We start from the raw sequence: 57,885 nt of genomic DNA, 5'->3' as shown, positions 1-57,885 counted from the left end.
CACACACACACACACACACACACACACACACACACACACACACACACACACACACACACACACACACACACACACACACACACACACACACACACACACACACACACACACACACACACACACACACACACACACACACACACACACACACACACACACACTCACACACTCTCACACACACACACACACACACCCCTGTCTTGCCCACGGCTTGCATGGGGATGAATGAGAGGTGAGGTCAATCTTATTTGGAGAGGCTAGTGAGAAGCCTGGGATTCAGACTCCATCCTCCTTGGGGCTCTGGAAGGTCGCCAGGCATCACATACCAGATCTCCAGGATTCACTGGGAGCCCAGCTTTTATTGGGTGTTCAGCCTCGCATACCTCAACCTCCACTGCTGCAAATAGAGTTTAAAGGAGCAACATCAATTCAATAACCCACACCTGACGGGGACAGTTCGATACAGCACACCCACTCTCCACTCCCCAATCTAATTTTTTATTTTCTCAATTTCCAAGCTTTCCTTTAAACTCTAGCTGAGGGAGGGAGTGATTACAAGGTTGTTTCTGGGAGATGAATTTGTGCTCTGCAATGACTCAAATCATTATTAGTTTTTTTTCTGGCTTCGTGATGGTACGAGCGAGGAAAGCGTTCCTGGTGTCAGCAAGGTTTTCACAATCGCTTTCCTGAAATTGTGTTTCATGTTATGGATTGTTTTTTTCCCCAACATCCTGAAACGGTGACTGGGGACATTTATGGAAACACCCACTGGAGAGTGAAGAAACGTTACAATGTGATTCAGATCACAGACGCAGGCACTACATCACATCACGTAGACACCTCCAGACTACGGTGTTTAGGGTAGCGACCATTTTATAAGGGCTGATCTAAAATGTTGGTGCCAAACCAATGTCACACATTGACCATCTCCAAGTAGCCTACAGTGCAGAAACGGTCATTGTCACTGGTGAGGGGCCTAATCCACTGTGGTAGGCTGGGATAGGCTCTAGGCTCTGGGCCGCACTGGGAAGAGAAGAGGACCAGCTTCACACCACAGGCAGATAAGGAGGTAGTAGCTAGAGGAAACTGGTAGTCTTTTTAGAGCCAAGATGGATGGTTGTGATGCTCCATCATGGCACAACAGGGCCTCTGTCCCCATGATAGGGGATATTAAGCGCTGCCCTGGGAGAAAGGATCCTGCCCTCATTACCTGTGTGCTAGCGGGGCATATAAAAGATGAGAATGGTTATAAGGCGCTATATAATCCTCCATTGACCTCTACGAGCCCCCTGCATCGGTCTCAGAGCGTAGATGGAGTTCAGGGACACATCCGCTGCCGCTGGCTGGGAATAGTGTGACGTGTGTGGGGTTGATTCATGACATGATGGGGTCCTTGAAGACAGTGGATAGTAGATGATGCCGTACAGTAACAACACATTTATCTTCCCCTGAGACATCACTGTTATATGTGATTACATTGGGAGTAAGAGATGACGTGCGGCCTCTGCATGTCATCTATTTCTCATCTACTTCTATCCTGATCATGGGGGGGGATTTAATTAATAAAACCTATTTTCTTGCAGGAAGCTATTGTTACCGTCTCCAATTCGACAGTTTCCATGGAACCGAGAATGCAAATAATCCTTTAATCTTAGCAGTCGGTCACAGCCTCACAGTCGCCCTCCTGCATCCCTCATCACATCACAACTCACACAACTCACATATGTCCCAGCAACCCTTTGTCCCATGTGAAATGCCTCAGGCTCGTAGCCATTGTGGGGTTCTAATGCTTTTTATTAGTCATTTTTTTGAGGTTTTAAATTTGATCAGTTGGTGCACTGGCCTCCTACTGAGGGGAGATGGCAGAGAAAGTACCATTCAGTAAACAATGAGGAAGGAGAAAGTTTGAGTGAGTCATCAGGGAGTTTTAACCAATAGATAACAAGGAGTAGGCATGCAGGTGACATAACAGGTTCACCATTGTGGTGCCCTGGTATAACCGACAGTTACTAATAGCTCAAGTCCATTCAGAGTTTCAGTCATCAGTGTACAGTAGCCTACATCCTCTTTGTCATGCAAGGAGCCAAAGTGGAGCCGATGAATGAAACGGGATGCCGTCACTCCCGGCAACCAGCCCGTCCCCTTACTCCTCCTCTGTGGGTGGACGCTGGACAGACATAGTCCCGTTGCCAGGCTACGGCAGAGGAATGCTCCGTTTCGTTGTGTCCTCCAGTTAACAACCGTGCGGATGATGCCACTAGTTTTGTACCTTATTCGTCTGACATTTCTACCGAGGGGGACAGAGGATGTGTCCCTGAATGACTTGCAGAACTGCTGCCAGTAAATGTCAACTCTAAGTCCTAATGATTTTTAGTCGTTGACATGTTTAATGTGTCCATAAAAGTAGAGAGAACCAGTCCATTAAAGAGTAGATGGTAGAGAGTGGAGAGAAACTGATAAGGTCTATTTTTATCACCCTGTGCCTTTCAGAGGGACATAATGTGAGTTTTCAAGGAAGTTAGAAATAGAATTGGGGTGATAGTCTTAAATCCTGGTTTGTAGTCATTCATTCTCTTGCTCATAACAGACCATCGACCATCCAGCATGTGACGGCTCCAGTCCGTAACTGTCACAGATCCCGAAGTACCTACACATCAGGCGTGTATTAGTGTGTCTGCACCGTTCATAAAACAACAAGTCCCCTTTCATCATTCTAATAGGGTCGTTATTAAAGATAGTCTCTGCAACGTGATCAACGACGGCCATAATCTGACTGCCATCTGTATCGACTGGGGCTGGGACTGGGGGAGTGGACCTGACTGGAGAAGAGAGAGGAGAGGCAGGTTGTTGTTTAAAATAGTAGCAGTGCAATCAACCATTGATCTGGGGGACGAGGGGGGGGGGGGACGAGGGGGGGGGGGGTGGAGCCGGCCCTGCAGCAGCTCAATATAATGCTAGGGTTTACATTTTGATAAAAATGATGTATGAGCCGATGCGGAGAGACGGGGGAAACGAAGCGAGATAATTGTTTTGTTGGCGTTCGTTCCCTCATCCATGGTGCCCAGTGAAGGTCATGCTTTATTGAGCGCTTTTATACATAACCATACTTGAAACACGAAACTATAGATAATAGCACTATTGATTCTAGCGATTGCCGGAATCGTATATTTTACTAGCCTTCAACGCGACACATAAAGATGCAACTCAAGTTCTAAAATGAATTTCTCCACTCAAGGTGACATAAAAACCTGTCCATTAGCCAAGTGGAATGGAGGCTATTATTTTTCTAATGCAATACCATAGAGGGGGAGTAAAATATATATATGAAATGGTTTACAGAAACGGTAATAGGTCCTATAGGTGTCAGGTAAGTGGCATTCCATTTGTAGTTATGGACATCAGAGGTTGATGTTTCATTGCTCTGACGATGCAGTTCACTGCTGCTCAGACAGTGGAGCAGAGAGGGAGGTGACATGATCATCATGACAACAGTTATGCAATCACTTTGGCCTATCAGTGCCTGTAGATAGAGGACTGCTGCAACCGCTCTCACTGCCACTCCCGTCTCTCTGTCTCTCCCTAGCCCTGATCCCAGATCTGTCTGTGCTGGATACTGTAGCCAACTCCTATGGTTGTTGATATGCCAGGCGCTGCAGGCATAGCAGGTATAACGACCACCATACTAGGCTACACGGCACAAACAGATGTGGCACCAGGCTCTGACACACTCTCAGCCCTACAGACCTCCCTCTCAGAGTCGCGTCACTCTCCAGTACAGGGTGATTGATGTTTGGCGTCCGCTGGGTGGATGGTGGGATGGTTGTTTGCAGTCAGACACAGACCCTTAGGATGGATTTTTGTGTGGGGTGTAAAGGTCAACGCGGTGTGGAACTCCCCTTCCCAGAGCAGACCTCCTCTCAACCTCATTAGAGAAGAGCACAGAACCGGCAGCACCAGACAACCTCATCTGTATGCTAACAGACTAATAAGCACGTCAACGTGTCTGGAACGCTGCCCTGTCTGACCCCCAGCATGCAAAAATCACTTCATAAAGCTGTTTGCGTTATTGAACACAAACAGTGTATCATTCTAACAACACCTACAGATTGAAAACCAGATGAGGAAAGGCGTAGTGAAATCAAAATGGCCGCCCTCTTTGACAACAGGTGACCACACTTAAAATTTGATGGGAACACGTCAAGTTCCAGTATCCTGCACTGATATTAACACAAGTAATAACACTAGATATATTATTAACAGTAGTTACAGTATATTTCAGCCCTGAGAGAAGTTTCAAATGAAATTAAATAAAGCAACTCTGTGGTACTTCATTCTCATCAAACTGGGGATGAGTTAAATCTGCCTTTATTTTGTTCTATTGTACAATAATGTGTAATCTTTACTGGTTATGTCTCTTCATCAGTTGAAATGTCATGCTCCATGTTGCCATGGAAATGAATGCACACCCAGCGCACTGCAAAGCATTCAAATTTGAGTTGCGAATAGATTTTCATTAATAATGCATGTTGGTCGAAATTAGCTCTGAATATTGTGATCAAAGTTAAAATCCGTGTTTAAGGAGAGTTCACTTTTAATTGTCCGTAATTACAGTGGATTATGTGGGATTATTTGGGAAGCAGTGCCATTAGATTAGAGATTATGTCACTCTCTCTGACGTCCCAGGTTGTTTCATAACCTTCACCAGATGCTATAGCCTACATCCACCTCCATGCATGTACCTATAGATAACACAACTACAGACATAGGATCTTAATTTGATCACTCTTTTGTTTTCCTGCGTCACCAGATATGCAGATGAGCTTCTGTGATTTCCATTAGTTCACTGAAAGCTCACACTAACACATGGTTATAATAACAGTATTGCACTTTTCCTGTAGCCTACTTTTTTGTCCAGCTAATAGCCTAACCACTGAGCAAGCAACATATTATGGACTAAATGTTTCAATCCTGTTGCTGCAGGATTCTTTTGCTGTGACAATATAGGTCAAATTAAGATCCGACATCTGTATGTCACCACAATCCACCAGTAATGTTCATGTCCATTGTAATGATATGCCATTGTAGTATGCATTAATATGAATCTGCTCTAGTCTGGTCATGAATCTAACCCAAACTGTTGGTCGAGGAAGACTGATTATAGATTACCGAGGCACATGCTGTGTGTCAATGCTATGGATTTGTATTTACTTTTGTACTGGCTGGATTGACAGTGAGCACCTGTGAACGGCGAGGCAGCAGCCCACTAAACTGATCTGTTTACACACTCCGTTGATTCAGAGAGGAGGCTGGGAGAGGAGAAACGAGGGCCTGCTGCCCCGTGCCAATCAAAAACAATTCAGTGTCTGCCGAAGAAGCAGCGTGCCCTAGTAGTGAACGAAAGCCATAAATAACGGCAGCGTTTGACGCCGTCCACATCTGATTATTGACGTTGACTAGGTTTGGTTTCTTATCACATTTTTAGTCGTTTTTTCTCAATTGTTTTTTACATTTGTACCACAAAGGAGTTTAGAAGGAATGGAGATTCAACCACTTTCTCCTCAGACCTCCGGCGAGGTCTATGCTGCTGGTGGTAATTTATTTTCCAATCGATTTCCACTGCAGGCCCATCTCTCCTATCACTGATGTCCAGTGATCAGCTGGAGTGAGACAGAAGTGTTTTATTATGGGGTATTGCTGTCTATATAAACTGCATGGAAAGATAGTCTCTTTATAAAGCACAGCGAGGCAACCAGAAGGAGTGGTATGCATCACACCATTTACGGGTCACTGTTCTGCATCTTCTGCCATGCAATAGCTATCAACATGAATGTTTCGGAGAGAGACAGTTCCTCAATGTCCTCAGGTGATACTTAATAGAGGGGTTCATTTCCTGGTCACAGCCCCATCTCTGTCTCGCTCTCCAGCGCTTTACACAGGCTAGATAAAAGGCTAGAGCTGAGAGCAAACTGCCAAACCCAGTGGCAACAGACAAAAATGACAAAGAAAGAGCAAACTGACCAAACCAAACCCAGAGCTTGTGGAATGCTTCACTGAGGCCCTAAGGTTCCATCACCTGTAGCAGCCCAAGTCAGGCTTGATCCACCTTAACCCTCCGTTCAGTGTTCACTCCGACTGGCACTAATCTCAGTGTTCAGTCTGCTGCCAAGATCACTGACAGTTCCCTGAGAGAAACACTGAGGTTTTCATCCCCCACTATAAAGGCGATTTAAGGCTACTGTCTGTCTGTCTGTGTGCGTGTCCCTGTGCGTGCGTGCAGCAGACAACTGGGATCACTTTCAACCCTACTCTTTATCAATGGCTTCCTCTGTTGCTATGAAGGGACTGGTGTAGTCACATGGGCCAATGAAGGACATTCCTAGATGACATAGGGATGTTTAGGGTACATACATTAGTTACAAGGCATACTGTAGGAGGTATAACCATTCTCTTCTTATTGGAATGACAAAGAGAAGCATTTCTTATGGATTTCTACCACATGTCTCCAGTTCAGACTTCCACAGTAATTTGATATATGTATTTCAACCTAGTTTGAGACTGAGAACACAACACTGCATATTAGGCACATGCATGTGAAAAGGAACATTATTATTTTTCACTAGACGTGTCATGTTTACGACGTACTTTCAAAGGAGAGAAAGAGGGAGATGTGGCATTGTGGTAGTAGAGAATAATCCATGAAGTTTGTTCTAAACAGAGGATTCATAATCAGAGCACACAAACAAAACATGAGTTGTTTTCAATATTTCATCCGATTCTTTGGCGATTTTCTTTTGCCATTTTGATAACCATGTGTTGAGTTCCATTGATTTGAAATGTACAAAGCAGTTTTGAGCTTGATCAAGAAAAGTCTGGAAGATGGAAAACATATAAATCACATATCTAACTGAGGTTTTTGTCACCTCAGGGTATAGATTTCAATTATCAGCACTGACAGAATACTGCAAGACCCCCCACCCCCACACACCCCCAGCTCTCTCTCTCTCTCTTTCTCTCTCTTCTCTCTCTCTCTCTCTCTCTCTCTCTCTCTCTCTCTCTCTCTCTCTCTCTCTCTCTCTCTCTCTCTCTCTCTCTCTCTCTCTCTCTCTCTCTCTCTCTCTCTCTCTCTCTCTCTCTCTCTCTCTCTCTCTCTCTCTCTCTCTCTCTCTCTCTCTCTCTCTCTCTCTCTCTCTCTCTCTCTCTCCTCTCTCACTCTCTGCCCCTCTCTCTATTCATCTATCTCTCACACTCTCTGCCCCTCTCTCTATTTATCTCTCACACTCTCTCTGCCTATTTCTCTGCCTCCCCCCCCCTCTCTCTCTCTCTCTCTCTTTCACTCTCTCTCTCTCTCTCTCTCTCTTTCTCTCTCTCCTTCTCTCTCACTTTCTGCCCCTCTCTCTATTCATCTGTCTCTCACACACTCTTTCTCTGCCTCTCTCTCTGCCTCTCTCCCCCTCCCCCTCCCCCTCTCTCCCCCTCTCCCCCCCTCCCCCTCTCTCCCCCTCTCTCCCCCTCTCCCCCTCTCTCCCCCTCCCCCTCTCACACACAGTCCTGCGGTGCAGCTCTAGTCATTATTTTACTGTAGGTACATCATCCTCCCGATCCCAGAGGACTGAAGTAGACCTTGTATCTGAATGCCAAAAAATAAATAAGCACTGGAGGAATCACAAATTAGCTTTGTTTTATTGCAAAATCCATTTTTGTTTATAAAATTGACCCTCAAATAAAACATTTAGAATTATAGTTCTGCCGCATATGATTGAAAACCCATTAATAAGAACAAACACGTGGCATGCTTGCACGTAGAAGTAAATACATTAAAAATTCATGAGTTTTTGAGGTGAAGTGTCTGTAGGTGGATAAGCGCATGGTGACTGGCTGAGAGTGTCGAGCTGAGAGACAGATCGCACCTGTCCAGGCTGGCTGTTGCTGCTTCGCCAGCGCTGTCACGCTTCAACAGCCAGACAGGGTGTTTGGCTCCTGCAGATTAATTGTCAGGGCTAAATTAACTTTCCTTCCATCCAATTGCAACCTGAAACAGCCAGGGCTTTCGAGGCTCTGGGTTCTCGAGACAGGGGAGAAGTGCAGGACATCAGGAGCTGTCAGATCCCCCCCCCCCAGTCCACAGAAGCATCAGGAATCAGTTCAGTGGGAGCACCAGACCAGGATTCATGGTGTCTTCTGTCTGAGTGGCTACAAGAAAGAAGGCTTCAGTTGGATCAGTATCAGAGGTACATTCAGTTAGAAATATTTAGTTCAAACTGTATTGCATTGTGTAGTAAAATCCCTTGACACAGGGAGAAATTCAATTTGAACTGTGCATCCTATTCATATGATACAATGAGGCAGCAGTAGTAGGAGTTGTGATAGTAGTATATTCAAGAAAGAGTATACACCTACCTGAAAGACTTTTGCATAATATAGAACAATTTAAATGTTCCTCAGAAAATGCATTGTGAAGGCTTTCATTATAGGGAAATAGCTGATAAGGATGATCTTGGGTGGTTTAGAAAAAAACCTCTTTACTTTTATAAGCAGTGGCACAGACGCATAAATATTAATATTCAACCAAGAGCTCATGATTTGTTTATGCAACTGAGCGTCTTGTGAAATTAAATCGGCATAATATAATTTATTTCATTACTTCATTTTGAATTAATGAGGGCCATCAAAATTTAAACTGCGTTGGAGAGGACTTGATCCCGATAAGAAAAGACTGCATTGTTGTCACGCCCTGGCTCTGGGGACTCTAATATGTTGAGCCAGGGTGTGTATAGTCTATGTGTGTTCTAGGTTTCACTTTCTGGTTTTGTAGATCTATGTTGGCCAGGGTGGCTCCCAATCAGAGACGGCTGTAGCTTGTTGTCTCTGATTGGGAGTCATACTTAGGTAGCCGTTTGGCACTCATTCATTGTGGTTTCTTGTTCGTATTTGGTTTGTGTATTACCATTGACTGTCACGTCATCGTTTTGATCGTGTGATCAGTCTATAAATAAATATGTTTGCCTTCAACGCTGCGCCTTGGTCCTCCTCTATATATGACGATCGTGACAGAAGAAACCACCAAGATTTGACCAAGCAGCGTGTCCAGGAGCCATCGCCAGGGAGATCCCTAGCAGATCTCCTTCGCCTCCTCGACTGGGTCAAGCCGAGTGAGGAAGAGAAGGGCTTGACATTGTGGCAGAAGGGCGAAAGGCTGGCGAGGGACATGGAGACCTGGTCCACGGGTAGGAGAGACGCCCAGAACATTTTTAGGGGGGGGCTAACGCCGTGGACGACGGGCCAGCAGGAGACCGCGGCAGAGCGGCCCAGCGGATTGGCAGAGGAGGCCGCCAGGTTACGGGGGCCACTGGTCGAAGAGGGGGTGGAAGGTGTAGAGGCACGGCGAGAGGTACTGGGGTGTGTTACCAGTCCGGTCCGGCCCATTCCAGATCCCTGCGTAGGACCAGTGGTGTGTGTCCCCAGTACGGTCCGGCCTGTACCAAGTCAGTGGTGCGCTTCGTCAGCCCGGCTCGGCCCGTTCCTGCTCCCCGCACCAAGTCAGTGGTGCGCTTCGTCAGCCCGGCTCGGCCCGTTCCTGCTCCCCGCACCAAGTCAGTGGGGCGCTTCGTCAGCCCGGCTCGGCCCGTTCCTGCTCCCCGCACCAAGTCAGTGGGGCGCTTCGTCAGCCCGGCTCGGCCCGTTCCTGCTCCCCGCCCGAAGTCAGTGGTGCGCTTCGTCAGCCCGGCTCGGCCCGTTCCTGCTCCCCACACCAAGTCAGTGGTGCGTTTCGACAGCCCGGCTCGGCCCGCTCCTGCTCCCCACACCAAGTCAGTGGTACGCTTCGACAGCCCGGCTCGGCCCGCTCCTGCTCCCCACACCAAGCCAGTGGTGTGCGTCGTCAGTCCGGCACGGCCCGTGCCTGTTCCACCGGTGGCTGGTCCGGCACCGGTCAGATGCTTCACGCCGGAGCTAGAGCAATCCGCTCCACCAGTGTGCAGTCCAGCTCCGGCCAGCGGGGCCAGACCGGACCAGGGGTACTTTGGGGGGTTGGAGAGGGAGCGGGGATCAGGCCCGGAGCCGGATCCGCCGCCTAAGCGGAGTGCCCACCCGGTCCCTCCCCTGTGGTGTTTGGTGGGCGCGGTCGGAGTCCGCGCCTTTAGGGGGGGGTACTGTCACGCCCTGGCTCTGGGGACTCTAATATGTTGAGCCAGGGTGTGTATAGTCTATGTGTGTTCTAGGTTTCACTTTCTGGTTTTGTAGATCTATGTTGGCCAGGGTGGCTCCCAATCAGAGACGGCTGTAGCTCGTTGTCTCTGATTGGGAGTCATACTTAGGTAGCCGTTTGGCACTCATTCATTGTGGTTTCTTGTTCGTATTTGGTTTGTGTATTACCATTGACTGTCACGTCATCGTTTTGATCGTGTGATCAGTCTATAAATAAATATGTTCGCCTTCAACGCTGCGCCTTGGTCCTCCTCTATATATGACGATCGTGACAATTGTACACCTATTTGTTTTGCAGCCAGTGATACATCCATAACATGGAACTGAGTGGCCTTGTCTTTGACATGTTTGCAACCTGTCAGATTGTGTGAGGATTTTCAGGATTGGAGCGTGTCCTGTGACATATCCAGCCTGGTTGCTAGCCATCAGACCCTCAAATCACATACAGTGTGCTCCAAAATAGTGATGAGTGAGAAAGTTAAAGACGCACAAATATCATACCCCAAGACATGCTAACCTCTCACCATTACAATAACAGGGGAGGTTAGCATGTTTTGGGGGGGTATGATATTTATGCCTCTACCTTTCTCACTCATCATTCACGATTAATTCATGATTATCCGTAATCATGGTAGCATCCATATTAATGTAGAAGTGTTTACAAACATACATAAGTGACTCCAAAATTACACAATACATTATTTACCATTCATTTCTATTGGGCACAAAATAATCTGAAACACAACCAGCAAATGTGTAGAGTCACAAGCTTGATGTAGTCATTGATTGCTATGAATATGGGACCAAATGCTTAACTTCTTACATATAAGTGAATTTGTCCCAATACCTTTGGTCCCCTAAAATAGGGGAACTATGGACAAAAATAGCTGTACTTTCTAAACGCTTTACCTGATGAAAACACCCTCAAAATAAAGCTGACAGTTTGCACTTTAACATCATAGTCATTATATCATTTCAAATCCAAAGTGCTGGAGTACAGAGCCAAAAAAATTAATAATGTGTGTCACTGTCCCAATACTTTTGGAGCTCACTGTAGCTTGCGATTAACGTAGTCAGCCAGATACTCATTTGGCCATCGTCTCAGCCTGGAGAGTCCTGGAGGTAATTATGAAGTGAAGAGCAGATGTCATCTGATTCTGAATGTCTTAATAGATAATAAATGAATGGATCCAAAGATCACCGAAGGACACTGACATTTAATCACCAGGCTGATAGATTTTAGACGCTCCACGGTGACATACCGTGAAGAACAGAGTTACCCCCTGAGAACTCCTCAATGATTGGCTCAACGGATTGCCATCACTTTCACCTGTATTGATGGGTTCCATTCCCTAGGCCCCTCCCCCTCTTGCTTTGTTCGATCTCAGTCTCTTGCAGTGCCTCAGAGGTGCTCCAAATGTGTTTGTATGAAGTGTGTCTGTTTGTGTGTGTGTGTGTGTGTGTAGGGGGGGGGGGGGGGACTTTCAATCACACAAACGATCTAGACACGGGTCTAGACATTGTCTCCATTTGTTCTCTTGCTGTCTCTGTTGGACCCAAAGTTGATAAGATTAATTCGATAAGGACCACTGTGTAGTATGGCCTCCTGCGTGTGTTCTAGTTCTATCTAAACCCAGTGTGTTGCTGTTCTGCTGTGCTGTGTGACACTGGAGAGGACTAGCTTGCCAGACAGTGGTAGCCCAGCCTGTCTCTGTGCTAGTCTGATTGAGATGCATGGAGTTACCTGTCCTCAATGGCCAGAGTGTTATCTGTCAGCCTGGCTATGTCTGCGTGGCTGATTTACGTCATTTCCTCTCCTCCACTCGGAATGGACTCGCGCTTCCATTAAGGTAGAGGAGTTTAGACTCCTTTCCACCCAGTAATGAGTTCAATCTCAATTTCCACTCAGACACATAGCAGAAATTGAACATTTGCAAGAATGAAAAAAAAAAACAAGTCACTCTCCCTTTCCGCCGAATGCTCCCTTTTAGCGTAGTTTCCCCAACAATATTGCTATCTGCTCAGCAATTTTCTCCCAGCCACCGTATTTGTGTCTGGGAGATGACAGAGCGAACGGCAGCCGGGTCTCTGGGCCTTGGGTAGGTAGGTGTTCCATATCTCATAGAGGCAGCGGCACGACAGCGTTAATGGGGGATTTCATTTGGTTTCATCAGACAGACGCTCCACACACACACACACACACACACACACACACACACACACACACACACACACACACACACACACACACACACACACACACACACACACACACACACACACACACACACACACACACACACACACACACACACACACACACACACACACACACACAGTCCTTAGGGACTGCCCTAGGCCATATGAGGGATGGGGTGGGATGGGGCTAACCTACAGTAATGGTAGAAACAGGGATGGGGTGGGATAGGGTTAACATAATGGTAGAAACAGGGTTGGGGTGGGAGGGGGTTAACATAATGGTAGAAACAGGGATGGGGTGGGATAGGGTTAACATAATGGTAGAAACAGGGTTGGGGGGGATGGGGTTAACATAATGGTAGGAACAGGGATGGGGTGGGATGGGTTTAACCTAATGGTAAAAACAGGGATGGGGTGGGATGGGGTTAACCTAATGGTAGAAACAGGGTTGGGGGGGATGGGGTTAACATAATGGTAGAAACAGGGATGGGGGGGGTGGGTTTAACCTAATGGTAGAAACAGGGATGGGGTGGGATGGGGTTAACATAATGGTAGAAACAGGGTTGGGGGGGATGGGGTTAACATAATGGTAGAAACAGGGTTGGGGGGGATGGGTTTAACCTAATGGTAGAAACAGGGATGGGGTGGGATGGGGTTAACATAATGGTAGAAACAGGGTTGGGGGGGTTAACATAATGGTAGAAACAGGGATGGGGTGGGATGGGGCTAACCTAATGGCAGAAACAGGGTTGGGGTGGGAGGGGGTTAACATAATGGTAGAAACAGGGATGGGGTGGGATGGGGTTAACATAATGGTAGAAACAGGGTTGGGGGGGGATGGGGTTAACATAATGGTAGAAACAGGGATGGGGGGATGGGGTTAACATAATGGTAGAAACAGGGATGGGGTGGGATGGGGCTAACATAATGGTAGAAACAGGGTTGGGGGGGATGGGGTTAACATAATGGTAGAAACAGGGATGGGGTGGGATGGGGCTAACCTAATGGCAGAAACAGGGTTGGGGTGGGAGGGGGTTAACATAATGGTAGAAACAGGGATGGGGTGGGATAGGGTTAACATAATGGTAGAAACAGGGTTGGGGGGGATGGGTTTAACCTAATGGTAGAAACAGGGATGGGGGGGATGGGTTTAACCTAATGGTAGAAACAGGGATGGGGTGGGATGGGGTTAACCTAATGGTAGAAACAGGGATGGGGTGGGATGGGGTTAACATAATGGTAGAAACAGGGTTGGGGGGGATGGGGTTAACATAATGGTAGAAACAGGGATGGGGTGGGATGGGGCTAACCTAATGGCAGAAACAGGGATGGGGTGGGACGGGGCTAACCTAATGATAGAAACAGCCCGTATACTCTGCCAGGTTCATAGGGCCAACAACCAGTTTAAACTGCTGAAAAATAATGAGGTAGGAACTGGACCTGCCGGAGAAAGCAATTTTCAACGTCCTCTGCTTGTGAATAGTTTTTTTGAGAGCGGTGCCCTGAGATAATGGTGAATCCACAGCCGCTCTGAATTGAAGGAATAAAATACAACTTCTGGTGTTGACCAAGTCCTTGTACATTGCGTCTCGAATTCATCGTGTCTCATTTCTCATTCAATAAGTTGATGAAAATGGCATCATTGGAAGAGCTCAAGAGAGACATACTGGGGCAATATTACACACTTAGGGGAGGGGAGCAAATGGAGTGAGTTCATTATTGATGAGAGGAATATGAGAAGGAAGGAAGGGGATGGTGGAGTGGCATATCACCACCTGGGACCATAACTCATACTGACGAATTACCATTGATTACGTTTTCCTGATGAACGGCTCAAATAAAGAGTTACTTTAACTAATGTGTGATACTGATATTGTGTGATACTGGCTGCATGTGAGCTGGCGGTTAAAATGGGCATTTTAAGCATATAATGCTGTGCACACCTGCTTCTTCTTCTACCAACAACACAGGGTTGGTCTTCCTCTTAAGATTGGACAAGACTCAGTCCTTTCGTTAGTCTGACATCAGTATTGTACATGGGCTGTGGACATCCAGCGTTAATGGCACAGGTTATTGATTCAGTGTCGTAACCGGTCGGAGCCAGCTGCAACAGGGGGCGACGCTTCCTATAAGGTCATCTGCAGCCATCTGCTCCGCAGCGGACGTGATTATCCTCCTACCATTTGTGAAAGTTCCACCATTAAGAGGTTCCCACAGCAAATTATAACTGATATGAAAGGACAAGAGGGAGAAAATATATTACGGAATGTATATTTATTATTTTACCTTTATTTAACTAGGCAAGTCTGTTAAGAACAAATTCTTATTTACAATGACAGCCTACACCAGCCAAACCCAGACCAATTGTGCACAGCCCATGGGACTCCCAATCACTGCCTGTTGTGATACAGCCTGGAATCAAACCAGGGAGTCTGTAGTGACACCTCCAGCACTGAGATGCAGTGTCTTAGACCGCTGCGCCACTCAGTCTAAGGCACTACCAGTCAAAAGTTTGGACACACCTACTCATTTTCTTTATTTTGACTATTTTCTACATTGTAGAATAATAGTGAAGACATCAAAACTATGAAATAACACATATGGAATCAGGTAGTAACCAAAGAAGTGTTAAACAAATCAAAATATATTTTATATTTGAGATTCTTCAAACAGCCACCAATTGCCTTGATGACATCTTTGCACACAAAATTGGCCAAATCATATTCTAACAAAATGGTGACTGTCTTAACAATGAAACTGTCATAGTAGGCTCTTTGGTATCACATGCACTTACGGTATATGAGTCTCATTAAGATTCATGCTTAACCTTTAAAGGGAAATGTAAAAATTATTAATAATCTCCAGCACCACCCCAACAGCAACATATGTGAAGATGGCGCGTTTCTATGTTTTGTAGTAAAAAAGATAGAGGAATATGTGTTTCGAATTACATCGACCAATTAGTAGACAATTGGAAACACTTATCTGGCAATGATTACAGCTTTGAGTCTTTCTGGGTAAGTCTCTAAGATCTTTCCACACCTGGATTGTGAAACATTTGCCCATTATTATTTTCAAAATTCTTCAAGCTCTGTCAAATAGGTTGTTGATCATTGCTAGACAACGATTTTCAGGTCTTGCCATAGATTTTCAAGTAGATTTAAGTCAAAACTATAACTCGGCCACTCAGGAACATTCACTGTCTTCTTGGTAAGCAACTCCAGTGTAGATTTGGACTTGTGTTTTAGGTTATTTTCCTGCTGAAAGGTGAATTAATCTCCCAGTGTCTGGTGGAAAGCAGACTGAACCAAGTTTTCTTTTAGGATTTTGCCTGTACTTATCTCTATTACGTTAATTTTTTATCCTAAAAAACTCCCCAGTCCTTAATGATTACAAGCATACCCATAACATAATGCAGCCACCACTTTGCTTGAAAATATGGATAGTGGTACTCAGTAATGTGTTGCATTGGATTTGCCCCAAACATAGCAGTTTATATTCAGAACAAAAAGTTAATTGCTTCGCCAATTTCTTTTGCAGTATTATGTTAGTGCCATGTTGCAAACATGATGCATGTTTTGAAATATGTTTATTCTGTACAGGCTTCCTTCTTTTCATGCTGTTCATGCAACTTATTATGTGACTGCAAATTTGTACTCCTTAACTTATTTAGGCTTGCCATAACAAAGGGGTTGCATACTTGTTGACACAAGACATTTCAGCTTTTCATAATAAAAAAATAATCCACTTTGACATTATGGGGTATTGTGTGTAGACCAGTGCCATAAATCTCAATTTAAAACATTTTAATTCAGGCTGTAACACAACAAAATGTAGAAAGAGTTAATATAGACCACATGGAGAATTCAATAAATCTGATTTTCAATAAAGACTTGCTAAAGTGACAAAATTCTGCATTTTGACATGTCTCTCCGTGGACCCTCTGTGACCTCTAGGAAGATGTTAACCCCCCAAAGTACTCCACGTTTTCACCATCATTGTAAAACCCTCTTTACGACTGTACCTTATTTTAAGGTCAACCCTGTGACGTGAACTGAACTCTGAGAAACGATTCCTTTTTAAACATTTATTTCAAAAGAAACATTGAACATTAATAGTAAAATCATAGTGTAAAAGCCTGTGAGCTGGTTCTACTCTTTTTGGCCTTTTTCTGGTGTTTTGTGGTGAAAAACTGAGCGGGATGAGCATAACACGACAACCCTGTTACCCATAGATAGACAGATTAGAAAAGTATTAAACATTATTTTTTTATTTTGCGTTCAATTTCCACTCCCTGCTGCAGTCAACAAGCTTCCTTTCCTCCTGTCACAAGGGGATTCAGGGCTGATTTAACTAGTAATTACCAGTTTGAGTGCGGTTCAAGTGGATTTTTCCCAGATGTGGTAAATTCCCACTCCCCACTTGGATACGAACACACCATAACACAGCTACCCATCCACTGTAGAGCCATAAAATACCACTCATTGGAAGCACAAGACCTAGACCTACACTTTGACATATTGTGGAGCGTTGTACGAAGTATAGTTGTTATTTAAACCGATATCTCAAATAGAAAAATGAAGAACATAAAAACAGCTTAGTACCTTCTTTGAGATGAGAAAATATGCTTTATGAAGATGAACATGCTCTTTATGACAGATTGTTAAAATTAGGTGAAATCAAAAGTAATTATTTTACTCACCATCACAACTTCAATGACTAATTACGTATTGATCAATGGAGATCATTTTGGCCTTGGTTGCCCAAAGAATGTATCTCCATCGATCAATACGTAATTAGTCATTTAAGAAGCCGACTTAGGAACCACTTTGACCCCCCTGTGGACTAGATGTAATAGCCAATCATTTCTGGAATATTGTCAGGCATTACATGCATTTGAGCAAAGATGCAAAAGTATGTACAGTGAGGGAAAAAAGTATTTGATCCCCTGCTGATTTTGTATGTTTGCCCACTGACAAAGAAATGATCAGTCTATCATTTTAATGGTAGGTTTATTTGAACAGTGAGAGACAGAATAACAACAAATAAATATAGAAAAACCAATGTCATAAATGTTATAAATTGATTTGCATTTTAATGAGGGAAATAAGTATTTGACCCCCTCTCAATCAGAACGATTTCTGGCTCCCAGGTGTCTTTTATACAGGTAACGAGCTGAGATTAGGAGCACACTCTTAAAGGGAGTGCTCCTAATCTCAGCTTGTTACCTGTATAAAAGACACCTGTCCACAGAAGCAATCAATCAATCAGATTGCAAACTCTCCACCATGGCCAAGACCAAAGAGATCTCCAAGGATGTAAGGGACAAGATTGTAGACCTACACAAGGCTGGAATGGGCTACAAGACCATCGCCAAGCAGCTTGGTGAGAAGGTGACAACAGTTGGTGCGATTATTCGCAAATGGAAGAAACACAAAAGACCTCTCAATCTCCCTCGGCCTGGGGCTCCATGCAACATCTCACCTCGTGGAGTTGCAATGATCATGAGAACGGTGAGGAATCAGCCCAGAACTACACAGGAGGATCTTGTCAATGATCTCAAGGCAGCTGGGACCATAGTCACCAAGAAAACAATTGGTAACACACTACGCCGTGAAGGACTGAATTCCTGCAGCGCCCGCAAGGTCACCCTGCTCAAGAAAGCACATATACAGGCCTGTCTGAAGTTTGCCAATGAACATCTGAATGATTCAGAGGAGAACTGGGTGAAAGTGTTGTGGTCAGATGAGACCAATATCGAGCTCTTTGGCATCAACTCAACTCGCTGTGTTTGGAGGAGGAGGAATGCTGCCTATGACCCCAAGAACACCATCCCCACCGTCAAACATGGAGGTGGAAACATTATGCTTTGGGGGTGTTTTTCTGCTAAGGGGACAGGACAACTTCACCGCATCAAAGGGACGATGGACGGCGCCATGTACCGTCAAATCTTGGGTGAGAACCTCCTTCCCTCAGCCAGGGCATTGAAAATGGGTCGTGGATGGGTATTCCAGCATGACAATGACCCAAAACACACCCAAAAGGAGTGGCTCAAGAAGAAGCACATTAAGGTCCTGGAGTGACCTAGCCAGTCTCCAGACCTTAATCCCATAGAAAATCTGTGGAGGGAGCTGAAGGTTCGAGTTGCCAAATGTCAGCCTTGAAACCTTAATGACTTGGAGAAGATCTGCAAAGAGGAGTGGGACAAAATCTCTCCTGAGATGTGTTTAAATCTGGTGGCCAACTACAAGAAACGTCTGACCTCTGTGATTGCCAAAAAGGGTTTTGCCAGCAAGTACTAAGTCATGTTTTGCAGAGGGGTCAAATACATATTTCCCTCATTAAAATGAAAATCAATTTATAACATTTTTGACATGCGTTTTTCTGAATTTTGTTGTTGTTATTCTGTCTCTCACTGTTCAAATAAACCTACCATTAAAATTATAGACTGATCATGTCTTTGTCAGTGGGCAAACTTACAAAATCAGCAGGGGATCAAATATTTTTTTCCCTCACTGTAGATGTATTTGAAATACATTTTATGTGATGTTAAATATATTGAAATGTATTTTGGGGTACTGTTCTCTATGCTGTTGTTCATGTTGTTCTACTGTATATTAGATGACTGGGGCTATCCTGTCTCAGCCCATCTGTATCTCACCCCACCTTACCCCAACCCAACTCAACTCAACACAAACCATCTCCCAGCCCCTCTCTCTCTCTCTCTCTCTCTCTCTCTCTACAGTGTGACTCCCTAGCCTAGCTCCAGTTCTGTCTCTAAGTGCTCCCTCTCCTCCCTCTTGTCTCTCTCTCTCTACCCCCTCTTTCTCTCTCCTCTCTCTCTCCCTGAGTGCTGCTCCCCTGCCAAGCGGGCCGTCCCTGGAGTGACCTTGTGGCAATGAGCTCCTGATCACGAGTCAGGAAACCAAGCTTTTCAGCACGCCCTCCTCTCTCAACAACAGAAATGAGAGGGTGAGAGAAAGAGAGAGAGAGAGAGAGAGGGGGGGAAACAGCTATCGTTTGCCCAGCCTTGTGGAGAGACAAGAGTGAGAGAGTAAGTGAAAGAAAGAGAGGGAGGTAGAGAGACAGAGTGACTGACAGCAGGGGTGAGTAGCAGATGAGAGGAGAGTTCCCAAACTATTGCAAAGCGTTGGAACAACCACCAGACCTCCAGTTCAAAGTAAGTACTTATAACCGGGGCACAGTGAACACTTGGATGTGTGGTGGTAGTTGGGTGACCAGGAGAGATGTGGCGTGTGAAGCTATTGGGGCTGAGATGAGGAGGGAGATTTCGGAATTGTGAGAGGCAGACAGGGACTAGCAATGCTGGGAGTCTGTGGTGTATGAATGGGCCAAGACTCAATTAGATGATTCCAACTGTCGCCTCGACAGTTACAGACAATTAAGAAGGAGCGTAGGAGGAATGTTTGTGTTGTGAGATTGTGGAACTGGTGTCTTTGAGTTGGCAGCATCATTATCATTCTCTGTGCGGTAAGTGTTTTCTGGCTCGCTTTGTTTTGGATGTCATGCCACGTCCCAGGCTAATAATACACTAAGCACTGTGACAAACGAAAGTATAGCTCAAGAGTCTTTCTGTGAAGATTTTTTTTCCTGTATATCTCAATTCTAATTTATGGTTGCAGATACTAATCACCACAAGCTATGGGTGTTGTTTTTGTATCCACAGTTGCTGTAAACGATCTTGATTGTCCATGTGTGTTTTCTATGGTATTATTCAGTTCTGAAGGTGGAAGGCTCAGAGGCTCAGGTATATGAACATAAAAGCTCTTGTTTTTTCATTAACAAAGGATTTATAATTTAAACTGGATATACTTACTCTTCAGGCTTCGTATGTGAGACAAAGAAAACAGTGAACATAAAATAACAATAAGCTCAAAACAAGCTCATGAGGAAATGGGAACAATAGTAAAGATAGCTGCAGAACTTTATGTATTTACCGTCTCCCTGTAATATTTAGTGTTTGCATTACAGTAAGTGATTAACTCCAAAGTAGCATTTATCCAAATACCTAGTATGCTGTAGGACCATGCTTCGTTGCAAACTTCAAGGCTTCTTAGAACATCAATGTTTCCTCTAGTCCAAAACGACATTTAGTTTTTTTTTCATGTTGTACCACAACCGCTTGAATCACTCCATCAGTCAAGTTTCACAATTCTACAGTTGCATGCCCACCAGAACATAGCCATTCATTCTCCAAGCATATCATCAGAGTGGTCATCTTCTTGGCTGTGTTTGGTATCTGCTTATAAAGACCTATGCTTGCAGTGTATGTGAGTGTGTTTGACAGAGAGTATTTGTGCGTGGCCGTGCATGTGCGTGTTGTTGGGGACAGTGTTTTTCCCAGGATATTGTAATTTGGGTCAGGCCTGACTGGAATGAGAAACCAAGGGCACTGGTATTGTAGCACTCCTCTGGTTGAGCAGACCTTGCGCCTGTGTTGCCATAGTTATGTTCACCACTGGTATAGGAACCCCAACTTCGACCAACATCTCTGACATTCCTACTGTGTACAAAAGAGCCCTGGTCTCGTTCTAGCTTTAAATGAGCTTGGCCAGTTCATCGCTTTAGAATCAACACATGGTGTGTTCCTAATGAAAGAGCCGGGAGATTAAACATGAGGTAATAGGAGGAGAGATGAGCTTGAGAAACCAGCTTTGGTCAGTGGGAAGTCAAGCTCATTGAGAGAACCAAGGCCGAGCTGAGCTGCCTGGAAGGAGGGTGAGCTAACTCTCACATAACCAGTCCCATTTGTAAATGTGCACTAGCATTTATGTAAGGGCTGCCATTTGAGGAAGATAAGGCGAGGCACATGTTACGGACCCTGCTTTCCCTCAACACCTGATCTTTCTATGTGCGACACTGAGAGATGCTATTCAGCATGGAACACAAAGCCAATGCATTTCACCCATCTATACAAATGCTGTGTCACGTGACCGCTCTCCATGGAAGACCCGAAGCAATAAGGTATAGAATGGTCTGTGAGATCCCTAAGAAGGCTGCTTCACAGGGGGGAAGAGAAGCACTCAAAGGAGCCAGGTCAGGTCTATAGGGAGCAAGTGGGTGAGAGTGGGAGGGTGGGAGGGATAAGGAAAATGCACAAAGATCCCCACATTGAGTGTCTGGTTCATTCTTGTGGTGTACACATTGACCTCTCACATCACATGTAGGCTGAACAGAGTGGCTGTTGATTGGGTTGGGAGAGGGAGGGAGGGAGGGAGAGGGCTGCCAGACCCAAACCAGAGACGGACCCCAGTCTAGGCCCCGGAGCAGCCCGTTCCCCTGTTTGCGCCGAATAGCCCTCTCTGGCTGTCGTCATGCCAACGATGACCTTGGAAGTTGACAGTACAGCGCAAACAGTTCTGGGACCAGGCTGAGCTCGGAGTGCATGGGCTGTATGCTGGTTGGTAGTGTAGCTAAACTAGAGCTGTCAGCTGTGACCCTGCAATAAGAGAGGGAGGGTTCAACAGTATAATTTAATATGCCATTTAGCAGACGCTTTTATCCAAAGCGACTTACAGTCATGTGTGCATACATTTTTTTTGTGTATGGGTGGTCCCGGGGATCGAACCCACTACCTTGGCGTTACAAGCGCCGTGCTCTACCAGCTGAGCTACATAGTATCAACTATCACAGAGCTAGAAGAGGCAGCAGTATGACACTAAGAGGTAACTGGCTCTCTATTTCATCAATTATTCTCAGAAAGCCCATAGGTAATCATGGCTTGGAATTTAGTCTGAGCTGAGGGCCTGTGTTGTTTAAATGGTCAATTGAGGAAATGCACGCATTCTAATTGAGACATCAATCAGACGGCTATTTCATTACAACAAAACCGTAACAATCTCTGGCTTACTGAAAATCCTTAAAGCCAGCGATGAGAGAACGTTCCTCTTGTGCCATTGGCCCATTGCTTGACAGCGTGTCTTTGGAGGGAGGAACACCATTGATGGCGCTGGCAATTACTTTTGTTGTGGGGAATCTGATGGGTGCATTTTTGTGTGAATCGTGTGTGTCCGTCTGGTCGTGCGTCTGTCCGTGTGTCTGTCTGTGTTTTTGCCTATCTTACTGTGTGTGTGTGTGTGTTTGTGTCCAGCTACGTTCATGGACGTAAATGTGGGACAGACATCGTATCACATAACCACTCATAACATCTATATTGGAAATCACACAAATCGAACTTCAGATTCAGACCACCTTTCCACTAATGGCCAAATAATAAATTTACATTTGTTGGATATAAACTGTCTGGAGAGTACCTGTATTGTGGAGAGCTAGCTTGCCTGTGGTCATATTAAAAGAAAATGTATGCACTCACTAACTGTAAGTCGCTCTGGATAAGAGTGTCTGCTAAATGATTAAAATGTAAATATAAAAATATAAAGATCTGACTCTGACTGTGACTTACTGTGGAGTGCCTATGGTTTGGCACTTGTATTGGTCTGATTGGCTGTGTGATCCTCTGAGGAATAGTGATGGTCAGAGGCCTTCCACCATGATCAATTAGTTCATTAATCTCCCACAGTCACAGCTTGGCCTGCATACGCCTGGCACCATCCCTTGGCCTCTGATTGGCCCACACTGCTGGTGAGGTCAGAGGGTCGATGTCTGTCTAGTGTACATAATAATTACACAAGAAAGGAAAACTCAATACAGTGCCTTGCAAAAGGATTCATCCCCCTTGGCGTTTTTACTATTTTGTTGCATTACAACCTGTAATTTAAATTGATTTTTATTTGGATTTCATTTAATGGACATACACAAAATAGTCCAAATTGGTGAAGTGAAATGAAAAAAATAACTTCTTTCAAAAATTCTTCAAAATAAATAATGGAAAAGTGGTGCGTGCATATGTATTCACCCCCTTTGCTATGAAGCCCCTAAATAAGATCTGGTGCAACCAATTACCTTCAGAAGTCACATAACTAGTTAAATAAAGTCCACCTGTGTGAAATCAAAGTTTCACATGATCTGTCACATGATCTCAGTATATATACACCTGTTCTGAAAGGCCCCAGAGTCTGAAACACCACTAAGCAAGGGGCACCACCAAGCAAGCGACACCATGAAGACCAAAGAGCTCTCCAAACAGGTCAGGGACAAAGTTGTGGAGAAGTACAGATCAGGGTTGGGTTATAAAAAAATATCAGAAACGTTGAACATCCCACAGAGCACCATTAAATCCATTATACATTTTTTTAAAGAATATGGCACCACAACAAACCTACCAAGAGAGGGCCGCCCACCAACACTCACGGACCAGGCAAGGAGGGCATTAATCAGAGAGGCAACAAAGAGACCAAAGATAGCCCTGAAGGAGCTGCAAAGCTCCACAGCAGAGATTGGAGTATCTGTCCATAGGACCACTTTAAGCCGTACACTCCACAGAGCTGGGCTTTACGGAAGAGTGGCCAGAAAAAAACCATTGCTTAAAGAAAAAATAAGCAAAAACGTTTAGTGTTCGCCAAAAGGCATGTGGGAGACTCCCCAAACATACGGAAGAAGGTACTCTAAAATTGAGCTTTTTGGTCATCAAGGAAAATGCTATGTCTGGCACAAACCCAACACCTCTCATCACCCGAGAACACCATCCCCACAGTGAAGCATGGTGGTGGCAGCATCATGCTGTGGGAATGTTTTTCATCGGCAGGGACTGGGAAACTGGTCAGAATTGAAGGAACGATGGATGGCGCTAAATACAGGGAACTTCTTGAGGGAAACCTGTTTCAGTCTTCCAGAGATTTGAGACTGGGACCGAGGTTCACCTTCCAGCAGGACAATGACCCTAAGCATACTGCTAAAGCAACACTCGAGTGGTTTAAGGGAAAACATTCAAATGTCTTGGAATGGCCTAGTCAAAGCCAAGACAGCAATCCAATTGAGAATCTGTGGTATGACTTGAAGTTTGCTGTACACCAGCGGAACCCATCCAGCTTGAAGGAGCTGGAGCAGTTTTGCCTTGAAGAATGGGCAAAAATCCCAGTGGCTAGATGTGCCAAGCTTATAGAGACATACCCCAAGAGACTTGCAGCTGTAATTGCTGCAAAATTGGCTCTACAAAGTATTGACTTTGGGGGGGTGAATAGTTATGCACGCTCAAGTTTTATGTTTTTTTGTCTTATTTCTTGTTTGTTTCACAATAAAAAATATTTTGCATCTTCAAAGTGGTAGGCATGTTGTGTAAATCAAATGATACAAACCCCCAAAAAATCCATTTTAATTCCAGGTTGTAAGGCAACAAAATAGGAAAAATGCCAATGGGGTGAATGCTTTCGCAAGCCACTGTATGTGACCTGACAGCGATTGTTTGGTTTGTGTGTGTGTGTGTGTGTGTGTGTGTGTGTGTGTGTGTATGTGTGTGCATTCACATGCGTGCGTATGTAATCAATCAAATAAAACCTCCATAAAGCCTCCCTACATTCCTGTTGAATTTCAGCACTACTGTCCAAGTGTCCTTGCCCCAAGGGGTGACTGGTGCCCTGAGTGAACTTGAGTCCAGTGTCTTTTTGATTGAAGTTTGGAGTCCAGTGTCTGTTTGATAGAAGTTTGGAGTCCAGTGTCTGAGTGTATATAGGATGAGTATAGCTCCCCGGGGTCAGTACACTTTCTGTGTTTGTGTGTACAGGCTGCAGTTACCACACCATGTGGGACCATTATGGTTCTGTTTCTCTAATGAACTGAGAGATTATCTTGTCCCTCACACACCAAGTCACCAGAGAACACAGGAGAGAGAAGAGAGGGAGAGAGAGAGGGAGAGAGAGAGAGAGAGAGAGAGAGAGAGAGAGAGAGAGAGAGAGAGAGAGAGAGAGAGAGAGAGAGAGAGAGAGAGAGAGAGAGAGAGAGAGAGAGAGAGAGAGAGAGAGAGAGAGAGACTTTCTGTGTTTGTGTGTACAGGCTGCAGTTACCACACCATGGGGGACCAACCTGTTTGTGTTTGTCTAATGAACTGGGAGAACACAGGAGGGTGAAGATATAGACATAAAGAGGGAGGGAGAGAGAGAGAATATAGAGGGATGGAGAGAGAGAGAGAGAGAGAGAGAGAGAGATAGTGAGAGAGAGAGAGAGAGAGAGAGAGAGAGAGAGAGAGAGAGAGAGAGAGAGAGAGAGAGAGAGAGAGAGAGAGAGAGAGAGAGGGAGAGGGAGAGATGAGATAGAGAAAGTGAGGGAGAGAGGAGATGAGATATAGATAGAGAAGAGAGAGAGAGAAGGAGGGGGAGAGAGAGAGAGAGATAAGAATGAGAGAGAGGGAGGGAGAGAGAGATGGAAGAATGAGAGAGAGGGAGGGGATAGAGAGAGAGAGATGGAAGAATGAGAGAGAGGGAGGGGAGAGAGAGAGAGATGGAAGAATGAGAGAGAGGGAGGGGAGAGAGAGAGAGGAGGGAGAGAGAGAGAGAGAGAGAGAGAGAAAGGGGGCGAGTCAGTGGAATAATTTACAGAGAAGGAGAAATGTAGGGATCTATGCTTCATATCTGTTCATTTATGTGATATGTGGCAGTATGGATTCTTGTATATGGGTGTGTAGAAGTGTGAGGCAGAGCCATTCATCGATCATAAAGCAAATTCTACATAGTGACATTTTATAAAAGGATGGCATGATGAAATCCATCCTTACAGTACATTGCATTGTTAACATCGACTGGTTTACATAAACTAAGCAGAGTAGGGCCGGGTTAATCCCTGGATGGTAGACCACATAGGAAAGTGTGGTTGCTGTTGTTGGAGGTGGTGCTGGAGGGCCAATAGTAAACATTTCTCCATTTGGTATTAGGGATGCTCTCAAAGTACTATACATGCTTTCTGATGCATTGAAATACACTATACAAATGCAACAATCAATTACATACAACATTAAATGTGTCCTTTTATGCGTATTGAGAAAATAAAACTATCCATATCCCTTTCAGCAATCTATCCTGGCAATAGAGGTGCCTGTATAACATGTAACACTCCTTGGGGGCACCATAACATGACATACAGTGTATGTGCCACCTCCAATGCAACAATCTAAATGTTAAAATCTATAGAGGCAATCAATGCTAATCTCATTTTATTTACCTGACATTTTAGTTGCACTGTGGCTGAGTGACTTCGATCCACCGTAGAGGACTTTATTCAATATTATGGCCACTGTTAAGGAGAGTGTCAGGCATAAACAGTGTAAGGCTAAAAAGGAAATTTGATGGAAAACCATAGTCCGTCTTTAGGGGTTTGTCAGTCTGTCTGCCCTTGACAGGTAGGCTGTACAAAACTGAGAGCCATTTCCACTGATGTGGCCAGTCTACTCATGGTGAATGGAAAGATGAACTGAGTGCGAGCAGTAATCTGCAGCATTCTACCACTTTGTGTTCTTATTCCATTCTCACTGCTAATAGGATGGCTAATGCAAATGAGAGATGCAATGGAATGGGGATAATAGCCTAATGACAAGGCATTGCACGGCTCAAATGGAAAGTTCTGATGGAATTAATTTAGACAGCCTACATTCGATATAGTGTAATGTGTAGATTATATCGAAGCTCTACACTTCTATGTAGTTAGCTGATTGATGAATGTTTATGATGAACGTAAGGATGTTAACAACAGACAATCATCACAAATGACATTAGAGCCAATCCTTTTGTCAATAACCTGTTTGGATGCTTGCGGAGTGGTCTCTGACTTTATACATTTTTGTTAAAAACAAGAGCATACTTTGCATGTCCATGGTCAATCCCGCAATCAATGCCATATATCCACTTTGATCTTTGCTTAGTTCTGCACGAAAAAAATAAAATCTGCATCAATTATGGTGATGGCTGTTTTTAAAGTTGCTTGAATTGGAGGAGATATTGCAAAAAGCTATATTTCAATGTCTTAAGCATTTGTTAAAATAAAATGTAATCAGACTTTATGCGCTAAAGAGGGAGCTTAATCCTACTCCATTTAAATCTCACCAGGTTTTAATCTGACTCTGTGGAGACGTTCACAAGCTGATAGCGTTCTGGGATGTTTTTATTTCTTTGAGGGCTGCGTTCAGGAGTGAGAGAGTGATTTGATAACTTCACCACATAGAATGGCTTGGGGAGGGGGGGGGATTAAGTAAGCCCACTCTATGGAGCTAAAACCAAAGCGGTGCTTGTACCCACCAATAGGTGATCAGAGCTTTAGGATCACAACATTCTGAGGAGGGTTGCGTTCAGCAGCGCCTCAGGGGGACGTTCAAGAACACTTTTTATCCCTGTCCTCATTAAACCTCCCACCAAATTCTCCCAGACTGACTTGTGTGGCTCAGAAATCCCTTTGCAAATCCCTCACTAAGGAAACAATCTTCAATGTTCTTGAAGTTGCAACTTCAATATGGTGGATTATGGCTCTCACACATACTGTGTTTGTTGTGGAGAGGGAGAGAGAGAAAGAAGGAGAGAGAGAGGGAGAGAGAGAGGAGAACGATGGAGAGGGAGGAAGAAAGATGGAGAGAGAGGAAGGGGGATGGAGAGGGAGAGAGAGAGGAAGAGAGTGGGAGAGAGGAAAAGATGGAGCGGGAAGAAGAAAGATTGAGAGAGACAGAAAGGAAAGGGGATTGAGAGAGAGAGAGAGAGAGAGCGAGAGTGAGTGAGTGAGTGAGAGACAGACACCCCATTAGTCATACATTAGTATTCTGTCCACAGGTCATAGTGAGAGACAGCCAGTCTACACTAACACCAGAGAAGGGGATGGAACTTTCTACTCTTTTTGACCCATAGCTCAAATTCTCCTGACCGGATGCAAAAGGCAGAGAAACACATCCATGTTTCAAAAAGCAGAGAAACATCGATTCCAGGGGTGTACTACTTATGTTAGCAAACAAACTTCCGTATTCTCCTCAGGAATTCTATATCTCCAGGAAAGGGTGGAGAAACCAAGGTCCAGAGAGAAAGGTTGTCAGGCAGGTAGAGGAAATTGTTGAAGCAAGCTTGTTTCTCGTACCCCTCTGATGAACACTAATGGTTTGTCCTGTACATGTAACTAACTGGGTAATGCCCCTGGTGATTAGAGTCTGCTGGTTGAGGGGGCTTTGTTGTCCTCCCCCTGTGCTGGTCATCCAGGCCAGACACCCCCTGGAGCTGCTCAGAGAGAGCCCCTGGGGGCTAATTGGGCCAGTGGATCGTGAGCTGCACACCGATGCTGCACTGTGGACACTGTCAGACTGTTGTGAGAAGGGGCCAACAGCTAAACCGGCATCAACAACAAGGGTTGAGTAGGTTACTTTCTAAATGTAAGCCTTTACAGTTACTAGTTACAATGCCTGTACAAAAGTTTTATATGTATTTTTTTCACAAACATCCTTTCTGAATTTAAATGTAATCCAATAAGTAATCATCTCGTTTTTTCGAAAGTATCTGTAATCTGATTACAATATTTTTGCTGGTAACGTAACTAATTACAATGACTCAGATTACATGTAATCAGCTACTCCCCAACCCTGTCAACAACCAACTTATGCAACTATGGTGGATGTGTAACCAGGCCAGGCCAACGCAGTACAGCTCAGCTTGGTTTGACTCAGTAGTGTGAAAACGGTATTAGATAACTATACAAACACACACCCAGACAGACAGGATCATAAAAAAACGTGTGATTTGACGTTGTGTTGTATTCTCTGAGGGGGAAACCACATGTGCCATAACCTGTTTGTCTGTGTGACCCAGTTCATTGTGTCAGAGGTGGTCAGAGAGGGCATGGAACATTGCACAACCAACCACACTTCAACTCATGGAAAATGAGGGTGTTTCTGCGCAGTCTGGCATAATGTTCTGTGGCATGTTGAAAGGGCCCAGTCAGTGCTCTGGGCTGTGCTGTGCTGTGTCTGTGAGCAGGTGGCCGGAAACTATCTTGAATCCCATCATGACCAGAGACAGTGATGGGAACACTGCCAGAAACATTTAGCTTTTCTGAGAAGAAACGTAGGGCTTGAGTGGAGGTTGTCATGTATGGTGGCTCCCAGGAGTGTTGCTATTCCCTTTGAGGAGAATGACAGTGGAAAGCTATAAGCACTCTATAGCAAAAAAGAGTTCCTCAATTTACTTGCAAGTTGTCCTTTGGAAAGTATCATGTATTCAGGGTTAAGAAAAACACTGGGAAAAGTGGAATAAAGCAGGAGATGAATCAGACCTGTGTTGAATAAACAGATGAAAACATGGAAACTGTCACGCCTACTCCTGCTCCCTCCCTCCCTCCCTCCGGTGTTCGACATCGCTGGTCTACTAACCACAGGTCCTGGCAACCCACATTGCGCACACCTGGCAACCATCATTGCGCACACCTGCTCCCCATCGTTAAGCACACCTGGACTTCATCACCACCCTGATTACTCTCCCTTCACATAGCCCGGAGTTGCCTCTGTCATCAGGCAGTATTGGTTTTGGTTACATTCAGTATGCAGCTCCTGTTTTGTATTAGCGGCATGTTTATTATTATAAAATTCACCTTCTGCACCTGCTTCCTGACTCCCTGCATATACGTTACACATACTCATTGTCATGACTCTCCTGACAGTGATCAAAGGACCCATCAGCTCGGCAAATGTTTGAAGATAGCCAGACCCCCTCTCTCCCACGGAAGGGGGGCTGTGCCGGTCTTGACACCTTAACACTGGGTCGTAAATTTAAGCAGGAGAGAAACTTTCTCTCTCTGCCTTTCAGTATCCACCAAAGGAATGCCTTTGTCTAGAGAAAGTGTGGCCCGCCTAAAAACTCTAACGTCAAAAGATTGGACATTGGAACATTATTTCTGACATCCAAATGTTTGGAATGGTCAGTGGAGATCTAAAGAATAATCATGTCATATTGTTTATTATTTTGTGATGTAATTAAGGATAGTATCAAGAAATAAATGTAACTCAGAAAGTGTACATATTCTACTTTTTTTTTTACATCTAAATGTTTTATAAAATATATGATTAAGTATGAGAGTATTTTGGTTAAGATAGCAATGTGATTTTAGCCTTCTAATGAGATAATTGTTTTCTCATTAGAACTTTTGCCCAGTCAAGTGAGCACAGACATTGTGTTGGTGTGATGGAACACCCCCGTTTTACCCGAGTATAAAGGCTTGAAAGACAAATTAACATTAGACCAGAATAAAGTGAGAGTGGCAACTGCACGTTTAGAATGGTTAGCACTTTGAGAAAGACCAGGAAGCGTGGAGCTGTGGCTACACGGCTTAAAATGGTTAGACCAGAAAGGCCAGCCGACGTGCAGCGGGAGCTGAACGTTACAAATGGTTGACACTTTAAGACCAGGAAACGTGAGATGTTCGTCCACACGTCTGAAATGGTGAGAAACTCTCAATCTCTACACAAGAAGAAGAAACTCACTAGACCGTAGCATTACCAGTCTGCAGCTGGCATGTAAAGTAGTCTAGAACTTTCACTAAAGAAGGACAATCCCATCTCAGACAACCATTGGTACATCTGAAGTATCTACTCTAACGAACACTCCATTCAAAGACAAGCCGAGTCTCACCGAAGTGGAACAGGACAGTCAAACCCTTTTTGAGAAAGTGGTTCAACAGAGAGACGACGATCAAGGACAGCTACGAGTAAATATGCATTGCATTTCTTGTCCGAATAAGCGGTGGTTTCCAAATGTACAACGATAAGTTGAATCTCTTTGTCTCTCCCTTTCACTCTCTTTCTATTGACCCCTCCTTCCCCTAACCAAGCAGTCATGTTGTTAGTCAAGTTCACTAGGGACCTGTTTTCATTGTATTACGTTAGTAATCAATAACTTATACCGTGTGTGTGTGTTTATGTATTCTGTGTTATTATTTAGTTAGTTAGTAAATAAATAATTAAGCCAATTTGTGTATTGCTGATTCATCAATAAGGTTAGGGTTCTTGCAGATATCAAGGAGCATACGACGTTCAGAATGAGACTGATGAGGTTATGATTAATAAGTGACTGTTATCGATATATAACATATATATATATATATATATATCTTCTAAGAGTTTAATTCGGGAGATGGTAACTCGTTAAACAACTTCTTCCGTGGTGCCCCAAATTCCTAATTAGTTAATTGTTACATGATTAATTTAATCGAGTGACAATTAAACATAGTTAGTTGATTCGATAAATAACAGTCATCAGATTAATGAAAGTCACGTCACGACATCATATTGGTGGGTAAACAGGGTGTGCATTCCAAATGGCACCCTATCCATATGGGCCCTGGTCAAAAGTAGTGCACTATATAGGGAATAGGGTGCCATTTGGGAATCAGGATAACAATACATGTATGATGGATGGCCTTAGCATGTGTTGAAGAAGATGAGGCCAGTGACGTGATCAGATGAAGTTGGTAGACAGGGTTGGCAGAATGTTCCTCAGTAATGAGAATAAATGAAATAGCCTCTGAAAATAAACTGAGGCAAGAATTTTAAATGCAAATGCTTTTACCCATTTTTGTGTATGTGTGTGCGACTGTGTGTGTGTGTACGCGTGTGTTTGGGACCTTTGGTTTAGGCAATGGGAGTAGATAAAGCTGACTAAGACATTGTGGAGTTGATGTTGTATTTTAACGGATTCAACGGATTCAAATATGCCATGGTAACACTAATTGTGTCATGACAGAATAGTTCTGGTTAGTATGGCTTGAGACAATAACATTCAAAATACCTAGCTAACAGTGGAGGCTGTTGAGGGGAGGATGGCTCATAATAATGTCTGGAATGGAGTCAATGGAATGGTATCAAAAACGTGGTTTGTGGTTGATACCATTCCATTGACTCCATTCCAGCCATTATTATGAGCCGTCCTCCCCTCAGCGGCCTCCACTGCTTGCTAACTAATAACACTTTTAGGCTGCTGGAACATTTTCATAATAAAGGCTTGGACCTGACTTCATACAGTGCATACAAATATGAATCTCTTTAACGACAAATCAATGCAAAACATTTCCTCAGATTCATCTTTCAGGATCAGCAAATGATGTGTGCATATACTGTAACACATTCCACAGCCAGTGCACACAGAAACAAACAAACAAGCCACTGCCGGTCTTATTGTGGAATAAATTAGGCAGCGTTGCTGTGTATCGAATTCCCATCAGCCCTCTCTGCTGACTGAAGTCACAGGGCCCCAGGCGTTGGATCTCTCATGGCTCTGCTGCACATGTTTTTGACAGTGGCTGGCTGGCTGCATGCTCTTCATCCAACAGCTCTATTAGCCCTATATCTATACACTAGCAGATCATGCAACAGATCTAGTATCCCTATATCTCTACACTAGCAGCTCATCCAACAGCTCTATCAGCCCTATATCTCTATATTAGCAAATCTGTGTTATGTTCAGTAGGGCACTCCGTAGCACAACGCTTTGAAACGTCAAAAGAAATCTGTGTTTTTATTGGACAAGTGCAGGTAGTTCCTCCCTGTTTCACTCCGTTTCACTACTGAACACCACACAGCTTAGACACTTAGCGGGAAATCTCAAATCACAGTGAAAACTTGTAAATTAAATGACAGGTTGTAATATTGAAGATATCCACTATCAAAACAACTTTACAGATGTATTAGTGTACCTATTAATGTGCACTTTCAATCAATATGTGCAAATCACTTTCAGATCAAATTAAAGCTAACCAGTTTGAAGGATGTGTAAGTCCGGATATTAGCTATACATTTAAAACTGTAAAGTTGTTATAGAAACCCAGGCTTTGTGTCAAGTATGCCGGCTGGCCTTTACTACCCAATATTGGCCTTCGATCCTGGTGCTTCCCTCAATCTTAATGAGATGGTCTGTGAACAGACAGAGCAGGTGGTAGTAGTTTTGGGGGCTTGAGTAGGCTACAACAGGGGTTTTCAAACTGGGGCCCGTGGAGGAACTGCAGGGGGTCTGTGATTTATTTTGGTGTTTCTTGGGGGGTGGAAATATATATATATATATATAAAAAAAGGTTTTATGTGAAAAAATATACTTTTATGAATATCGCTATCTACAACAGAATACCATCATAAATACCATTTGTATGTTTCTGCATCCGGTATGAAGGAAGTTAGAGGTAGTTTCACAAGCCAATGCTAACTAGCGTTAGCGCAATGATTGGAAGTCTACAGGAAGAGGGGAAGTACTGTATATTCATTGCCAAAATCTTGAACTATCCCTTTAATATGGAGGAAATTACAGTCATTGGAGCTAATTCCAGGTATTTTTCTGTAAGTGGTAATTTTCGGGATGGAAAAACAGTTTAACTGTCAACTTAACTGACCAAAACCAGATACAAAGCATTCAGAAAAGATGTTGAACTATTTATATTTTTAAATAATCTTTGAGAATTGAGAACTAACAATCAAATAAAAGCTAGACAGTCAGGGAGAATAAAGGCCATTCAGAGCACCTGCCAATTGACTTTGTTATAATGTTTGAGCAGAAGAACACAGCATTAGCCATGGCAAAATGCATAGAATTGCAGGAAATTTGCTTTAAAACTGCAAAATGGTCTCTCAGCGCCATGCCAAACTGTGTAGAACTGCTGGAAATTAGCTTAGAAACTGCAAAACAAAATCTCAGCTCTCAATGGAAAAATATGTAGAATTGCAAAATAATTGCTTTACAACAGCAACATGTTATCCGCCGCCAAGATACCTTTCTAGCTAATAGGCTATGTTAGAGTTTACACTTCCTCTTCCAGTGAACTGTGGGGAGGTCAAAATAATGAATCTGTCTACCAAATCTATTAATTGTAAAATGTTGATTACTTCTACTTGCCATTATCATTCATCTGATTATAAGACAAGACGCATATATATTTTTGGTTAACATGATGGGGGTCTGTGGGTCACTGCCTAGGAGGGGTCCCTGGGCAAAAAACATTTGAGCAGTGTTTCTCAACCTCCGGTTCTGGGACCAGCATCGGTCCCTGGGATGATGCTGACCGGTACCTCTGATGGTTCGCTGACATGGATGTTTTTATCAGTTTTAAAGTTAGTCACAGTATATTGTAATCAGTCCCTTGAGGAGAAAGTACCATAGATTACAGAAAACGTTGGAGAAACACAGGATTTGAGGAACATACTGGAGGCTTGTCTGGTGGAGTGAGTAGACTATTAACCACCGTTACCCATCCCATGGCCCTCCATCCAAATGGCCCTGAAGACAATGCAATAACATTGACTTGTTTTGGCCTGGAGTCTTGTCCTTGACGTAACAGGGTTGTCCAATCTGTTCACACCCACCATTTTCAATAAATAACTTCCCTCTCTACATCCCAGGGAGCTGAAAATAAGACTGTTGCTGAAACCTGGGATATAGTGCATCTGGCCCATAATGACAGATGGTGTACTTCATTTAAATTAGCAGAAAGTCAGAAATAGAAGTGCAAGTAGCTAAATATGTGACTAGGTTCAGTCCACGTGCCTGTAAATACCTTGGACTGAAATGGCTTTCTGGTTCCATATTCAGAACACACACACCCACTGGGCAAAAATTGGTTGAATCAACGATGTTTCCTTGTCATTTCAACCCCAAAATTCAATGTCATGACTTTGAATCAACGTGGAAAACTGATTGGATTTGAAAAAAGTAATCAATGTTAAGGAATTTCGTCAACTTTTAACTTAAATCCAATGACATGGTGAAATATTTTGTTGGTCTCACATTGAATTTACATTAGTTGACATCTCAACTAAATGCAAATCAAAACTAGACGTTGAACTAACGTCTGTGCTCAGTGGTAATGCAGTGTTTGTTTGCCAACCGACACTAGAATTAAATGTACATGTATTAAATGTACATGTATTAAATAGACATGTAGTAAATGTACATGTATTATATGTACATGGCAGATGTGAGCCTCTCTTTCTCTCTCATGACAATCTGGTGCTTGTACCACAGAGGGTGATCATTCTACTTTGACTACTGTTGCATACTTGCTGGATTTTGATTGATTGGGCACTATGGTCAAACGTATTTCTCCATTCAGACTGTGTTGTCTGTCTTTGTTGTTTAGTGTCTAATCCAAAATGGCGGGCACTCAGGAGAAGCACCAGTGTCAAATTCCTGTTCCGCCACTACTTGCATTGGATCAGCGTCTCAAAGGACTGATATTTAAATGATTCAGGCTCAGTGGAGACTTGGTGTAAAATCAAAGCCTGTCAAAATGATTTGATATCAAAGATGAATAACAGTTTTTGCCTCAGGGCATAGAACAACCTTAACATGCCAGATATAAAAATTCCTTCATGGTCCATGCATAACGGAATACATAATCTGAATGTCTCAAATATGTTGTTCAGCCATAGTACTGAGCCTGCCTATTTATGAATGACTGGAAACGTCCTATATGTGAAAGCATACAGTAGCCCTCTATCCTTAGGAGGATTTTACATTTTGCAGTAACTCTCATAAATGTTACAACACTGGTCCTCATTTCTCCAGGCAGTACCAAGGACAGCCCAGAAGAGGGCAGAGTGTAGTTAATGAACGGGACTAGAACTTGAGCGTTTCCATGACTGTGAATGCAACAAAAGCCGTTCACTCAAGAGACAAAAAACACCTACACATGGAGGTCTCAGTGAAGTTGTGACCATAGATATAATTTAAGCCGCTAGAATGGGAAATATTATGAAGAGAAATCAATGGAAACACTAAGACAAAAATGACTGCATGTGTGGAAGCTAAGCAAGGCAGAGAGCTGTAAGCATGATGAAGTACAAGGCCATTGCTGCCTGTATTAGCAGAGGAAGACAGTAGAGCCTGTTCCGTATTTCAGTAGAGGAGAGAAGGGATGTTGGCTGCATTCAGCAAGGCACGTTTTGGAAGAAATATAAACTGATATAAATATAAACTGTAGAACAAACATGCCTCTCTGACATGTAGAAGAAGGAATAACGCCCGCTCTATTCTTGACTTTCTACCTGCAACGTTCCATAAGGGTTGCCTATTGAACAAAGCCCTGGTTCTCGTTTAGGATTACACAACAGAATGGAGGGGGAGAGGGGTCGCTGTCTGTCTGCAACTACTACAGATCATGAGAGCCTTCTGCTGTCTGTCAGTTTACTCCAATTGGTGCCCAAAGGATTTAAAAGCAATTGGATCTCTACATCATACAGTTGGAAGATCCCAGACCCATCATAATGAACTAAATCTGTTCTGGAACCGTAAGAGCATTTTGTATATGTGAGTATTAGTGGAGTATTAAGGTGTATTTAACACAAAAGCACAAAAGTGTCTGTAGGCCTATATGATAAATGCCTTTATAAATGAGAATGTCTCACTCTCCTGAGAGGCGCAGTGGTCTAAGGCACTGCATCGCAGTGCTAGCTGTTCCACTAGAGATCCTGGTTCGAATCCAGGCTCTGTCGTAGCCGGCCGTGACCGGGAGACCCATGGGGCGGCACGCAATTGACCCAGCGTCGTCCAGGGTAGGGGAGGGAATGGCCGGCAGGGATGTAGCTCAGTTGATAGAGCACGGCGTTTGCAACGCCAGGGTTGTGGGTTTGATTCCCACAGGGGGTATGAAAAAAAAAAAAAGTACGTTGCTCTGGATAAGAGCGTCTGCTAAATGACGGAAATGTTATAATAGTAAGGTTTACAATACATGAGTACTCTAACCCTTGGTGGGAGAGGAAGATGAGGTTTTAATTATAGGAAGGATGGTAAGAGCTATAATTCAGCAACCCCACTATATACCATCAGCATGTAGACATGTGGTCAAAATGTAGTCATTTATTCCTGATGCCGATATTAATGTTGCCTTCCTTTCCCCAGCTTCATACTCCAAGCTATGGATCTGCTCCAACAACTTGCTTACGATCAAATCACATCAACTTGATTAACCTTTGAGGGCTATTAAAATTAAACTATTGATCGAGAGTTCAAAGAACATTTTCAATCCTGTTTAGTCTAGACTACTATCCACCCAGACAGATCATCACAGACATGACATCATCCCCGGCTGTTTATCTACTCTTCAATATTAACTCCAATCTGGACATTTCCATCTAACAAACAGAAACAACTGAACAGAACCTATTGCAAATCCACACACAAGTACAATAGAGGAATGCTTTCATATTGAATTGAAATCGTCCCTCTATGGATATCTAACCTGAGACAGGTGCTTGTGGAAAATATTAATCAAAAAACTTGGAAAAGGTGTTTGAATGTTGGGTACAAGCACTAATTAGTTTACTCCACACACCTGCTACTAGCGTGTGGGTACATCTGGAGTCAATTAGGACGTCAGTGACAAGGGTCTCAAGAGAAAACAACCGAAAATGACCAGCCACAATTCACTTTGTACAAAAGCAAACAGGTTAGTGATTACAAACTAAATTGCAAAGTTTTAATTCTCTGAAAAGGAAGCGAAAAATATAGGTTGTGTGGAGGACTGAAATCAATGCGACACAGGACAGGCGTTTACTTTGTTTAAGGGAACACAAACCAATGTGCTTTTGGACCACCTCAGGAGGAGCTATAGGAGGACGGGCTCATTGTAATGACTGGAATGGAATTTATGGAACTGTATCAAACATATGGAAAACACATGTTTGACTCCATTCAATTTATTCCATCCCAGCCATTACAATGAGCCCATCCTCATATAACTCCTCCCACCAGCCTACACTGCATTGGTCTCATATATCCCACACACAGTAGCAATCTCTTGTCAGGGTAAGCTGAGGTGAGACACTAAGCGAATGGAATTTACTACTGTTGGCTTTTGCGTGTGTTGTAATCTTTACCTAAGCTCCATTCCCTCGCCCAGCTTACTGTCTTGTCTCTGTCTTTTACAGGCCAGTTTTCTAGACGACCTTGGTGCATTGAGTAAAGACTCCTAGGTACCCCTGACTCTAATAAGGAAAAAGTAGAGACACTGCCTTAGAAATGGTTATGCTTGGAATGTCAAAAGTCTATTTGGGACACTGGTTTCCATTTTCTATTCCCTTGTGCGATCCATGGGTTTTCCCATTTGTGGGAGCTGTTCTTTGTTGTGTCCTGAGTGGTAGGCATGGGATGGTGGTTTAAATGGGTGTGGAAGTAGTATAGGATTACAGCTGACGGACAGCTTTATATCTCCTCTAGCAGCTTTAGCCAGGCTGGTTACATCTTGTCTCGCGCTGTGAAACCCTCCACATTATAACGCCAAACAGTCGTTGAGGGTCATGGTTGTGAAAGTGGTGTCTCTGTGACACAGGAGGTTGGTGGCACCTTAATTGGGGAGGATGGGCTTGTGGTAATGACTGGAGCGGAATGGGTGGAATGGTATCAAACACATGGTTTCTATGTGTTTGATGCCATTCCATGAACTCCGTTCCAGACATTATTATAAGCCGTCCTCCCCTCAGCAGCCTCTACTGCTCTGTGAATGTGTCGGTTTGAATGAACGGACTGTATTGTAGGTGAGGCTTCACTGCTCAAAGCAAAGCTTCTAAAATGGATTGAGTGTTGAACCTAACAGTACTATGATTTTAAATCAGTCCTCTTAGGGTTGGTTCCACTTTCAGTTCAATACTTTTTCTACTCTCAGGTGAAGTGAAACATTTTCAGTTACTGATTCGTTGCAGATTCATGGTCGGTAAATCAGAACTATAGAGTCAAAGTTTGATTCCAAAACGTATTGAGTGATATTAAAAGTAAGCCTGTGGCCTTTAAAGTTCTGCAGTAGAATGTTCTGCACCTAGGGAAGTCAAGACAGTCAAGCTTCCACCGTCAGACCTAAAGAGCACATTGGAGCTGGCTTTTGCGTAACATTGTGGGTTTAACATATTGACATCTCACTGCAGTTAATTCAATCCTTGGACCCCTTTTTTTTATATCTGACCTTGACACTTCGACACTAATCATGCATCTATAAAGTTAATGCAAATAGTTTATATTGTTAAAGTATTATTCATTATTTAGCCTCACTGTCCTTGACAGTAACATTCACATTGAAAACAATAAGTCATTTTTGATTACCTATATCATCCACTCAGTTTTCTATGACTGACATCAAAACAATGCTCCATAGCTGAAAGAAAGTAGCTATATTGGAACTAGGACTGTGAGAAAAAGTGCATAAACATATGAACACACTGCCTATTTATAGTGAATGAGTGATAGAGAGAGAAAACCAGAGAGCACGTATGAGTGGAGCGACAGCGCTTTAATCAAAAGCCAGACCAAACTCCCCACGGCATATGCAAACACTGTCTTTCAGACCTGATTTAATGAACTAGTGTCACAAGGTGGTTTCACCAACGTCTCTTCAATTGTCTCTTCAATTAGGATGACTGATCTAAATTAGAGGCTTTTGAGAGAAAGCTGATAAAGGTACAGAGAGAGATAGAAAGGGAGGGAGATAAGGAGAGAGAGATATGGAGGAGATGACTGAGGTGCTAACAGTGTGAGGCTAGAGGGTCAGGCCTCTGTCACTTGGCTGCCAGTCAGGCCTGCATGTGAGAGGGGATCAGAGGAACACAACTGGCAAGAGACACAGGATCTAAAGTGAACAAAACAAGCTGCTATTCCCAGCAAACAAGAAGGAACCAAAACAAGAGGAAAGGAAAGGAAAGGGGGATACCTAGTCAGTTGCACAACTGAATGCATTCAACCGAAATCTGTCCACCGCATTTACCCCAACCCCTCTGAGAGAGAGAGAGAGAGAGAGAGAACACATCTCTCCAATAGCCAGAGGCTTCCCACAGGTAATTCAAGCGTGACTTCCACCCGTCTCACTATGATGAATTCTGATCAAAATGAAGAGGGGTAAAAGCGCTTCTGGAAAATTGTCATATTTCAGCTCCGCCCTAGTGCCGCCATTTCAATTCCCCAAGTCCCTGTTGAAAATGAATATTCATAAAATATGCTAATTTGTACGAGCCAGAAACAAAACACAAACAAACATGGGCATCGTTGTTGAGTAAAGACTTTGAATGCAGAAGACAGGAGGACTAATGGTAATGCACCATTACAGTGTTTAACATGCTGAACTAATGAGGGAACACAGCTCGAGCTGCACGCTAACCTGCAGGGGTGCACGGAGACGCTTAAAGTAAATATTTTTACTTTGATTTTATCTGGAGAGTTGTGAGACAATCTACATGAGCACAAAACTCCTTGTTTTTTGAGAGAGACAGTTAGGTAGAGCAGACTTTTCTAAAACAGACATGGGATTCCCATCTGTCTTACTTCAAACAGCTCACAGCTCAACAGATATACTGGCAGTCAAGTGGAAAAAGATCTAAACAAGAGATTTTTGCATTGAGACACTGTTTATTATCAAGAGGGGCTGTTTGGTTGGAAAGTTTATACTCTAGTGGTGGTTAATAGACTGTATACTTTTTGCATGGGAGGGATCCTAGGATCTTTGGATAGTGTGTGTGTTTAACAGTGTAAGAGGGGTTTAGGGTGTAGGATACATAGAGTGGGTGTCTAGATGCTAAATGTAATTTGTTGAAAGTAATGGAGGCATTCACGCATAATTTGATGTCTTCCATTTGAGTCGTTTCAGCTCTGATGCACTCACTGAGCCACTGTTTGTCATCATTATTAATGTGTTTTATCATTAAACAAGCCTGTCGCCTCGGCTACATTGAGTCCTGCTCTATTCGGCACCTTGCAACACGCACGGACACACACACACACACACACACACACTGTTTGTTCAAAAGAGGATATCTCTGGAGGTTGGTAGTCCGTGGCTTTTAGTACAGTTAGTGAGGACCGTCTGCACACAGTCACACAATAATACAGTCACTCAGTCACACAATAATACAGTCACACAGTCACACACTAATACAGTCACACTGTCACACAATCACACAATCACTCAGTAAAACATCTGAAAGTTGTATATCTATGCTACTTTCCCCAAGGACAAATAGAAAAATACTCAAACTTCATTTTCCCTTTCAATAAGAGTTAACAGAAAGTGATAGCTAAACCAACAAGTGAATCGTGTTCTTTTGAGATAGTTTGGCATCACGTTTTAAACTAGGGGTCACCTCATCGAGGGTGATGTGATGACCTGAGTTTCTCACAAAGTCAGGAAAGACTCCTGGCCCTCTCATAGCCCTGCACCAGGCATTAGTGGTTGTACCTACGGTAGCTTTTATATTGCTAAGTAATAAGATATCACAATGAAGTATTAAGGAGTATATAAACCCACCAGAGACCAGGCAGTTATAGGACTATGTCATCTGAGTAATCTGTGGTTTCCAGTACTACCCTGGTTTAGTGGCATTGATAGCCATCTCTCTAGCCTATAAAAACACAGTTACACCGTTATTGTAGGTCACCTTCTCACTAAGATAACAGAATATTGTAATGTACAAATGACATTTTGCTCCAACAATACTAGGCATAGGACAAGGAAGGGAGGGAGGTACTACTCCCTGTTCACAAGTTTGTTTAGGCCTATTTGTTTTCGTAATCTGTGAGCGGCTGAGGTTGGATGAACAGCGGAATGTATATTTAAACCTAAAACAATGCTTTGAAAGGCTACACTTATCTCTAAATACAATCTATGTATAATTTAATTATTGCTGGTTTTAGAAAATTGGGATTTGCCTCCAAGCCTTCAGGGGGATAGCATTCAATGCATGTTTTATTTATGTATGGCTACTTACCACAGCATGCTAGCGCAAAAACCCCCACCATTTATTGAAATATTGAAATATTTCCCTTTATCATACCAGTAGAGAGTTGTAATGGTTGAATTACCATATCATCTATTCCGTTCAAAATATTAAAACAAAATCTCAAAGAAAAAATATCAAGTGTACATTTCTGTTCTTTGGAGGATGATTGTTGTCCAATCTTTTGTATTTAACTTTAGAAAGCTAATACCCCCCAGTCTTTTCTACTGTCTTTTAAATGATTAATTTTAACGGCTCTCTTTTCTTCCACGGCTAAAAGCTTTATTGCCTCTCTTACTTTGGTTAAAATGCTACTGAAAGGATCAGATAATATGAATAGATAATATGAATAGATGTTTTAACTATTGAAGCAGTATCAATGAGAGAGGGAGTCGAGCGGGAATGGAGGGGAAGGAGTTTGTGGTGAGCTCCAGGGCCCGTCTTGGCCTCTGAGTGGCACAGCCTTTTGTGCATAGCCCTGGAGCGCTTGGAGTCATTGAGGGCCCATCGATTTCAGGCCCAGCGTCTAGCTAGCTCTCCTCCATTGCTTCCCTCACTGAGCGCTGCCACCGCTGTTCACAGATCAATGGGGAAATTGAGTGTTTGATAGGACTAATTCTGCCTGGCTCATGGACTGTGTCTGCCACAGTGTTTCTGTCGAGGACTGAGAAGGACTGAGGTGCACCCGCCTGCTTGGCAGCCGGTGAATGCAGGTTCTCCTGTGGTCCTCCTCTATTGGAGCAGTTGGGGTTGGTCCTCACACTCATACACAGCACTCCACACTGTGATCTTCCCTGCTGCTCCGCAGGAAAGAATCCCACCTCATTGTGACAGATAGGAAAGATGACTCATCGTATTAGGCCTACCTCTGGCTTCCAGTGGTATTCAAACTTTTTCAGCGTGGACACCATTTTTTTTCCACCAGAATTTCTGTGGACCCTATTTTTTTTTACACAACTCTTTGTGACCCCACCCCACCACAAATCGAATGACAACCTTAAAAGCAGTACATTTCAATTTTGTACATCAACAAATAACCTTCAATTCTTATCAAAATAAAAATAAAATAATATATACTGTGAAGTTGACCATGCGTTTGGATTTTATGTTTGCGACAATGCAGATCTACAGACTGGAATCAAAGAAATCTCTAACCAAATAAAACCCAGGCTTCAATCATGCCTGTAAACCTGGCAGTAGTGCTGAACCATTAGTGCTTTTTGAGGTCGATTCGGTTTCGGTTAGATTATAAAAAAATAATAAAGGTTTTCGATTTCGGTTTTGATTATTTGTGTTGAATGCTGTAACAACACAGAATAAAACAATGAATACATGTCCAATGATGGTAGTGACTGCTCATTACTGCTTATTACTTATCAAACATTATTTATTCACATTACTTTACTTTAATAAAATATTTCAATTGTTGTTTTACATTTGTTTTATTTGATGACTTTATTATTTAATTCCAAGTCATAATCTAATCGCTGTAGAGCTGCTGCCTATGCTGTCTGACAAAATCACTATTTTGTAGTTCTTCAAAGTAAATAAGGCATACTTTTATGACTGCAGAATACCAACAATCCATCATGTATTTTCAGGTAGAGATACCTCGCGAAGCAACAGCTGATCTCCATATGCCCTCACGATCGCGCATTCTTGTCTCTTCCGTAGCAGGCGTAAAGAAACATACATCGTTTCATACTGTACTGTCTTTGGAAACACAGACCGGACAATTAGATTATGGTCATTGTAGTTAATTTCCATGTTTGATGCGCTAAATTATGTAGAATATTGGCCTGCTGGAAACTACAACATCGTACGGTTCAGGCTGGATCTGATTAATCTATGGAGATACTGTGCAATTTGCCTATTGAGCGCACAGAAAAAAACAGAATGAAATGGAATTTAAATAATTGAACTGATGTTGGTCAATTAGTTGTTTAAAAAATGGAAAATAACAGAAATCTTGGTTAATCGCTCAGCACTAACCGGCAGCAAGCCGACCTGTTACCTGTATAATTATAAGCTTCTTGTAGCAATACCTATTACCCAGAATGTATCACAAACCCTATGTCACGAACGTTGAGAGACGGGTCAGACCAAGGTGCAGCGTGGTATGCGAACATGTTTATTAAACAGGATAAACACTAGACAAAATAACAAACTCAACGAAACCGTGACGTCCTATGGGCTATACACGAAACAAGCCTAACAGGAACACAAAACAAGATCCCACAACCCAGGCAGGAAAACTGGCTGCCTAAGTATGATCCCCAATCAGAGACAACGAGCGACAGCTGCCTCTGATTGGGAACCACACCCGGCCAAACATAGAACTACAAAACATCGATTTTCACACCCTGACCAAACTACCTAGAGAATAACAGTCTCTCCAGGTCAGGGTGTGACACCCTAGCAATTACCTAATTGACAATCAACTTCAATAAAGGTATAAAAAAGGTACAAACACATTCAGGTAATATATTCCACATGATAAATATCCCCACATCAATAACAGTCAATAAATGTGCTGCTCATAACATACATATGTTATGGACATACATAATCAGGCAAGACTTTAGCTTATATGACATATGACATTGGACAATAGTCACAAATACATTTACTCAAAAAAATTGTATTTTTCAAATTATCTTTCTCAAAAACGTTTGTATATTGTTCCATACAACAATCTGTACTCTTATTTTTTGGTTAAAAAAAATCTATAAAAATGTACAATTTTGGCGACCCAACTGCAGGTTCACGACCCCAACTTTGAATCCCACTGTTATAGGGTGACTTGTTGTCTCTGGTTGTGATATGAGAAGATATAAATCCCACTACTTTAAATTGTCTATGGGCGGTGGGAGGGATAGTGAGAAGAAATAGTCCCTGGGCAGTGGACAGAACAGGGATTGATTCAGGAATCAACGGTGCATTGATATTTGTTTTCTTCTGGCTCAATGTTTCCTGACTGTTACTCAGTCAGGTTATTTACATCAATTTGGATTTCACTATGGGCCGATGCGGGTGAAGTAGCACCTTGGGAAGTCAAACCCACATTACTTTTCACGGGGTGCTGGTCCGAAAAAAATCGTAACTTTACTCCCAAATACAGATTAAATATAACACGATAACCTGGGTATGGTACAGTATGTATGGTGTGTACAGTATCTGAGAACTCAGGTATTATAGATCGACTCTATAGTAGTGGGAGGGCAGGTAGCGTAGTAGTTAGACCATTGGGCCAGTAACCGAAAGGTCGCTGGTTTGAATACCCGAGCCGACAAGGTGGAAAATCGATGTGCCCTTGAGCAAGGCACTTAAGCCTGATTTGGTCCAGGGGTGCTGTACTACTATGGCTGAGCCTGTAAAACAACACATTTCACTGCACCTATCTGGTGTATGAGACAATAAAAACATATATTTTTTTTTTGTAAAAGGTTACAATGGAAACCCACATCTAAAAGTCAAGTGTACTGAATCCATCCATTCATCCATTATGGAAAGTGTTGTCATGCTCTGAGAGACAGAAAGGGTTTTGGTTTAAATATTTGATGCACAGGAACACTTGATTCCTTTGCAATGAGGGAAACCCTGTAGTCTACCCCTCAGCATACTATGCTGTCTGAACATACCCTGCAGGAGGTTGATATCCTCCTTTAACCTGTAGTCCTCCTCAACTACACCTGGTTCTGGACTGTAACTCATCTGCGGACTGCTTATGAATCATTGAGGGGAAAGACTTCTCCTTTGAGAAGTCACAATGCTGTAGCTTCCAAAATGGGTTGGTTGTACGATTTGGGGAATTTCTCAGAAAACACATTAGACGTCGCAGGTTGTCTATTTTTAGAAATGATCAAAGCTGTTCGACTAACAAGATTTTTCTTGGAATAGAGAGAGGAATGGAACATTGCCTGCTCAGCTGGACTGACACAAAACTGCTTCTGGCAAGAAAATAGCCTGTCTAAAGGGGTTCTGCCTCCCATTTAAAGTGGGCATGACTCATGCCTCCACTGTTGGGGGTTCAAGCCCTGTATTGTAAGGGTTCAGATGAGTTAAAACTCAGAGTAGACTCATTATATATACATGCATTAATGAGAGCAGAAGTGATTTCAACCAGTGAACGCCCTATTAATAATGGCTAATAACAAAATAAAGGAGAGAGTTTGAATGACCTCTTTAAATGTATTACCACATTACCTACATCGCTAATGGATGTGGGGTGCATCAACTTATGCAAAGTTTCAAACTGGAGAGGACTAAAAATACGGGGCCAAGTGCGTCAGGGCGGGGGTGAGAGCCAAGTCAGCTCATTATTAATTAAAATTGACGAATGTAAATGATTTCCCCACCAGGCTGTACCTTTTACAGTAATTTGGGCACAGTGGAGCATTTTGGCATCGAGACGCTCTGTAATTGCTTAAACCTCACGCTGATTCCCCTTCTGTGGGTTTTAGGATATCTCCAAAATAAACAGGGGGAAAGTGAAAAGTGGGAAAGAAGGAGAACCAGGGATGGCGTGCTAATTCCACCACCCAGAGTTCCCTAGCACAGCAGCACCTGCCATTAGAAAGGTGCTTCTCGTTATTGGGCTGCTGGGAGGCCAAAGAGCGACTGGAGGGGAAACAATTTGTCTATTTATACAGTACATGCAAAACAAGGTTTATTTATATTTTCAAATCGTCTGTTTCATTGTCTGACAGCCTATCATTTCCCCATGTCATCAGACACGTCTGTAGACATGAGCACAGTGCAGCACACAGCAGGCCATTGTAGCAAATAACAGCCGTTTATTCCACAAATAGTCTGAACTAGCCTTCACCTGTAACTGTGAACCATAAGTAGGGGAATGCTGTGGTTCTTTGTCAGGTCTGCCCCTTCATCTGAAGAAATGAGAAGGTGGTGAAGGGGAGGTCTTCGATGGAATGTCTCCCACAGAGTTACATATGTTGCTGTACTTGTTATTCCTCCAATGCTCACCGGTGTCTGTTCTCCCTCTCTCCTAGCATGTCAGGACAACAGCAGTGGACGCTTCTGGCCGTCATGGCCCTCCTGGTGCTCACAGTGACAGCAGGCGAAGGGGGGAAAGCTGAGAAACAAGGTGAGAAACGGACAGAATGGTAGCAGTCAGACAGACAGCTGATATATGGATCTCCTATTACAGTACCTGCTACAAGGTGTGAATGGTAATTTGATGTAAATCTCAAATCAGGTCAGATTTGTGCATAAATACACTTTAGGCAGGGGGGCTCACTGTAGACTCACAATGACAGATGCATATCTCAGTGCTTATATATTTGAATACTTTGACCTGTCACTGTGGTAGTGTAGCTGTCGCTTGGCCTAATTGCAGCCCGCATAATTATGTCCCAGACATGACTGTAGTATAAGGTTGGTGTGTGTGTGTGTGATCCTGCAGGGAAGAAGGAGCGTAAGTCGGACTGTGGGGAGTGGCAGTGGAGTGTGTGTGTGGCCAACGAGGGCGACTGCGGCCTGGGCACCAGGGAGGGCACACGCACTGGCACCGACTGCAAGCAGACCATCAAGACCCAGCGCTGCAAGATCCCCTGTAACTGGAAGAAACAGTTTGGAGGTGTGTGTGTGTGTGTGGTCATGGGGAGTGGATTCAAAACACATTTACAATACAGCACGAATATGACTGGTCTAGTGATTTTATGTCATCACACACAATGCAAATTTGGTCATATTTGTTGTTGTGTATCCATGTCATTTCAAGGGGAAAACATTCTGCCATTAAATGGAGTAGGATTTTTCAGTTTTGCTTCAAATTCAGTGTTCATGTATGGACATCCCCAGAGAATGATGGCCTGGTTCTGGAAAAAAACAGCCTGGGTATATCTCTAAACAGAGCAATGAGCTACCTGCCACTATCCCATGTGTAAAGGACATCACGCTGCTTGCTTAGTGAGTATCACTTCCTCCTGATTCGGCTCAAACCGAGGCTTGAACCCAGGATCTCTGCTTTGCTAGCACACGTGACCGACCCTCTGAATTGTCTTACCAGTCGGTGCCACGTGAAAAGCTAGCTATTTGCTGGCGCAAGTGGGGACACTTCAGGCTGAGGAGTATGTTTCACACATCCTCATGTGCTACACGTGTTCATAGCCAAATTATTGGTACAGAGGCACACGCTTTTAGAGCCCACTGTTTTGAAGATCCCTGTAGGATTCCCAGAACAATGGTCCTGTCAACCCCTCCTCATCCCACTCCTCTCCCCTCCGCTCCCCTCAGCCGAGTGCCCTGGGATTTCAGAGCCAGGTGACAGCGGGCCAAGCTTTTCTCTGAGAGGACTGGGGAAACAAGTGTCACAGCCAAGAGGGAGCTACGCCAGAGCCCAACAAAAGGAAGGGAGAGAGGGATTGAGGGAAGACACACACACACACACACGCACGAATGCGGAGACACACATTCTTATACACAAGAACGGGGCATGGCTGTCCTTTCCTGGAACAGCCCTGCATCCTCGGGGGAGGAGTTTAAGGAGGACTCTGAATATAATGTAAAATAAGATCCTTAATGAAATCCAATCTGTAGACTGCTTAAAGGTTTTCCTTACATAAAGAGAAGCAAAGATAAAGAGATAGAGTGGAGGCCCTCTTTGAAAGGCAGAGGATGCCAGACAGTCTGTGTATGGGAAAGACAGATGGAATCTTCAGAGTGGAGAAACTGGAGCATAAAGGAGAGAATCCATACACTGGCTAAAAACACGATGCACCAGTTGGTGGTTGATAAAGAAAGTCCTGGGGGTGAGAATAGTTGGTTCTGGGGTTTTTGATGAGAAGATCAGATTATTTAATGGATAAAGCTCAAATAAATCAGACATTTTCTGAAAGAAATGCCTTTCCCAGTAAAAGAAAGCATGTTCCACAACAGCAGCTCTCTGAGCTTGAGGATCCAGGTCTTAATTGCTTATTCTAGGCCGAAATATGTAATTACATTTAATTTGCATTCAATTTGCTTGATCAGTTGTATTCAACCTATGGCATGTCTTCTGGGTGCTACAATCACCATAATACAGGCAACCTGGACTCAGGGGCAGATGTAACATAGTAAAATAAATATCTGGGACGCTCAAATTAGTATGATATGTTATGTACTGCAATTCATACAATATATTACGAATTGGCAATACGCATGATATGTTATGAATTCCAATTTGTTGTGAATAATGTTAGCTAGGTGGCTAGGTGGCTAACGCTAACATTAGCGAGGCTAGGGGTTAGGGTTAGAGGAAGGGTTTTCTAACATGTGAAGTACTTGCAAAGTAGTTACAAAGTAGTTGCAAAGCTGCTAATTAGCTGAAATTGTCTATGATGAGATTCGAACACGCAACCTTTGGGATCTTAGATGTTTGCGTTATACGCCTACCCATCCACCCCGACCAACCACCCTCCATTCGTTTTTTGCCTTAAGTAACCTTCTTATGTAACAATGCCAAACGTATACTATGTTACGTCTAGTCTATGAGACCAGCCTGCTAAAGGGGAGCTTGCGTTACCACTAATGGGTGACAGAAGCAGAGTGCCAGTAAATGTTAGTTTTTGTATCTTAACCTATACAGGTATGTCTGTGGCTGTGACAATCCTGTCAAATGTTTTGTATTGTACATGTGTGTCCGTTGTAACCATCCCTCTGTAGGTGAATGCAAGTATGACTTCCAGGCCTGGGGAGAGTGTGACATGGCGACGGGGAAGAAGAACCGGACAGGGGTGCTGAAACGCGCTCTCATGGATGCCACCTGTCCTAACACAGTGAGCGCCACCAAGCCCTGCGGCAAGATCCCCAAGACCAAGCTGCAAGGTAGGCTGAGTGGGAGTGTGGGACATTATACCAGCAGAGCCATAGATTTACATATATAGTACATATGTCTCTACCAGTACTGTATATCCTGAAGGATTTGAATGGTAATCTAAACCACTGCAAAGGGAACACATGTTTAGTGAATATTTAACTGGTGTAGGTACCAGTCAATAAATCACTGGGCAAAACGTCTATATACAGTACACGGTTGGAGAGGACACAAAACGAAGTCGAAGGATCCATTTTAAGCACAATAGTCAATACATTGGAGAGTGAATCTCCATAAATGTGCGGAAGCGTTGGAAACGGATATTACTTCCGGTTAATTAAACCGTCAGAAAAGGACAATTTTCACCTGCTCCCTTTGTGCTTTATATTTAAAGCACGTTGCCACTTTCAGTAAACTTTTGTAATCCTATAACCTTGCTAACGTATAGTAATTAGCATATTATTTGGCAGTACTTTCACAGCTCACATCGATTACATCCTGCTGAAGATTCTAAATCCTCTGAATGATTCATGCTGCGATAGTGCTAGACGTGTCAGATATTCATATTTAATCCATCTTCACTATGGTGGAATTAGCCCCTTCACTGAGCCTAATAAGTTCAGTGGGAGTGATTTCTATAAGTCTCCAACTAGGGCGAACTAAGGTAAATACAGTGGGGGAAAAAAGTATTTAGTCAGCCACCAATTGTGCAAGTTCTCCCACTTAAAAATATGAGAGAGGCCTGTAATTTTCATCATAGGTACACGTCAACTATGACAGACAAATTGAGGAATTTTTTTCCAGAAAGTCACATTGTAGGATTTTTTATGAATTTATTTGCAAATTATGGTGGAAAATAAGTATTTGGTCACCTACAAACAAGCAATATTTCTGGCTCTCACAGACCTGTAACTTCTTCTTTAAGAGGCTCCTCTGTCCTCCACTCATTACCTGTATTAATGGCACCTGTTTGAACTTGTTATCAGTATAAAAGACACCTGTCCACAACCTCAAACAGTCACACTCCAAACTCCACTATGGCCAAGACCAAAGAGCTGTCAAAGGACACCAGAAACAAAATTGTAGACCTGCACCAGGCTGGGAAGACTGAATCTGCAATAGGTAAGCAGCTTGGTTTGAAGAAATCAACTGTGGGAGCAATTATTAGGAAATGGAAGACATACAAGACCACTGATAATCTCCCTCGATCTGGGGCTCCACGCAAGATCTCACCCCGTGGGGTCAAAATGATCACAAGAACGGTGAGCAAAAATCCCAGAACCACACGGGGGGACCTAGTGAATGACCTGCAGAGAGCTGGGACCAAAGTAACAAAGCCTACCATCAGTAACACACTACGCCGCCAGGGACTCAAATCCTGCAGCGCCAGACGTGTCCCCCTGCTTAAGCCAGTACATGTCCAGGCCCGTCTGAAGTTTGCTAGAGTGCATTTGGATGATCCAGAAGAGGATTGGGAGAATGTCATATGGTCAGATGAAACCAAAATATAACTTTTTGGTAAAAACTCAACTCGTCGTGTTTGGAGGACAAAGAATGCTGAGTTGCATCCAAAGAACACCATACCTACTGTGAAGCATGGGGGTGGAAACATCATGCTTTGGGGCTGTTTTTCTGAATGGGGCCATGTATCGTGAGATTTTGAGTGAAAACCTCCTTCCATCAGCAAGGGCATTGAAGATGAAACGTGGCTGGGTCTTTCAGCATGACAATGATCCCAAACACAAGGAGTGGCTTCGTAAGAAGCATTTCAAGGTCCTGGAGTGGCCTAGCCAGTCTCCAGATCTCAACCCATAGAAAATCTTTGGAGGGAGTTGAAAGTCCGTGTTGCCCAGCGACAGCCCCAAAACATCACTGCTCTAGAGGAGATCTGCATGGAGGAATGGGCCAAAATAACAGCAACAGTATGTGAAAACCTTGTGAAGACTTACAGAAAATGTTTGACCTGTGTCATTGCCATCAAAGGGTATATAACAAAGTATTGAGAAACTTTTGTTATTGACCAAATACTTATTTTCCACCATAATTTGCAAATAAATTCATTAAAAATCCTACAATGTGATTTTCTGGATTTTTTTTCTTCTAATTTTGTCTGTCATAGTTGACGTGCATCTATGATGAAAATTACAGGCCTCTCCCATCTTTTTAAGTGGGAGAACTTGCACAATTGGTGGCTGACTAAATACTTTTTCCCCCACTGTACAAGTATTGAGCAGTACAAGTATCAAAATGTAATTCTGTATTCTCTCAGTAACTCCCAGAAGACATCTGGACTCGTCCATTTAAAGAAGACAATTTGAGTCTCTTTCAATTATGTAAAGCAGTGAGACTGAGATGGTCATATGAGATAGTCCAAATATAACTACTTATCACAGAACATGACATGGAGGATTGCAGATTGTGGTTTTAGTTGGCAATTCGCCCAACAGACATTATAGATTTCTAATGTATTTAGTCTCGATTCATTTCACCTCTCTGATACAATGAACTAGATGAGTATCTTAATAGAATAATGACATTTTGATATAAATTAAATTGCATTTTCAATATTTAGGTGAGTCACAGTTAGTCCTGTTTGTCTAACTACTTCATTTGATGCGCTGATGAACATTGCCATTAATTATTCTTCAAACAGTGTTTAACATAAGAAATGCATTTTTTTGCTATTCAGTTTGTTATAAGATGTATACCTCATGACCAAACTTGATAAAATGTTCCAAAAGTAAATCAGATTGATACTTTAGTTCAATACTCCATCATTAATACAATGACAGAATGTTACCAAAATGTGGAGGCCAACACACAGATTATCTATTTTCCCCACATAAAGGCTTTATAAACAACTCCCACTTGTCCGTTATTTAGCTGATGACTCCAACTGTTAAAACGAATCAAGTGAGAGCAGAAGATGTTTAAAAATCAAATGAATGTTCCATGATGTTGCCAATAAAGGACTCATGAGGCTAGTGTGTACATTATGTCTAATCTGACTGCGTTGTGAGAAGTAGGCTACTGTGGTGATATGTGGAGAGTGTGAACCTGGAACTGGGTTTGGCAGCAGCCCTGACAGTAATCTGTTATATGAGAGGGTGTGCCAGAACAGAATCTCCAGGAGTGATGGGACAAGCACCTCTTTGTGTTTTAGGCAGGCGGCTAACAGTTAAGACAGTTTTCCTGCTCGAGGACAGAGAAAAACACGCACTCCTGTCAATCTGATTGGGATTTTGGGTTCAATTAAAGTTTCCCTCGCATCCTAATAACCTGGGAGTTAGGGAAATCAAAAGGGTAAAAAGCTGGTAAGACAAATCTCACTGTGAAGGGAAAAAACATGTCAGATTGACAATGGAGTGGAACCCCTGGTTTGGGTAATGGTTCTCGAAAAAACGACAATATCTTTACACATTAGCCGAGCAAAGCCTATTTAGGATGTCACATGTAAGGAATCTGATCCAAATTAAAATCATATTTGTGCTGGGGTATTTCTTCGGCGCACATGTATTTCAGTGACAGAAATAGCAAGATGACACACAGAAATAACATTATTTCTACAGTGACTAACATTTCATCGTAATCTCTATACAGTGTGTGTGTGTGTGTGTGTGTATGTGTGTGTGTGCGTGCGTGCACAAGCACATGAGCAGGACTCTATAGCACTGTAGAATTATCATATACTCCCAAATGAATCCTGTGTGTTGAAGGCCAGTCCGATTTTACGTCGGGCCTACTGCCCTGGGGAGGGTGAGAACCACAGCATGAAAGGAGGAGGAAGGGATGACAGTGGAGGAGAAGAATGGAGAGAGTTGAAAAGAGAGACCTGCTATCTGAGAGTATGATTTCCCATGTCTGCCAGTTGACAGATAAGCCCTAGTAAGCTAAGGGGTTACTGGGAAACAGAGAGGCTGACAATGTGTGTGTGTATGCGTGTGTGTGCTTGCCTCTGTGTGTGTTGGAAGGGGATTACGGCCAAGCAGAGTCGCAGAGGAGGGATCAGAGGACTTGTAATGAACCCCGGCTACAGAGTGAGGGACTATCTCACTTCCGGTTGGGGCCACCATATCCGCCCAGTCATATTTGCAATTCTAAACAGCCACCTTGTCTGCTGCTGCCAGGAGCAATGGAGAAAACATCTGTCAGGCCCATAGTCTTGAGGAGACAATGCAGCGAGGCAGCGAGGGAGCGATCTGAGATTCAGTGTCAGCTTCTCCCTTGTCTGACATCAGTTAGAGACGGGCCCAACGGAATGAAACGGAAAGGCCGGAGAACAGAGAGAGACAGAAATGAAGCAGAAATGAAACATTTGGAATACCTGTAGAATTCTCCTATTCTCCTCCCTCCTTACTCAAAAGAATGAACAGGAGAGCCACAGTGGGGAGAGGAGAAGGACAGAGATGATTTTGGGGGAAACAAAAGGCTTTATAGTTGTTTTGGGGCCGGCGATGGTTTATCATTGCCCTGAGAAGGGCTGTGCTGTTGTGTCTCTGTGTACGAGACAGCCCATTCAGACACTGAATTCAGTCTTGTTGCACTGGATTCTGTTTCACGGAATCCCGGTTCAAAACATATTCTCTCCGAGCCGCTCTGGTTATTATGAGTCTGTGTCAAAAGTGCGGTGGCAGAAATGAGAATGGCGAGAGTACACAGTAATGTGCCTGTGCAGCAGAAAGCACTCCGGCATGGTGAGAGCTCCAATCTCACAGACGGGGCTCTCAGAGAGAATGTGTTTCTCTCTGTCTCCCTAGGGAGCCAAATGTGCTGACAAAGACACGGGCAAAAACACAGTTAAACAAATGGAGAGAGGAGCAGTTTCCTGTGTATTTGAATGAACACCCACATCCCAATCTCCAAACTTACAGAACTCTCTTGGCTTGAATGAACACCCACATCCCAATCTCCAAACTTAAAGAACTCTCTTGGCTTTATGAACACCCACATCCCAATCTCCAAACTTACAGAACTCTCTTGGATTGTCCGCAATATGATTGCAATACGTGTGCTTATGAGAAATGTATAGATTAGATACCAGGTCCCTGGAGCATTGACGTCAGCATTATATTTGAGGAGGATTCTAGTGATTGAACACTCATTATGCATGTTAGTGGCACAGGAAACATCTGGTAGGCCATCATCAATCAGTTAGACACTTGCGATTCATGAGTCATCTCTAGGTTTGTGCATTGGCCTGATGCATATCTGCCCTTACAACGGGTTCATTTATGCCCACTTATTCATGATTTGTCAATTCTATACAAGCAAGTAATCCTTACATATGTATTTACCGATGGATTGCATGTTTATGTTTATCAGGGATAAAAGATTAGCATCTGGGTGATTTACAATACTTTAGATTATGATTATCAACACATCCTTCACATTAATGCTCCAATGCTGATCGGATGTTTCACATAGATTATTAAAGGGCATGTAAAGGATAAGCAAATGATTACTCAATGTTTACATGACTTTGTTAATGTTTAATGCTGTCATGAATGGCTTATTGTACTGTTTATGAGTTGGGTCGGTACTGTATATTGGCTAATGCTGCATTGGCGGTGAATAGATCGATTAATGTGTTGTAAATTCAAATCCAGTTTGAATCATTCTAATATTTTGCAGTGGAGCAGTAACATACAGTAGTATTCATGAGTGTTTTCTAAAAGTTTTATGTTGAGGAAGTTTTTTCTGATTAGCTGGAGAGGGTGGCAAGGCTTTCATCAACAAAGTGATGTGGGAGGATCTTAAACAAGTGGCAAGTGGGAACTTGCTTTAGATCAGGTACAGAGACGAAACAAACAGGTGTTGATTAGCCAGTTGACATCTACATCTGTTCCCGCCCACCAACAACATCCCACCGTGTCATCTACAATGATAGGAGCTCCGGGGGGAAAGAGACTTTAGGAGATGAGTCGTGCCTTTTCCTTGTTGTTTATTTTCCCCCTCACTCTCTTCTAAACACAGACAGGCAGACAGACACAGCTAGACAGACAGGCAGGCAGACAGATAGACACAAACAGGCAGACAGACACAGACAGACAGACACAGGCAGACAAGCAGACAGACAGACAGCCAGATATGCAGACAGACAGATAGATAGATAATGTAGATAGATAGACAGACCGCAGAATATGTAGAGGGGGAGGTTATGTTGCACCTGCTCATCAGACCAGAGGGAGGGGTGGTCTGGACTGTGGTTCCTGTCACGGTTGCAAGGTACCAAAGCCGCTCTTGTGGGATGATGATAAAGCACTTTTCATATTTATCCACATGCACAGTAAACCTGCACTCCTCAGGCCATTAACAACACACCCAGGGAATGAGTGAGAGAGACAGGAGCTTGAAGTGGAGTGCCAGTTAAGGCCCATACTTAAACAATTATCAAAATATATTCCCTGTTTGAAGACCAATGACAAGTTCCACTAAAACCCAAATGGTTGATGATACCTGAAAAACTGGCAAATTCACTTTTCATGGAAGACTGTCTGAAAGGCAGATTATGATCTTCAAAAACCTTCTGACTGCAGGGTAACTGACAGTATGGATGTAGATTCTAACCCGATGCTCACCTGTTCTTGCAGACGCCAAGAAGCCGAAGCGGGAGGGGAAGAAGAGGGAGCGCACTCCGATGGACTAGTGGTGCATCATGGGAAGCAGGAAGTGAAAGGTGATGCTTATACTGCCCTATCTCAACATGTCCTATTTGTTTGTCCTGTAGGTTTATAGGGACCTGTAGAAGCTACACAACAAAGAGTTGGATAGAAGTGATACAATTTCTTTCTTTCCTAATTTCTCATAGGAAAATCTTGTAGGGGACTTAATACTCTGTGTGAATAATGCAAATTAAGCATTTCTTACTAAAATGCTTACCTAATAACATTTTGCAGGGTAATATTTGGAAAAACAAAATACATTTTTCGTACTACATAACATCATTTTTGTTTGAGGTGACAAAGTTATTCTCACTCAAATTAAAAATCCTTTCTTTCATGTCTTGATTTAAAGCAGCTTAAAGTTAAAACCTCATGCCTTTACTGGGGTTTTAAAGGTTATTTTGTTGGTACCCTCAACAGCAAAATTGCTAACGACTTTTGTAACCATTTTTGAGGGCATACATTATTAACAAGAAACATAAGTACTCATTGATGTAAAGGAAATTCCTTTCAAAAGTTATCTACAGTGAAAGATGTAAACTATTGTCAGTTGACTGTATAAATTAGCTACTGTACTGTACATGTGTTAGTGTGTAAGATATTGTGTCCAGTATTAGTTCTTCCTGTTATTATACCTCACTTTGTAGTTCCCCTGCTCTCCAGTTGAACTCTGAGTAAAACTGTTATTGTAGTTTCCAACTGGAGTTGACCTGTCCTAATTATCGATTACATTAAAAAAAATAAAGTTTGAAATTATGTCCAAATATGTGTGATGTTTACTCACCCTGATTGAAATAATTGTATGTTTATATGAAATTATGGAAGCTTAATATGAAAGTAAAAAAAACAACTAATGTACGTATTTTCCAATTTCGACCTAACAAGTGATACATTTCCCCACACCACTATCATTTCCATAATCTGGACACAAAATGCCATGAAACACTTTTCATAAATTTTATTTGAATTGATTTAAAAAATGAATATGGCACAATACATCCACTGAATATGGTTAATATTTTACAGCTTCATAAGTGGCCAGTGATATTAACACTCAGCTTCATTGTCCAGAACAATTAAACAATCAACTAATGATGCAAAGGATATCATTAACATTATTACTGTACATTAGGGGTGAGGGAGTATCATATTAGGATGAGGGAGGGTGAGAAGGGAACATTCAGATACCTATTAAACATGTGTAGACCTATGTACATTTCAACTGTACCTCATCCAAATTACATATAATGTATACTATAGAGATATATACAATTCAAACAAAAAGTTTTTAACAGACAATATATCAACCATATTAGGAGCCATGAGCCACAGTGGATGAGCGCACAATAATAAGATTTACACACTGACGCAACTGAAAAATGAACACCCAGTACACTCAAATAAAACAA

At 43.1% G+C, this 57,885-nt stretch overlaps 1 protein-coding gene across 2 annotated transcripts; it reads left to right on the top strand.

The window, feature by feature from the left end:
- Positions 1-19,392: 19,392 nt before the first annotated feature.
- LOC311139783 (pleiotrophin-A-like) lies at positions 19,393-57,237 on the top strand. 2 transcript variants are annotated; one of them, XM_084174731.1, is made up of 5 exons: positions 19,393-19,582; positions 47,011-47,105; positions 47,424-47,597; positions 49,664-49,825; positions 56,405-57,237. In XM_084174731.1, the coding sequence occupies exons 2-5, from the start codon at positions 47,012-47,014 to the stop codon at positions 56,458-56,460; spliced, it is 486 nt and encodes a 161-aa protein (XP_084030857.1). In that variant the 5' UTR covers positions 19,393-19,582; position 47,011; the 3' UTR covers positions 56,461-57,237. The 2 variants fall into 2 exon arrangements, with proteins under 2 accessions (XP_084030857.1, XP_084030858.1); XM_084174732.1 differs by lacking the exon at positions 19,393-19,582 and adding an exon at positions 19,709-19,893.
- Positions 57,238-57,885: the final 648 nt, after the last annotated feature.

Source organism: Coregonus lavaretus, assembly GCF_964263955.1.
Source record: "Coregonus lavaretus genome assembly, chromosome: 13".
Lineage (NCBI taxonomy): Eukaryota > Metazoa > Chordata > Actinopteri > Salmoniformes > Salmonidae > Coregonus > Coregonus lavaretus.
This window is presented reverse-complemented; position numbering and strand designations above follow the sequence as displayed.

What these genes read in the sequence shown, in the direction of transcription:
- LOC311139783 (XM_084174731.1), top strand. Translation starts at nt 47,012, where the DNA reads ATGTCAGGACAACAGCAGTGGACGCTTCTGGCCGTCATGGCCCTCCTG. An exon ending in CTGGAAGAAACAGTTTGGAG is followed by an intron (nt 47,598 to 49,663) that starts GTGTGTGTGTGT and finishes ATCCCTCTGTAG; the next exon opens with GTGAATGCAAGTATGACTTC. An exon ending in CCCCAAGACCAAGCTGCAAG is followed by an intron (nt 49,826 to 56,404) that starts GTAGGCTGAGTG and finishes CTGTTCTTGCAG; the next exon opens with ACGCCAAGAAGCCGAAGCGG.